Raw genomic sequence first — 72,089 nt, forward strand, 5'->3', positions numbered from 1 at the left:
TTTAAGTTCACGGTGCAGAGTGTTGTATTCGTACAAGAGTGCGATCGTTCGGCCACAAATATCATTCAAGGTCCCTCCGTAAAAAAGGGAGAAAAATTCAAGCCATTCAAGCTAGCTTTGCATGTATCAACGACTACGTGAATATTTATAAATAATAACTTAATAATAATAATAATAATAATAATAATAATAATAATAATAATAATAATTATTATTATTATTATTATTATTATTATTATTATTATTATTATTATTCATTGATCTTTGCACATGGTGCGCTTTTCCTCTGCTTAAACACACAATTATTTTAAAAGAGTAAATGATTTTAAATACCTTCGCTATAAACACACTTTTTTTTAGAGAACAGGCATACCGGTATTGGAAAAAAATTATAATTTCACAGAATAGACGTTTGGATATAATATAATATAATATAATATAATATAATATAATATAATATAATATAATATAATATAATATAATATAATATTCAAACCATCATTAGCATAGAAACATACAAGCATCATAGTTATTTATGATACAAGTTCGCAAAGGTCCTCTTTTTGGCGAAGCCGAATTTCACAAACTTTACACTCGTGCCGAAAAGATAACTTTACGAATGTATACAACACAATATTTTTTTTAGGATAGAACAATTAATTTAAATTAAATAAATATTTCAACTTGGAGACGTTATACGATCGAGGTTTCACGACTATCTACACTCAGAGGTATTAAGAAAAAAGTATCCATAGAATGACATCCTGTTGTATTCATTATCTCGACTTTATGGCCGGCTAAACCAGCCATGGATATGCTGGACACTATTAAAATAAAATCATGAAAGTATCCGATAATATTAAAATGAAACCATAACAGTGTTTTGTTTTGTGATAATATTAAAATAACACATGGAAATATTTCGAGATTCTATTAATAAAACCATTGAAATGTGGGGTACAATTAAAATTCGTGTCCGGACTTTTTGTCACAACCAGAACGTAGGCTATTCTTCTCAGTGTATTAAAATGTCACGCGGACATTATGTCACAATATTAATATTGTCACAGGTACAGTTCGTCACACTAAAAATTATGTCATATGGACATTATGTCACGATATTTACATTACCAGTATATATTGTATATTGTCAATATAGTACGCAACAAAGTAAATGGTTTCTATGGTAACAACAAACGAAATGGCTTTTATAGTACCATAAGCAAAATTCAAGTTAAAATTAAAAATTCGTGCAGTTAAATTTCGAAATGGCAGATGAAACAAAATTCATACCTACAGCGAAAGAGGGTAAGACATTAATTTATAAGGGGTACATGTACCCCAAACATAGGTCTGTGAAAAATGGTGTGCGATGGAGATGTGTTGATAGACATTTGTACTGCAATGATTACTACATTAAATGATGAGAATGGAGCATCTGTGCTATCAGAAACAGAACATAGATATGCGCCTGATTGGGGAACCTGCAATGCTGCTCAACTTAAAGAAGAAATTAGGACTACAGCGGAATCTACTTCATCGGTTGTTCGAAATGCGATTGCTTCAGAGTGCAGAGAAAAGAATATTAAACTCCCGAAGAAGGAAACATCGAGAAGAATCGTAAAACGTATTAGGAGGCAGAACTTGCCCCCTGAAGTACGCAAGAAATTGAAAATTTGCCTAAAAAATTTACAGTGACTAAGGATGGAGAACCTCGGTTGCTTCACTTCGATGCATGGAAAGGTGCTAGGCCTATTATATTTTGTTCGGAGGATAACTTAGAGATACTGGAAAGAGGAGATTATTGGATATGTGATGGAACATTCAAAGTGGCTCTTAAAATTACAATCCTGTTGTGCATGCACAAAGTGCATGATGTTTTCTGCCCCATTGTATTTGTACTTACAAAGAAAGATGACAAAAGAACGTACGAGGAAATATTTGGCGTCCTTAAACAAGAAGTTTCCGACCGATTTCAGAGAAATCTGCAACCTGACTACATATCAACCGATTATGAGCTCGCAGCTGTGGAAGAAGTTTTCCCCAGCACTGAAATTGCTGGTTGCTTTTTCCACTATGCACAGAGTCTGTGGCGTGGGATACAGATAGAAGGTATAGCGGCCCTGTACATGAAATAGGAAAATGTCGAACTTCGCGCACAATTCCACTTTATACTAGCTCTTCCCTTTGTTTCACCAAACGATGTTTCTGAAGTTTTTGCATTGATGAAAGAAGATTTTAATTAAAGTCTGCAGGTAATTTTGGACTACTTGGACGAAAATTACGTTTTTGGAAGAAGATGTGGTAGAGGACGAAGAACACTTCTTCCAAAACATGGTATTGTCATGATAGAATTCTTTCAACCAACACTTGTGAGGCAAACCAAGGCATAGCCGCATTAACAAAATGGTGGACAAGGATCATCCTTAAGGTTAGGTTATTTTACGATGCTTTATCAACATCTTAGGTTATTTAGTATCTGAATGAGATGGAGGTGATAATGCCGGTGAAATGAGTCCGGGGTCCAGCACCGAGTATTTGCTCATATTGGGTTGAGGAAAACCCCCGGAGAAACCTCAACCAGGTAACTTGCCCCGATCGAGAATCGAACCCGGGCCATCTGGTTTCACGGCCAGACGCGCTAATCGTTACTCCACAGGTGTGGACTCATCCTTCAGTCTTTCATCTAATTAAACATCTACAAAATGAAGCCGCGATATACGTCTGGAAAGCGTACACTCACCACAAAAGAAAAAGAAAAAGTACTCGGATCTCGACAAGTTAGTCGAAAGGGTTGTTGAAAGATATCAGGAATATCGCGATGAAAACAGGACTTTACAATAGGCCTACCCACGAACACTTGGGCACAATTTTGCAGGTACATTTTGAACTGCCTCAGGAATATTTTATAAAATATCTAATATTCGCAATATCCGTTTCTTTACAAATTTCAATAAAGTGATATATTTTGTAAAATATCCAATACTCACAATAAATTTACCTGTTTCTTTACAAATTTCAATAAAGTGATATTCACCAAGTAACAATGCTGCACATAGAACATAAATTCACGATAAATTCTGCTGTGACGTCAAATTCCAATGACAAAGCATCCATGTGACATTTTTCTCCTTATAACATTAATTCCGATGTGATATTATCGCTGTGACAAAAATACTGTCACAAGAAGTCCGTGGTACTTTTTACCTATGACAAAAAGTCCGGAAATCCAATTAATTAAAGTACAACCATGTAACTTTGAGATACAATTACAATTAAACTATGCATATGTGCGATACTATTAAAATAAAACATGGACACGTGCGGTCTATTACAATAAAAAAATACATATGCACGATGATACTTTTAAAATAAAAACATGTAAATGTTTCGAGATAGTACTAAAATAAAATCATGGATATATGCAGTACCGGTACCATTAAAATAGAAACATGGAAATCTGAGATACTATTAAAATAGAAACATAGAAATCTGAGATACTATTAAAATAGAAACATGGAATTCTGATATACTATTAAAATGAAACCATGGATATTGTGGCACTATTACATTAAAACAATATACTGTATATGTGTGGTACCGATAAATAAAAACATGAAAATCTGAATTACTATTAAAATAAAACCATGGAAACTGTGGTACTACCGGTATTACATTAAAACAATATATGTACGGTACTATAAAAATAAAAACACGGAATTGTCTTGTGATACTATAAAAATAAAATCATTGAAATGTGCTATACTATTACAATAAATTAAAGGATATGTGTAATACAATTAAAATAAAACCAAGGAAATGTCAGATACTATTAAAATAAAACCACTTAAAATGTACGCTACTACCATAATAAAAACATGTAAATATGCAATTGTAATAAAATAAAACCATAGAAATTTGAAGAAATATTAAAATAAAACGATGGAAATATTTTGCGATACTATTCAAATAAAACCATGGAAATGTTTTGCTATGCTATAAAAAACCATGTAAATGTGCTGTACTATTAAAATAAATCCATGAAAATCTGTGACAATATTATATATAAAATCACATAAATATGCGGTGTAAATAAAAAAAAACATGAAATTGTTTTGCGATACAATTAAAATAAAACTATAGATTTGTGTTGTTGTTTTTTTAAATAAAGTCGTGGAAATGTGCGATACTATTAAAAAAAACATTGATATGTTTGCGACAGTATTAAAATAAAACCAATAAAATGTGGGATACTATTAAAACAAAACTACAGTATAAGAATGTGCGGTACTATTAGATAAAACCATGGAAATGTACGGTACTATTAAAATAAAACCATGCAAACATTTTGCGATACTATTAAAATAAAACCATGGATTTGTGCCATACTATTACAATGAAACCATGTAAATGTGCGATACTATTAAAATAAAACCATGAAAATGTGCAATACTATTAAAATAAAACTATGGAAATGTGCGATATTATTACAATAAAAACATGGAAATATAAAATAAAGTAAAACCATGGTAATGTGTGATACTTTTAAAACGAAACGATGGAAATGCGCGGTACTAATAAAACGAAACCATGCAAATGTGCGACACTGTTAAAATAAAACAATGGAAAAGTGCGACACTATTTCAATACCGTAGAAAAATGCGGTAATATTTAAGTAAAACCATGGAAATGTATGATACTACCAAAACGAAACCATGAAAATGTGCGACACTAGTAAAGTAAAACAATGGAAATGTTAAAATGAAAACATGGAAATATACGATAATATTGAAAAGAAACCATGGAAATGTGCGATACTATTAAAATGAAACCATCTAAATATGAGATATAATTAAAATAAAACATGGAAATGTACTATCCTATTAAAATAATATAATGGAAATGTGCCGAACTACTAAAGTAAAACCAAGGAAATGTCCGGAACTATTAAAATAATGCTAAGGAAATATGCGGTATAATTAAATTTTTTCTATTGGTTACTTAACGACACTATATCAACTACGAGGTTATTTAGCGTCGATGGGATTGGTGATAGCGAGATGATATTTGGCGAAATGAGGCCGAGGATTCGCCATAGATTACCTGACATTTGCCTCACGGTTGGGAAAACCTCGGAAAAAACCCAAAAAGGTAATCAGCCCAAGCGGAAATCGAACCTCCGCTCAAGCGCAACTCCGGATCGGCAGACAAGCGCCTTAACCGACAGAGCTACGCCGATGGCTATAATTAAAATAAAACTATAGAAATGTGTATTACTACTGTAATAAAAACATGAAAATTTGCAAATGCATTAAAGTGAAATCATAGAAATATGATGTACAGCTGTCAAAAGAAAAAGTGGCCGCTCTCCTGGAACAAAGTTCCCTTCGGGTATCTTCGCTACAATTCGGAGACAGGCGATGTTACATGTTGTTGGACCACGTTGCCTGATATCTACAGTTATAATTAAAGTATTCTGTGTGTTGTCGATAGCATAATGGTAGCGTTCAGGCCTCTTATTCATGAGGTCCTGCGTTCGACTACAACCACGTGCTTTTTATGTTCTTTTTTATTCTGTTTTTGAGAGAGACAAACTATACATAATGGCTCCTTTCTCTTTTACGATTATTTTAGTAATTAACATCAGGTTCATTAATATATTATGCCATGACTTTATCATTATGATATTGTGGCTGCAAATGGAAAGAAAAAAGATTTTATTCTCAATAAAGTATCTTTCGTGGCATAAACAAAACAAATTTACTGGCGTCGGCCTTAAAACATTCAAACAATTAAGCGTTCAAAAAACAAAACAAAAAGTCACAATTCAATATTTAGTCTATCTTCCTCTTATCTCGATCATCTTGCAGTCGAGTGGGCATGGAATTGACTAGTCTTTGCAAATAGCTACTGTTTTTAGACACGATATTCCAGGCATTCTGAACATACATACATAAGTGTTCTGTCCATGGGCAGGTCTTTCATTGCAAACCCAGCAATCTCCAATCTTTCCTATTTTCTGCCGTCCTCTTAGTCTCCGCATGTGATCCACATATCCTAATGTCGTCTATTATTCTTTTCAACCAGAGACCCAACCAGTTACTTTTTCTCTTTCTAATCAGTTTCAGCATCATTCTTTCTTCACTCACTTTTTCAAACACAATTTTATTTCTTATTCTATCTGTCCACTTCACACGCACCGTTCTTCTCCACATCCACATTTCAAATGCTTCAATTCGTTTCTCTTCATTTCGTCGTAATATCCATGTTCCTTCCCCATACAATGCCACACTCCACACAAAGCACTTCACTAGTCTCTTCCTTAGTTCTTTTTCCAGAGGTCCGCAGAAGATCCTTCTTCTTCTATTTAAAGCTTCCTTTGTTCATGTTTGCAGTTTTTCTTGGGAAGGATAGGCCTAAATGCGGTAACATCCCGTTGCTTTCCGCACACCACTATCTCTTTCGCATCTTATTAAATTCCAGGGGGCCTAAGCGTGGAGATGAGGAGAGTGGATTTGACTAATTGGGCCCTCCGGACTTCACCGAAAGTCACGGCAAGGGCTAAATATTAATTCTATCAGGATGTTTGACCCTATCAGAGATCGGGAAATCTCAATTAGCCTTTGCCCCCCGCATCCTGGACTATCTTCTATGAATCATCAGAAAATCTTAGAGTGTGATTGGGCCAATTTTTCCGAAAATGTTTCCACACTTTTGCCCTCGTAGCTCAGCGGACGAATGTCGGAATTTAGATGCCAACGTCTCAGGTTCAATTCCTCGTTACTCCTTTTCATTTTATTGTGGTTCAAGATAGTATAATGTAATAATACAAAAAGAAAAAAGAAAAATTAATAGCAGTATTATGCAACTGGATTTTTCCAAACCTAATATTAAATTTATGTTATTTATATCGCTAAAGAACGATTACAATATAAATAACTTGAATATTATTTATACAGTATCACTAAAGAACGATAACACAATATAAATGATAAATATCGGTTTGTTTAATTAATATAAGATATTATATAATACGTATTTAATTATCTAAATAAAATAACCTATTTTGCAAGAAAGATGGTTATTTGTGTTATAATAATTACCTACATAAAATACAGATTATTTATATTGCGAAAGAACAATAACAATATAAATAACTTGAATATTATTTTATAATGCTAATGAAGGAAAACAATATAAATGATAACTTGAATATTATGTATATCGCTAAAGAACGATAACAATATAAAAAACGTGAATATTATTCATATCGGAATTTCACAGATTTATTACAGATGTATTTAAGAAATTGTAGAAGAATAGTAATTAGTAACAGTGTCCTATTTATTCTTCTTGGAGCCAAATTTGTAACTTTTAAAAGTGTGGTTACTATGTTGAAGTGTATGTGTTGCAACGGATGCTTGATTTGTTATGTATGTGAGTCAGTTATGGGATGCTTGATGTCGTCGCAATGTCGTAATTATAGTTTGATTGTGTTTGTGTGACTATTGTGTATTAATTTATGATGTATGGTACGGGAAGCTACATATTTGTGTTATAGAAGTGTTACGTATGTGTGCTGTTAATGTTTTTGTATGTTTCAAATTGATAACTGATATTTGTTTTGCAATCGCAATGCCTAATTTACAGATTGTTTATGTTTTGTTCACATCGCGTAAGCTAATTAAATTTTCTTTTCCATTTCTCTTTATGCTTATCTTTTTTGTGTATAAAACTATAGCCCTAACATACATACGTAAAATAGGGCTAACCCCCATTGGAGATACTGTAGCTACAATAGTAATAATTATTATTCATATCGTTATAAAACGATAACAGAATACAAATGATGACTTGAATTTTATTCATATCTGTAAAGAACGATAACAAAATATAAATAACGTGATATTCATCAAGAACGATAACTGGATATAAATGATAATTTGAATATAATTTACATCGCTAAAGAACGATTAAAAAATAAAATGAAAACTTGAAGAAGGCGCTAACCCAGAACCTTTGAATCATCAAACAAGCACTCTACCGCTGGTCTGCGAGGAGCAGATATGGAACACTTTCATAGTTCCGGAACTGCTTGTACAAGCACATGCATCGTGTAACATCGCCGCGACCCGAAGTGGACTTTGAAAATATTCGCTGTTCACGAGTGCAGCCACTTTTTTTTTTTTGACAGCTGTACCATTAAAATAAAACTATGAAAATATTTTGCGATATTCTTAAAATAAAACCATGTAAATGTGCTGTACTATTAAAATAAAGTTAGCGAAATATGCGAAAATATATGTAAATATATAGGCTAACCATGGTAATATGCGGTACAATTAAAAAAAAAAAAACATGAACAAATTTTGCGATCCTATTAAAATGAAAACATCGATATAACCTGGGGGATGTGCGGTATTATTGAAATAAAACGATTGAAATGTGCGATACTATTAAAACAAAACCATTGAAACGTGTGGTATTATTAAAGAAACCATGGAAATGTGCGATATTATTAAAATACAACCATGGAAATATGTGATACTATTAAAACATAACCATGGAAAATGTGGTATTATTAAATAAACCTTGAAAATGTGCGGTAATATTAAAATAAAACCATTAAAATGCGGGATAATATTGAAACATAACCATAGGAACGTGCGGTATTATTAAATAAACCTGGAAATATGCGGTTTTATTAAAATAAAACCATGGACATGTGCGATGCAATGAAAACATAACCTTGAGAATGTACGGTATTATTAAATAAACCATGGAAATGTGCGATAAAATTAAAACATAACCTTGAGAATGTACGGTATTATTAAATAAACCTGGAAATATGCGGTTTTATTAAAATAAAACCATGGAAATGTGCGATACAATTAAAATATAACCTTGAGAATGTACGGTATTATTAAATAAACCATGGACATGTGCGATACAATTAAAACATAACCTTAAGAATGTACGGTATTATTAAATAAACCATGGACATGTGCGATACAATTAAAACATAACCTTAAGAGTGTACAGTATTATTAAATAAACCATGGAAATGTGCGATGCAATTAGAACATACGCTTGAGAATGTATGGTATTATTAAATAAACCTGGAAATATGCGGTATTATTAAAATAAAACCATGGAAATGTGCAATACAATTAAAACATAACCTTGAGAATGTACGGTATTATTAAATAAACCATGAAAATGTGCGGTACTATCAAAATAAAACCATGGAAATGTGAGCTATTATTAAAACAACCATGGAAATATGCGTTAATATTAAAACAAAAACCTTGGAAATGTGTGCGATACTATTAAAATAAAACCACGGAAATATGCGGTACTATTAAAACATATCCTTGGGAACGGGCGGTATTATTAAATAAAGCACGAAAATGTGCGATTTTATTAAAATAAAACCATGGAAATGTGCGTTAGTATGAAAATAAAACCATGGAAATATGCCATACAATTATAAGATAATCATGGAAAAGTGCGAAACTATTAAAATGAAAACTTCGAAATGTGCGATGTTATTAAAATACAAAGATCGAAATGTGCAATACTATTAAAATAGAACCATGGATATATTACGCGATCCTACTGAAATAAAAACATAATATTTTGGGATATTTCTGAAATCAAATCATGAAAATGTGCGGTTCTATTAAAAAAAACATTGATATGGAAATGTGCGTTAGTATTAAAATAAAAAACTTGGAAATGTGCTATACTATTAAAACATATCCTTGGGAATGTGCGGTATTATTAAATAAAACACGAAAATGTGCGGTTCTATTAGAATAAAACCATGGAAATGTGCGTTAGTATTAAAACAAAAACCTTGGAAATGTGCGATACTATTAAAACATATCCTTGGGAACGTGCGGTATTAAATAAAGCACGAAAACGTGCGGTTCTATCAAAATAAAACCATGAAAATGTGCGTTAGTATTAAAACAAAAACCTTAGAAATGTGCGATACTATTAAAACATATCCTTGGGAACGTGCTATATTAAATAAATCGTGAAAATGTGCGGTTCTATTAAATAAAAACATTGAAATGGGTATGTGCGTTAGTATTAAAATAAAAAATTGGAAATGTGCGATACTATTAAAACATATCCTTGGGAATGTGCGGTATTATTAAATAAAACACGAAAATGTGCGGTTCTATTAAAAAACCATGGAAATGTGCGTTATTATTAAAACAAAAACCTTGGAAATGTGCGATACTATTAAAATATATCCTTGGGAACGTGCGGTATTATTATTTAATAAAACACGAAAATGTCCGGATTTATTAAAAAAACCATGGAAATGTGCGTTAGTATTAAAATAAAAAACTTGGAAATGTGCGATACTATTAAAACATATCCTTGGGAACGTGCGGTATTATTAAATAAAACACAAAAATGTGCTGTTCTATTAAAAAAACATGGAAATGTGCGTTAGTATTAAAAAAAACCTTGGAAATGTGCGATACTATTAAAACATATCCTTGGGAACGTGCGGTATTATTAAATAAAGCACGAAAATGTGCGATTTTATTAAAATAAAACCATGGAAATGTGCGTTAGTATGAAAATAAAACCATGGAAATATGTCATACAATTTTAAGATAATCATGGAAAAGTGCGAAACTATTAAAATGAAAACTTCGAAATGTGCGATGTTATTAAAATACAAAGATCGAAATGTACAATACTATTAAAATAGAACCATGGATATATTACGCGATCCTACTGAAATAAAAACATAATATTTTAGGATACTACTGAAATCAAATCATGGAAATGTGCGGTACTATTAAATTAAAACCATGGAAATGTGAGATACTGTTATAACATAACCATGGGAACGTGTGATACTATTAAAATAAAACCATGGAAATGTGCGATAGCATTAAAGTAAAACCATAGAAATGTTTTGTGAAACTATTAAAATAAAACCATAGAAATGCGGGCACTATTTTTTTCTTGTACGGGAGAGACTGAAGCTTGCAAAGCAGCCTGAGGCTTATTGTGCTTACATTTCTAATCTGAGAATGATTGGTTAGCCGAACGGTCGCGCTCTTGTATAAGTAGACTATTGTACGCTGCACCGTAAATTAAACCTGAAAAAAGTGCGATACTAATAAAATAAAACCGTGGAAATTGCGTTATTAAATTGAAACCATGGAAACAGTCCCCTCCCCACATTAAGTTCTGGGTCCAGGTACAAAAAATCAATAACGGCCACCCTTCCATGTTAAAAATGTCAAAATCGCTTATTTTTAGAACAGAAATAGCATAAACAGATTTTAACTAGTTCTAGCTGTAAGCAGAATTAGTTTTCACTTACCTAATACAGTAGCTCGAGTTCCATAGTTGCACCTTTTCATAGGCCTATTTCTATCCATGTTTTACATAAAATAAAAACTATGCACTTAATCGTATTATGTAGAATATAAACTATAGCGGGTTTAACAATATATTTTATTAATGTATAATACTGAGATTTAAAAAAAAAATGTGCCGAACATATGTTACTGAGGAAGTCATATTTTTAATATTATTGAATTTATTTTTATGATTTTAGCTCATAAATGCATGCACATATCCTATTTTAGGTCATAAAAATCCTCCATCTATTCGTAATTAAGGTTAAACAGAGGAAGTGATGTAAAACTTCAACTGAAATTATTCCGAACATAATAGATTGACACTCAGGATGCCACACAAGGACTGTTACTTTTTTCTTATATGTAGGCCTACTACATTTTCACGAACTAAATTTTACTCCACTGAATGGAAGTCAGTTTTATACAATGCCGTAACCTTTACGTCTCTTCAACCTGTGTTCTCTGTCAATATTACGCAATACAAAACTTTCTCACTCTCGATGCTCGATCCGGAGAAAATTTACACACTATTAGGCCTACTTCGAAAATCGCTTTCGATCCATAACAGTGAATGGACACCGTTCTATAGATCTCTGTTTAACTATATGTTTACTTATTAACCCGCTCTATCTGCTTATCTGATTGATAACTTAAATATCCACATAAACACAAAATTATATAACAAGTTTTTGCAACTAATAAGTTTACTCACCCATCCCATCCCTTTCAATAATAAAGTTGTGGACAAAACATAATGTCTTTGTTCAAGGAAGTACTCGAGGCACTCACCTCTATACTTTTTTCGCTGTAAGAAAAATCCTAATGTAAACATAAGCACGTGGCTGTCATACCCGTGATTGGCTCCCAGTAGAAACACACGACGCAGAAAAATATAGTTCCATATTTGGAAACTATAACCTTGTATTACTTGAAAATAAAAATTGCATTCTAGTTATTAAACACGATGAAAGATATAACTTCACTCATATGTAAAACACTATGTAAAAGAAAAGCTACTTTTATATTTGTTATTTACGTTGTAAGCGGATGAATTGTATAAACCATTTAATCTTAGATCAGAGGTTAAATTGATCCTCGTTCTAGCTGAACTTGGAATTTTGTGTTGTATAAAGTCTAATCTGAGATTAATTTGTCTTAAACTAAAGTCAACTTTGACTGAAAAAATTTCTCCGATTGGGTTAGATGATCCAAGTTCAGTTATTTCTTTTCTGTTTGAAATATACGAGTGGCAGATTGTGCAAAAAGAATAACCATTATTATTAATATTAATAGATATGGTATGTACATTTATATATATATATATATATATATATATATATATATATATATATATTTTTTTTTTTTTTTCAATTTCTTGCCTTAATACCCAAACGTTCTTATATTTTATAAGGCTTTATCGTCTTCAGCAGTATCAAATAACATAACCTATAATTATATTATGTTTATAACAACCATTAATTATTATTAATGGATATGATGGGTACATTAATTTTCAATTAACTGTATCACTAAACGAAAATTGTCGTTTTATAAAGCCTTATTATGTTTAGCAGTATCGAACACCATAACATGACAACAATTTGGAGAACGGTCAACCTTCTTCTTATTGTCCGTCATTACCTACAATGCACAAAACAAACCAGTATCTCCAACAGAGTGTATGGAAAGTCGCCAAAAAGTAATTGGAAAGTCGCTAGATTTCTCATTATCAACAAAGAAAGATTCAATTTTGTCACTATGGGGTGCTAAAAACGTCGCTAAATCCCTATTTAAGCCATGTAAAAGTTAAAAGAAATTGTCGTTGAAAAAGAGTTAAAGTCGCTACATTGGCAAAACTGAACAAACCTGTACAACATGGACCATGCATCACATACTTCACTTGTTTATGCGATGTTGCCAAATCCTTTTCACGTGAACTTAGATTGCATTTGAACCAAAGTAATTTGATCGCAGAAAAGTTTTATACAATAGATGAAGTGTCTGAACTCGGTTCACTTTCCGATCTTCGATCAAAGTTTATCTTTAGTCAGGGAGTTTTATACAATTGGGCCTAAGAGTAATACCCCAGATCACATAATATAGATTGATCATTCCTATGTTAAAATCGGTTACACTTTGAAGAGAACAACCGCCAGGATCGCCACCCGTCCGCCATAAATGAACACGAGACGGCAGTACAGTCGCTGATGCAGTTCAAATGGGAGTTATGATGTGACTCCTTATGTAACAACTAGATGGCAGCATAGTAAACCTGACAAAAGTTGTTACCGTCAAAATCTATAACGCCGAGCAATCTGGGTATATATGATGTAGGATAATACCAAGGTAGTCTGTTCCTGTAACATACTAGCGTCATTTGAGCTTGTTCTCGTAAGCACGTGATAGTATGGCTTCTGCATCCTCAATGTTGTGGTGACCAGTACTACATATATGAATGGAAACCCTCTCAAAACTGAGAGAAAGAAATAGTGTTTAATGTATATAGTAAGTTAAGTGAGTTGAATCCAATTAATTAATTATAAAGTAACAGTTCCTAAGCAAACGAATGCATAGTAATGAGGTTAGATCATTTTGACGAGTAACGGGAAATGTTTAACATGAAACAGAATGTACAACAGTGGGCGGGATCTCTTACTGAGAATCTCTGGCACCAAACTGCGGCCAATCAAGCCTCACTTCAGTCACGTGCGATTGTTTACAGTAGGATTATTCTTACAACGAAAAAATTCTGTAAATGTCAGTGAAAGAAAGCCAACCCTTGTTTAGATATTGTAGATATCACTGAGAATGTTGAGATGCCTTCAGACGGGGTAGTGGGACAAGGACGTTATGATTTGTCTCGATTTTATAAGTACAATACACCTCATTATCGCAGTGCAGAAGTGAACCAATACCTAGGTTAAATGCTTACAATATTTAATTAATGCAGGAATTAAAATCGGTGATAGCAAAAATCCAGCGTTTTGCAAAAACGATGCTTGATTGTGTTGACGATGATGTAGATTTCGTGAGAAGGACCATTGTCTGGGACTAGAATACAGTTCGCATCTCAGGTAATGTTCACAGACACAATTTACCCATTTTTAAAGAACATAGATTCGATAGTCGAAAACTTAATTTATGCTGTGCTTTAATGCACAACAACGTTTCGGTTCCTTCTTCTAAGAAGCAACAATTATTACGAATTCTTATTTGGATATCTTGTAACAACATGCTGATGCAGAATCTCACATTGACCACCTACAACCACACATAATTATGCAGCAAGAAGACAGGGGTCTACCAGTACGGGCATGGCTGGACGTAATATTGTCGGAAAGATGGATCGGAAGAGACGCTCCACTCCCTTGGCCTCCTCGTTCTCCGGACATAACACCATTGGATATCTTCATATGAGGTTACATTAAGACAATTGTTTACAGATCACCAATTCTGTCAATGAGGACCAGAGACCCGTTCGTTTTTCAGATACAAACATGACAATTGACTGACATGCTACTCAGAACGTGATGATAGCTTGAATATTACTTAAATGTTCTCCGTGCTGCCATTTTTTTTTTCACTGTCCACAATGAAACAAGCTGAACTGGCTAAAAACTTTGAGGGTTTTACTATAAGCCACAGAAAGGCGGACATATGTCTATTTAGCCTCAAATTCGGAGGAATTTTGCGGACTCATTGCATTTTAATTCTTGTGCATCATTTCACTTGTAGGTCTTCAGTTTGAACAAAACACGTGCACCGTTATGGATCTGCTCATAGATAAAGGAAGAAACAAATGACGCAACAAGAGCGAATTTTTCTTTGTGAGTGAAGCTGGAAACGTGTATTTCTGAAAAAGTCTCGAAAATTATTTTTTAGAATCACAATAATTATTTTGTCTTCTGTATATCCACCGCCTATGGTGGTACACTCTCTCTACACCTGTTTCTTTGAAAGATGGGACATGACAGTTAAGCGGCCGAATTTGGAACTACAGTGCTATGTTGCCAATATGGACTACCACGCTGCCAGGTGATGGAAGCTATCAATTGACGTTAAGATTGCTGACGTTAAAACATTCATTGACAATTGACGCGAAAGTAAGAAAATACAAAAATCGACAGAGAATCAAAGGCGAAACGTACCAATGATAACATTGTGTGCACAATAAATGTCGCCAAGAGAGCTATTAAGCAATCGCCACGCGGGAACGGTAAGTTTGGCAACTCAACCGTTGTCTACCATAGTAACAGGCCTACCACGCTATGCGACATTCAGTTGTTTTTTCCGATCGCAACGCTCCTGTCTTGTCCCAGCTTAAAAAAAGTATAGATACTCTCTGACGAGCTAAGTGGTCTACACTTCTCGGCACTAATTACATCTGTGAGTCACCTCGTAGATTAGGGCGAATAATGACAAGTTAAGGGCCCCAACATTACATACAAAAATTCCTCCTGTTATTATATGTTGTACAGTGCCAAATGTGAAATGTAGGAACTAAAATCTTTGAAAGATTTATTTAATTTCACTGTATTGCAAAATTTGTTTTAAATATATTCTGTCAAATTATAGCAACTCTTCGTAGATCTTTATAATAAAATACGTCTAATTTAGTGGATAAAAGTTGCTCTCCTTCATCACATGGATGTTTCGAATACTTTGTGCAGTTTGAGAGAATGCTTGCATGTCTTTTCCTCTGGCTTCTTTACTTTCCTCTTAGTGAATGTAGGTTCCACTTCTGGCCAGGTGACATTTTTTGGCACTTCTAAAGGTATTTTGAATTGATCATTCGTGATTACAGGTCTTGGAAAGACGCTCAAAGTTCTAGTTTCCTGACTGAAGAGTGTGCTGTGCTGAAAAGGAAGTATATACATAGGCTTAATTAAAAAATTAGCATGGTGCAATGTTTCGATTGCTACTTATTTTGTGCAAGTACATTATTTTATTATACATATAAGACGTTAATGGGAATATAAATCACAATAATACACAAAGAGCAAGATAAAAGAACAAGACTATACTTTTAATTTTTCCTTTGTGACATTCAGGAAAATTAATGTTTCAAATTATAGTCTTAGATATTTGTATGTAAATACGTATTTCCAGCGACCCTGTTATTTAAAAAGTGCCGTCTGTATGAATATAATGATTACTATGCTACTTATACAAATGCATAACTTTGCTCAAGATAACCAGTTTCAGTTTTCAAAGCTTCATTCGTAAGTTGAATGGGTATTTTGTAGGCTATGAAAAATTTATATAACCCTTCAGCCTGAAATCTAATCTATGGTACCTGGGTGGAATCTTGAGAAATGTCTTCTAAAGTGTTGTAGTATATGCAATAATCTTATTTGATAGTGCCTAGAAGGTTCCCAGCACTTAGTAAATTAAGGTTTTTGTTAGGTGAATAAAACATGTTCTTATACATAAAATAATTAATAATTAAATATGTACAGTTAATGAAGTAGAAGCTAGATGCTTGGGTTCAATTAGAAGTTCACAATTATCACTTGAATACAGCACATTGTTTAACCGGCACATAGACTGAAAAATGTTCAGATGTAGAATGTCTGTGGTGATCACCACAACATAATCATTTTCTAATTCCGAAATGTCGCTCTAAAGGATCTTGGTTAAAATTTTTCTGTCAGAATATATATTTAAATCTGCTATCCCACAAGAGTTAATATATTTCGTGAGTGCTCTGAATTGTTACTCTATAAATAATTCAAGAGTTCTTTCTTAGGCAAACGTGTTCTTTGTAGTGCCAATTACGTGTAATATACTGTATTTTCTAAAATCGTGTCATGCTAGAACCATTTGTAAAGGGCAGAGGAGGGAGTCTTTGAGTTTAGTGTATCTGCAAGGTCCTTCTTTCATCATGTGATTTTTTTTTTTTTTCACTTACTACGAACTGATCAGTTTCCGGCTCTGAAAAATGTATCAATTTGACAAACTCGCACTAAAAAGCTGAAATGCTGGTCTGACGTTAATTCGCTGAAGGGAATTACGGCCAATGTAACTAGAGTCGACGGCAATTCGGAAGGCGGTAGTCTGCTAGCATTTGCGTCGAGAGAGACAGATAGAGAGAGCACGGCAGCGTACAACGTTGCCACATCATACTTCACGCGCACGTGTAATACAAATAGCGTAGGAGAGAATTTAAATTATCAAAAGACAATAATTACCTTAGCCGTTGATTACCGTAAGCATGACACCAAACATATACTCTTTCCTTCACTAACAAAATTCTTTGCACGGTTCTCAATCCCACACCACATGCTTCTGCAGTCGTTTCTTGCATGTTGGCAATGTTGCAGCTAGCATCAAGATGGCCGGCAGCGTTCTGCTCGTCAACGTTTTTAAAATAATGATACACCTTAAACAATACTTTCCGCGCCTGCCTGTGCAATACTTGTCTTTTTACAGTCTCTTCTTCCATTTATTTATCTTACATACACACAGTAAATGTAGTGAAACACTCACACGTAAACAAACGAACTTGGGAAGTACTAGTTACAGACTGATTCCGATTGGTTCTACTGTACAAACATGCGACGTCACATATTAGAAATGCTACGGCGCATAAGCAGCCGACCGCCTTCCGAACTGCCGTCTACTCCAATATAATTTTGGACATCCAGGTGTGGAGTAATTGCATATACCAAATGCACACAAGCGCAACATTAGCTAAGGTGTTCTTCTGATTTTCGGGTGTCACGTCCATTTTTTTTTACTTGGTTATTTAACGATGCTGTATCTACCAACTACTGGGTTGTTTAGTGTCGATGAAATTGCTCATTGTCAGATGGTATTTGGTAAGGTAAGAGTACATTGTTATGGGAAAAGGATTGATGTCCTCTTGGTTGGGAGTTTCTCTTCTTTTCATTTTTTAAGGTATCGAGCCAAATGCGGGAAAATTTGTGGTATGGCATCCGGTTTTAGTCGCGAGTTCTTCCGTGGAAGTCCTACCTCTTTACCGTCAATAATAAATTTATCGACTCTCACTATCAACACCGCAGAAAAATGGATATCACAGATAAAGAAGGAGCATACAGTTTTCCGTCCTCGAGGAATTGCTCTACACCACGTCTGAAAAATAGACTAGTCTTTGGGTGGAAAGAAGAAACGTCTTACTTCCTTACAGATTATAATAACCGGATTTACACCAAGAACAAAACAATTAAGCATATTACTACTCGCTCACATAAACGGCACAATAAAAATCACCCGAACACCACAAGAAATACAGTCAACTCTGGATATAGTGAACTCGGTTATAGTGAACATTCGGCTATAGTGAACTTAAATCGTTGGTCCCGACCCGCATACATTAAGAAGTACATTAATATTTCCGTTTATAGTGAACCCTCGCTTCGATTACAGTGAACCTTGTATCTAATAAATTCTTATTTGAAGAATAAAATGGAAAGAATGCGTTGAGAACAACTTTCTAAGTTCCTTACTCCTTTAGTCAAAGGACAAAGGTAGGAGTAGTGATTCCTAGATAATGAGCTGTACTGTAAATTTATTTTTATTTTATTGGGTTATTTTACGACGCTGTATCAACATCTAGGTTATTTAGCGTCTGAATCAAATGAAGGTGATAATGCCGGTGAAATGAGTCCGGGGTCCAGCACCAAAAGTTACCCAGCATTTGCTCGTATTGGATTGAGGGAAAACCCCGGAAAAAACCTCAACCAGATAATTTACCCCAACCGGGATTCGAACCCGGGCCAGCTAGTTTCGCGGCCAGACGCGCTGACCGTTACTCCACAGGTGTGGACTGTACTGTAAATCCAGGCAACGCGTGACTACCTTGCCTCACTCCACCATCGAAGAGTTGACATTCTGTTCTCAGGGATTCTACTGTTATTTCTAAACCTCCACCGTCAGAGGCGTGCCTTCTGTTCTCAGAAACAATTCCATTATGACGGATAGCATCGAAACAACGGAAAATGAAATTGCCTTCACTTATTAAAAGGGGACGGATATTATGTCCAGAGCATAAATGAAGGCAAGATTTCGATGGCTTTCAAACTCCATCAACCCTCTTCCAGTGTCCATTAAGTGATCCGGCAAATTTCAAGCTGAGTACGCAGTCACATCATAACAGCCTTTTATCATTTCTACCTTATCAATTTGTTTCCAGTATTCCAACAGTGAATATACTGTATAAAATATCGAAGCGTAAAGTGTTTTCTTTGGAAGATAAGGCGAATATTATAAGTGACACTGATAGTGGTCTTTCGCAAGCAGACATGGGTTGACAGCATAGTTTAAGTAAATCAACTGTGAGTAACAGTTTACAGTATACAGTGTAATCCATTCCACAAAAATGAAATATTTTATTTTCTTGTTTACAATTTCATTTATTTCTGTCACTTAAGGTTATAATTATTGGAGAGACACTTTGGATATAATGAACCTCGGATATAATGAACGAAATATGCAAGTCCACAGAAGTTCACTATATCCGAAGTTGACTGTATTTTCTTAATTCCATAGCAGAGCTAGTTCTACCTGCTCTGTCCACAGTATGAAGAGCAAAACTCAACGAGTTAGGGAAAACTGCAGTCTTAAAATGGTCGTCACGTCAATGTTTCGCTCAGTTACCGTGGCGACACCAGGAGGTTTAAAAGTCCCATTAGAGTTAGACCCTTGCCGAGTTACCACACTTTCTATTCTAAAAGCTCTGATTCATGATATTAATTTGTGCGTGATTATGTGTATGCACATTCACGTATGACAGAGAAGGTTGTGGGGTCAATGTGAATGAGAAAATGAGAGGAGGAAGAATTAAGATGTACGCAAAAACGCTTCCTGGCAAGGGAATTTGAGGCTGATAAAATTGAATATGTCAACTCCAAGGCTTTTGTCTTACTCCGAGTTTCGTCGTTCCACTGAAGGAAGTTTAGAGAATTTTTAAAAGAGAAAGCCGAAAACGGACGTAACCTAAGTGGGGAGGAGATAGCAACGGCCAGGATAGCCGAATATGTTACAAATCTGCACATTGAGTGAGATTGCCTCAGTCCTCGCAAGAGAAGTGACCTGAGCCCTTACACTGTGCAAGTGACATTAGGGAAAGCTCGCCTCAAATACCGAAGGCAATATGAATAATTTTGCTGTTCCGGTCTGAAAATCAATTACCTACTATTTGTAGAATTACATCTAAAAAAAATGAACATAAAACCACCACCCAATCCTCGTGCTTCATTCTCTGTTTTCATTTACGCGTCTCAAACGTTACATTACAAGAGAAAGAAGCTGTATTGGGATTAAATATTGCAATATAAAAATCATAGTTTTCTGATGAACTCAATGTGGGGCATTACCATGTAAAATGCTTGTCCCATATTTAAATTTAGTCTAAAACAAAGTTCTTTATCAAGATCGTAACATGTTCGCATTTCTTTCATATCAATGGTTGACGCTCTGCAGTTTAAACCGGAGGAGTGGAAATTGTATCCTCATAGACGTTCCTTAGTTTGCCGCATTGGTCGGAGTGTATTAGCTGTGTTCCGATGGGAAAGATGGGAAGAAATTGGTTATAAGTGTTGCCAATCTGACAATTCTAATCAGATATTATGAGTAGACTACCCGTTATTTACAGGGATTGTCACTTTCATAGCATTGATGTTATTATTGAACTATAAAATCGTATTTGTGTATAGCTTATTTACAATTTCAATCGGAGACAAAGTAGCTGTATAAGCCAAATTTGTTCAATTGATCAGCGATTAGGTATTGGAAACCTGTTACTTTTGAATATAAAGTCTGCGTCATGATGCTTGCATGTAGCATACATTGACTTCAAATTCTCACAATGCAGTCTAAGTGCAAAATTAATCAATACGGCGGTCGATACAACTCACCTCTTTTAGAAGATCAGTGATTATTGATTTTGGTACGCTCACTTGAGTTCTTGGATATCTTAATGAGCTATCAGCTGCGCCCCGCTTGGACAAGTGTTCGTTTCTTTGCATTACACCGGTCACTCTATTTATTGTCGATCCACCAGCGCAGAAAGTTGTTTTTTTCAAACCTATAACATGAAATCTTCATCTTATCACAACAGTCGGCATATTTTCAGAATTCACAAGAGACTCCAAGAATCTAAGTTTTCTTTGGGTTTGATTTCCTCGTTTGGGTTTCCTTTGTTTGGTTCTTTGTTATTTTTTTATTTACTTATGTCCATATGTAGGAAGTTGGTATCAAAATCATAATTGTATACCTTTTATGTTATTTTTGTATGTGTGGTTAAATTATTTTAGATTGGGAGTTACGAAGTTTATAATTACAAATTATTGTTTCTTTTTTAATATTATTCGTTTATTATTTTCTTGTTATAAGGCCGTGGACGATTGGAGCACATGTGTGGTTACCACCTGGCTGTACTATATGTTTGTCGTTCTGGTTCACTGACATTGAAAGCTGCGCTGTTAGATTACTTTTTATTCGGTAGAGATTTATTCCAACTGAACAGATTTTGTACCAACTTCCTAGCTCTGCTTATGTCCACGGACATCTTCAACCTTAATAATAAAACTCATAAATATATAAATCAGCGTTGGTAACAATTTTCGACGGAATAATTTTATGTTACCTACCTATTTGTACCTTAGGCCTGAAAGCCCGCCTTTCCAATTCCTCACCAAACCTATAATCGGATGTGGGAGAGGCTTTTCCGGTTTTCTTCTTTCGAGGAGGACGAACACTAAATTCATACACTTTTATTATAGTCTCTCCACTTACCACAACCTGCGAAAATGTTAGTACAATGATTGTAACATCTTCTATACATTTATACATACATACTAGAGTAATTGCTTTTGTGGACTTTTGCTTCTCTGAAGACTGATTACATGTCGTCTTATTTATATTCAATCTCAACATAGTCACCTCAGCTACGATGAGGTAGGATTGGTGGAATGTTCTTGAACCTTATTAATGTTGTTTCCAGTTTTCAATGTACGGCTGGTACCTATGCTCATCATTATACAGGCTACTTATCTTCAGGTACACATCGGTGCAAGCAGTGTTACTGATTTTATCTTCCAGAGATAGAAGATAGGCTCAGTTGGGCATGTATATCAGTAGAAAAATCATTGACTGATGGCAACACTTCTATATAGGGGTAAAGGTTGGAATTTCTGTGATATTAGTAATGTTGTGATAGTTCGTTTTGAGAATTTATTACAATTGAGGAGCGTTTTTGTTAAACTCGATAGATACACAAAACTACTTTTCTCAGAAAACGAGTTTTATTGTATACACAGTTTATGTTGTGGGAAGGAGATGTTTCTAATCATCCTCTACGCATCAATGAGTTAGTACGTAAAATCTGATTGCATAGGGTGATACAAAAGCTAAACATTATATGATTGTGATATGTAACTCATTTTCGCAAAATTTTGCATCTATCGAGTTTAGCAAACACGCTCCTCAATTTTACTGAGCGAGAAGAAGATCGGTTTCTTGCGTCAACGTATTAAGGGAATGTTCGTGGACAAGTTGCTGCACAAAACCGGTCCTTCTCTCGCTCAGTAAAATTATAACGAATTCTCAAAAAGAACTATCACAATATTCCTCGTATCACAGTATTAGCAACCTTTACTCTACAGTGTGTTAGAAAACTCCGTCCGTAGTGCGTAGAACGCTCAATATTCCGCTAAATATCAAAAGCGGATGGTAGCACTGGCAGTTGGCAGTTGGTGGACACTCACAGACTGAGGCCGACCAACCTTCACTGAGGATTACGCCAAGACCTACCCACTTTCACCGAGGACTACCAATATTCCAAGGACCAACGATGAACGAACTTTGTTTTCCACACTGCGGAGAGAGTTTTATAATGTAGTATATATGAACAGACAACACTGTATGATAACTAGATAACATGAGTGATGTAATTACTTATTACTATTAGTTTATTTTAATACCTCCAAATATGAGCAAATCAAACCTTTCTGGACTCTACTAATCTCCTTTCTTCTGAAGTGACTCAAGATAGAAACAAATGCACGTATTAGAAGTCATTTTTTTACTTGATTATTAACGACGCTGTATCAACTACGAGGTTATCTAGCATCAATGGGTTTCGTTATAGTGAGATGGTATTTGGCGAGATGAGGCCGAAGATTCGACACAGATTACCTGACATTTGCCTTACGGTTTGGGAAAATCTCGAAAAAAAACCCAACCAGGTAATCAGACCTTACGGGAATCGAACCCACTCCCGAGCGCAACTCCAGATCAGCAGGAAAGTGCCTTAAATGACTGAACTACCCCGGATGCTGAAAGCCATTTTCTATTGAGGGGAATGATTACATTCATTCTATGCTTCAAATCTGAAACGAATTCGACATATTTACATAATATAAGTTAATTACGGGAGGATCAAATTAAATTTTTAAATTATTTTCGTGCTTCTGAGGTCTTGGTTGATATGTAGGCCTACATCTATTACCAGGCAGTAGGCCTACATCTCACTTGGCGATATGTGTCAGAGGAAGAACAAGTATGTGTCTGAAGTCTGGCTAGTGTAATATGTTAGCTACTAGTCAGCGATGTATGCAATGAAGGGGGAAAGAAACTGACCAACCTACCCCTTTTTTTTTTCTCTCTCCTGGCTTAGTTGCCTCATGAGTGATGTCTTGTTCATGTCACTTATGAGGTTCAAACCTGCCTTCGGACAACAACAATTATTGTCGTATGTTGATTAAATCTTAACGGATTTTATTTTCGTTTATACATTGTAATCTTCAACATCAGAACACTATATACAGAGTGATCCACTTACTCCTTATTATTAAGTTTTATACAAGCTTGCATTTTATAGCATACCTATGAAATTTTGATGCCCGTTTCTATGAGATTTGAACGCAAGATTAGATATGAAACTTCCATAACTCCCGGGTGGGTAATTCCTTTACTCAAAATAGGAAATTCTGCATTTTATTTGGTTACCAAGGAAAGTTAGAATCAATTGACATTAGACACTTTCTTAGTTTTAAAATGCTAATAAAGTAAGCACCTATGTTAGAGTAGGTTATACTGACAAATAAATAAAGTAATATATGTATTTACGTGTGTCCTGCGCCGTGACGTCGTGGTCTAAGACATCCTGCCTAAGACTCGCGTTACTGAATGCACGCTGGTTCGAGTCCTCATGGGGGAAGAAATTTTCTCATAAAATTTCGGCCAGTGTTTGGGACCAGTGTCCACCCAGCATCGTGATGACTTGGGAAGCTACGATAGGTAGCGAAATCCGGTTGCGAAAGCCAACTATAACGGCTAGGGAATCATCGTGCTAACCATACGATACCTCCATTCTGTTTGGGTGATCGTTCACCTCTGCTTCGGCATGTGAGGCCAGCAGCCGGCTGGTCGGTCTGGGCCCCTTCATGGGCTGTAGCGCCACGGATTATTATGTATTTACTTATTTGTAAGTATTTAAGATGTGTTTTTAGATGGTTATTTAACGATGCTGTATCAACTATTAGGTTATTTAGTCTCGATGGAATTGGTGATAGCGAGACGAGACCAAAGATTCGTCATAGATTACCTGACATTTGCCTCACGGTTTGGGAAAACCTCGGAAAAATCCAACCAAGGATTCAGTCCAAGCGGGAATCGAACTCAACTCCGGACCAGGAGGAAAACGCGCTATCACCTGAGTTACGCCGTTTACTAGTACTAGTCCACACCTGTGGAGTAACGGTTAGCGCTTCTGACCGCGAAATCAGGTGGCCCAGGTTCGAATCCCAGTCGGGGAAAGTTACCTGTTTGAGGTTTTTCCGGGGTTTTTCCCTCAACCCAATACGAGCAAATGTTGGGTAACTTTCGGTGCTGGATCCCGGACTCATTTCACCGGCATTATCACCTTCATTTCATTCAGACGCTAAATAACCTGACATGTTGATAAAGCGACGTAAAAAACCAATAATAATAATAATAATAATAATAATAATTTACTATTAGGCCTACTAGGCTATTAGTATTGAAAGTGCAATAGTTTTAAAGTACGTGTTGGCCGAAGTGCTGACCTCGTTTACATTTACACCGCTGGCGTAGAACCAATGAGGGGGAAATAATGTGGAACTTTTCGGGATTTCCACATTAAAACAAGAGCATTAAGTACCATTATATAGTGCAAGACCCGAATCTGCAAACCATTATTAATTACATGCCTTAATCTCCTGATGTATTACGACAGGCACACTATTCCTCTTTGCATTGATGATCACGAGTACTGTGTTTACGAAATTGACTGTGAATGTAAGGGATTGCATGACTTATTGTTGGTGTGACAGGTGACTCACATGATACAAAGTATGCGACGCGTGCTGCCTACCCAACCCTTTGAACATATCCGTGGACCGGTTGCTTGATGAGCAGGAAAAGGAAGTTCATGCCCTAAAAACGTGAAGAAAATGTATGCATTTATGACGTAAAAATAGATAAATATGCTACAAAATATGCATTATTAGTCTGAGATTATTTTAACAGAATAATAAAGTATAGGTAACTTACGTTTAGTCTATGGATTTTGAAGTGCTTGCCTCATTGCTGAATGCTCCATTTATGCTGTTACAATTCACAACTGCTGTTACAGTGACCTATGTTTTCTGTTGTAATTCTTCACCTGTTGTGTCTCAGCATAGCTTTGTAGCGCGTAAAACTTCGTTCTAGTCACAAGAAGTAAGAAGTACTTGCACAAAAGTTGTGAGCTGCTCTATAGAAAATTTTGTTGGTTTTTGGGGTGTTTGTCCTTCGAGAATACCTTGAATTTCTTTAAGTTTATAATAGCCAGGGTTTTTGGGAAGAATATTTGCTGTTTTCCCGTTCACTTTATCTTCTACATTTACTGGAACTGATGTTAAACTGTATATTGTTCTATTGAAATCTGCTAAAGACTGCAGTAAAGGAATACCAATTGCTAACATGAGAGACTCCCTATGAGGGCATCATCGTTACGTTCAAAATTTATAAATATAAATTAGTCTGTTTACGAGGTTACACACTTTTAAAAATGAGGAAAGGACAAATAAACATAAATAATATGCAGTTTCCCTGCATAAATGTTAAAATATGATGCTTTTATAAATAAAGGCAAAATATGCACTTTCATGCACAATAAAAGTAATATCATTATATTCAGAAATTTCTGATTCATGTAGATAATCTTTCAGCATATTCACTCAACGATAGAGAACAAATATGCAAATGCATGAACTTCCTTTCTGTATTGATGAGGAATAAAGTCAATCGAAAGGAACCTATCGGACTATCTTACAAAGAAATAGGAGACAAAAATATATAGCACCACTATTCAATAGAATACCAACTTTAATGCAAACCCGTTGACAGTTCCATGGCAAACAGCAAGGATATAAATAATAGTGAAGCTGCAAAAATATAGAATAACTTTTCTACTCCTTCCTTCATTTGTTTACGCGTGTAAAATACTTATGGATATATGTATTACATATAAAATTAACTATTACAGCTCTAACTTGTGTATAGGCCTTTGTATTTTGTGTAATGTGTAATGCATGATTAAAAAAGTATGTCAATATCTCTAAAGCTTTCGTTTTGTAATGTTAAGAAACTTTCCGAGATCTAAGCAAGCTTCCCTCCAAGCTTGTTTAAATTTATTCCTGTTCTTATATCCTACATCTCACTGTTTTTGTTTACAATGCTGGTCTACTTTCTCCTAGGGATATTAACAAGTCAGTGTCCATCAGATTGGGAATCTCATTTTATTTAAGAAGGACGAGGTCTGTATTTGTGTGAATTGAAAGCAACAATCTGACGTGTACAAAGGCAGGACGCAACCAGGGACATGTGCAAATTGTGACAGCATAATATAATTAATACCTCTGATTGAGGTTCTGGCTGATATGTACATCTACTATCAGGCAGTACATCTCACTTGGCGATATGCGTCAGAGAAAAACAATTTTTCTTTGTATAGGCCTACATCTGAAATCTGATTAGTGTAATATGTAGCTAATCGGCGATGTATACAATGGAGGGAGAAAGAAATTGCCCACCCTACCCCATTATCTTCTGGCCTTCTTGCCTTATAAGCAACAAGTTATGCTAAATATGTTTAGAATTAGTGTAAAACTGGCCTATGTGCAACGACATCTCCTAGCAAATTATCCACAATTAAAATGAGCATAGTTAATACAGTGGACTCTCCTAAGTTCGACTGAACAGAATTGAAAGTTCAGTCCAATAAGGGTAGTGGGTGTGGCAGGTGAAATGAATACAAATTCTTATTGGTTATCCATCAACGAATACAGTACTGTACATACATTTCCTGCCCGCCCCGAGACTTCTGTATGTGCTTCTAGTATCACAGTGGGTTTCGACAGTTCCGTCTCACAAACAGCACAATTCTCAAATAGAAAAAGAAGAGTTCATTAATTTAAAATCAGTGATGAAATATGGATGTCCTAATCAATAAAATATTCTGTTTTCCTTTAACAAAAGTATCACTACAAGACACAGAACCAATTCCCATTTAAATGGCAAATTCATTTCTTAGTGTCCGTATAGGAGCATGTCTAATTCTCCTACGTAAGCAGTCGAACTATAGGATGTCGAACTTCTTTTCTGCGGAACTTAAGAGCTTCCACTATATTTGTACAGGGGCATCATTTTATTTTTACTAACATTTCTAATATTAACCTGGCTATACCTTTGGATCAACGATTAAGAACCGGAAACACCATTTGCTATCCCCTTCCACGACTGGAGTTCGATGATACTGGCGTAATATACAAACAAATCACTTTACTAGGTATAGGAGGGAAGAAAACTAGTTCATCCATTTACGTAAACTACGAAAAATCGCGATTTTGAGTTTGATAATTTTCATTAGGTTTTTGTTTAATAAAAATACATTACAGTATTAACAATGAGTGTTTTTACTCACGAACTGAGCTTTCATGCACACGTATTTATTATGCAGTGTACATTATACTGTCTACAGCACATTAGCGTACAATATAGAGAATGAAGTTAAATTGAAAAATAATCATAATATGGATATTTAAACTCAATTTTGAAAATGGTAGCCGTTCATTTCGATACAGGCTTCAGTTCTTTTATGCATATTATCGCACTATAGATTATTGTACCTAATTCCAATTACCAGTTACGTCCTTCGTACTAGTAACTCATGTTGAAATAATTCTGTACCTACTCTGTACTTCACTTCTGCCCGATCCGTAAAGATAAAATTACTCAGACATGCTATCTACTGTCCGTCCAAGTGGTTACGTCGCAGCGTCGTAGAAAGGGAGGAAATCACGTGACAGTTAATTTCTTAACTAGGCCCTTTTATTTAAGTTATTTTAAGCAATTGTATGGGTATAATATTACTAGACGTCCAATTTCTAACAGAAATTAATGTTTTGAGAAAAGAACTAAGACAGCCCAGCCACTAGCATTTACAGAGGGGCGAATAGAAGCAGGTGGGGGAAACCGGGATGCGAAGTAGGCAAATGGAAAATGATGTAATATTGAAAGCTCTTTCGTCACTGGAAAATGCGAACATATTTTTGGAAAGTACTGTTTACTATGACCATAAGGCTACTAGACTGTATATGCGGTCTTGGATCTGTGTGGAGGACGGTTGAACTTCATCAGTAGAAGGGGTGGGAGTGAAGTACATTAAAAAACTCAGGTACAATAAAAATTGAAGTAAAAATAAAATGATGTCCCTGTATTATAAAATAATGGAATGCTAAGCTAACGTACTATTACTGCATACTAAATCAATACATTCTCCTTGTTCGTTAATTCTCTGAGATGAAAATTAATATGGTAGATAAATATTATTTTAAGAAACACAGGAAAGGAATATGGGTAAATTATGAGCTCAGGAACACTATTTTGTGGTACTTTGTAAAATAACTCAGCTCCAGTGAGCTCAACGGTAAAATACTAATTTTTACTCAATTATGTGCTGTATTTTTGGTCCCAAGAAAATACTCATCTTTAGGACAAAACTCTTAAAAATACTATTATGTTCTGTGGACAAAAAGAAACTGTAGTGTATAAAATTAGAGTATTTTATGTGGACCAAATAAAGTCTAAATAATCGAGTAATATAATATTGTTTATATTTAAAGTTTCCTGTGTGTAAGAATATATTTTAATCTTATCTGTTCTCGATTCACTCAGGAGTTACCGTAAACTTTATGTCCATCTAGAGAAACCACACTTTCCAATGATGAAGTAATAATTATACAGATCGGTTAAGTAGCTTCTGAGATTACTTCATACAAACACACAAACATTCTTTGTATGTTAATATTGATAAATGTTTATATATTCCCATCATACAAATTATTATATCCGTATAAAATAGTGTTAAAAGAATAGCTTCCGTTTGTTGTCGTGGAAGACCCCTTATAGACGAAGTTTTCATTTCATTACAGCCTATTAGTCTGAGACGATGCTGAAATGTGTTTACATTGTAATTTTAAAACTCCTGTATCTCGTTAAAATCAGTCCTATCAAAATGTTGCATAGAATAAAACTTATCGAAAATCGATTTTAAAGATACTTGTGTTATGTTATAGGCTATGTTTAATAATAATCAATAATATTAAGCGAGATATTTCGATTTATTTAATTCAGGCCTCCTTATAACCCCACTTTTAAATAAAGTATTTTGAATGCCATATAGCCTAAAATCTAAGTTAGAACAAACTTAATTTATATTCCAATTCTCATAGAAATCGGTTCAGTCATTATCGCGTAAAAAGGCAACAAACATCCAGCCAGACAGATAGACGGACAAAAATGTCAAAAACTCGATTTTTGGTCCCACTCAGGATAGTTAATTATACATGTTAACACCAATTATTCTTGAAAAATCGAAAATTACCAGAAAAAGTTTGGTTACAGATTTATTAAAAGTGTCCACACCTGTGGAGTAACGGTCAGCGCGTCTGGCCGCGAAACCAGGCGGCCCGGGTTCGATTCCCGGTCGAGGCAAGTTACCTGGTTGAGGTTTTTTCCGGGGTTTTCCCTCAACCCAAGATGAGCAAATGCTGGGTAACTTTCGGTGCTGGACCCCGGACTCATTTCACCGTCATTATCACATTCATCTCATTCAGACGCTAAATAACCTAAGCTGTTGATAAAGCGTCGTAAAATAACTTACTAAAGTACTAAAGTTTATTAAAAGTAGATTAACAATCACTATTAGAAAGAGAAAAACTGCATTGCACTATCTTAGCAATAGAGCAACTCCGTAAAATCCCTACTACGATGGAAGTTATACAGAGCAAGAAACCACGACAATTTCTGTAGTTAGCATTTGGCTTTGCCACACATGGCCTTAAGCAGAAAATGCATAATATAAATATAATAAACAAGTACGAAAATAAGAATACCTTGCAGAAGTCATTGCCTTGAATGCAGTGGATGTGCTGTATAGGTTGGCCATACTGCGTGACAGTGATAAGTCGCTCCAAATTTCCAGTCAGCAAGTCCCACACTCTGAGATGCCCGTTTTGACAAACTGTCAGCACTCTCATGAACGCCAGGCTAGCATCTGTTACAGGACTGTAACATCCATAAGAGGTTGTTGGTGTTACATATTCCAAAGTTCATTACTATGCAATTGTCCGATATCTAAATTATCGTCTTCTGAAGTAGCAGCAGAATAATATTTAAGTAATTAATTTTAATATTCACCAAAACGACTGCGCACCTCTGAATCTCCTAACAGCCAATTTGATGGACTCACAATTCAATTCTTTTTCTAACATGTTACGATGTTTTGAAAGCACTCTATCTTTCTCCGCCTACGCGTCATCATAGCTTTCGTATGTTAGAACTTTACCTTCACAAGTAGGTAGAGTGATATGTTATTTGCCATATAACCTATTTGCGTTGACTTTTTTTAAATTAAGGATTTATAATATAAACGAAAATTCAGTCTTCCAATGAAATGTATACTAAAACTTCTATTTTTTTATAACCACGACCCGGATCATAATGGGTAGTTTTTTTATTTTGTATTATTTATAGATTACTGCTATCATGCATGTACAAACATACAATCAAGAATAATGCGTCATTTATTGCAATTTATATATTTTTAAGGTTTTCTACAATATATAATTTTTTTTTTCAGTTTCACATAACACGTCAGTCGCTCTCCAGTATTTCAATAGCATTAGGCTAAGCATAATAAAAAAAATAAATATTTAATTACATTAGTCTGAAGGAAACAGTCGACTTCTGACAGTTCCATAACTTACATTTTTGAACTCCCTTTTCCCCCCTGGTCCCGTGTTCCAGCCAATAGAAACTGAACACATCACTCGCATTTCTGACGCCACAAGGCAAGTGAAGACGGCGTTGCTACATAGGCCTACATAGGATACTTTTCCTCTCTTCAAAATAGACGTGAATGGCTTGGAAGAGTTATCACTGTTATCAGCATGGTAAGTGTGATCCACCTTTTTGAATCTTACAATTCTATTTCCATCTTTCATTCCTTAGGGAATACACATGGATAAGTACATGCTTTTATTTTTCCTTCTTTAGACATACAACAATTACCGTAGTAAACGGATAGAATTAAATTTCACAGGAATACAGAGTTATTTGGACATAATACGTTTTGCAACGACGTTTCCCATATCTCGATTTAAGAGTGTGCGTAAACGTAACTTGAATTTGTCCTTTCAGATATAAATCGAGGCTGCGCTCAGGCATGGATTCGAATTTTGCTTGGGTTGATTACATAATTAAGTTCTTCGAGATTTCCCCAATCATAAATCCTCGGACTCCTGTTGCCAAAATTCCATCAACTTCACAGACTTCAGATGAACGCTCAATTAATACAGTGTCATTAAAAAATGGAACAGAAAATATTCATCATAATACGTTTATGACTATGCTGCAGTGTCAACAGTTCATTACAATGGAATTTCTAAGCTACGCAACAATTTGAAAGCAGAATGAAGTATTGTAATTTGTCTGGCATAGAACAATATGGTGGACTGCATGCAGCTGGAAAGACAGAAGCTAGAGAATCACTCTGCATATACAAGATAGATTGATTTTTTTTAAAATTGTGTTATAATTATGAACGTGGTTTGTCACGTAAGTTATGACACATTTTATTTATAGAAGATAAGCTACCCTAGTATTTCATAATATTCAAAACATTAATTTCTAGTCTTTGCACATGACAAAGCCTGTATATTAGGTTGGTGCATAAGTTCGTAGCGTTTTTGTTCATCATCACAACACTGCGTTGTTAGGTAGGAGATTGTTTATCGTTTGTCATTTGTTATTTGAAGTGTTGTAACTTACTAGTAAATAGACTACACCTTGAATTTTGCGGATTTGTAGAAAGTTTGTGCCATTTGTGGGCTAAAGAAGTTGAAGTGTCAAATGGAAAGAATAAACATTATCATATCAACTATAAGTCTTCATATATTAGACCCCAGTGGATCTATTACAGTCTCGTGCCAGAGTTTTTTTTAGGAAAACAAACTCTTCCAAACATATTATTGAGTTTAATAGAGGAGCAAAGGCAGCGGAGGCGGCTCAGAATATTTGTGCCGTGTATGGGAAGAATGTCGTTTTAACACAACATCCCGTAGAGAAATTAGTGTCCAACCACAGGATATGATGTTATGCGTCTAGTGAGTTAAAGAAGATGTCGTGTACTAAAAATTGCTTCCCAGGAATGTCACCATAAGTACTGATATTTATTGCCAATAACTTAAACGCTTTGCGGCCGAAATTGAAGAAAAGCGACCAGGAAGACTGCATCAAGTGCTACTGCAACACCATAATGCATGCCCGCACTGCGCCAACATGACGAAAGCTTGGTTGGTAGGTGATTCCACTTCCCCCATATTGTCCCGATCTTACGCCCTCATATTTCCACCTTTTCCATTCTCTACCCAACAATCTTCAAGGAAATTCCTTTGATCATGAAAATGTTTTACAAACTTGGCTTGACGATTTTTTAACTCCAAACCAGCAGATTTCTTGAGACGCTGAATCAAAAAACTACCCCAGCGTTGGCAAAAAGTGATAGATAATGTAAGCGAATATATTACTGATTAATTTCTGTCCACCATTTATCTTAGGCCCTATATGAAAACTTTTGTTACAGCGAAAAAACGCTATGAACTTTCGTATCAACGCAATAAGACTGCAATTTCCTTCAATGCGTCATTCAATTATAGGTGTTGGCGTCAATTCCGGAGATTGGCTTCGGTTGCTGATTCCATGCGAAGCGTTTGACTCGAGAATCTAATGATATAATGCTTAATTTTGTTAAATTTGGTAAGTCCAGCCTTGAATGTGCAGGCCTATGTTTTTCATTTAAATTCTTAAAAAAAACATAATTAAAATAAAAATAAAACATAATAACATTCAAATTCGTTCAATATGCAAGATGAATACATACCATTCATGGCTGAATAATTGAATAATCTCAGTAGTTGGTTTATCAGTCCTCCAAACCTTCACTAACCCGTCAAGACTGGCGCTAATTAGTATTGGAGAGGTCAAGTGCAGATTGCTTACATCACTTTCATGAGCTGCCACTTGCTGAAACAACACCATATTTTCAACCAATAGGTCTATTGTCTTCCCTCAAAACAGACAATCTCATTCATAAGATAATAGGAATGGGTCTAAAGTAACAAAATGAACGTACATATTTTAAAACATGAAATTGCAATGAAAAGAAATTTTGACAGTGAAATAAATTCCATATAATGAAAGACAGATACACTCTAAACATAAAAATGTGCAAAGGTCTATTTTATTGGATTAAGATTTTCTTTCACTGGAAGTATCGTTAAATCGTAGTTTAATTTTATGTCAGCAATTTTAACGACGATATACAGAAAAATTATGTATATGGTGTCAAAAGGATTAATTTTGCCATTTACAAGGAAATATTTATTCTAGTATTCTATAAGAATAGGCGCCAACTTTGGTAAGAAGTTTTCATTTTCCTAAGTTATAGTACCTTGTCTCCCAGGAATATTAAATTCTGATTAACAATATTGTCTATAGGAAGGGCAAATATCCTTTGACTGTATATGAAAATCATTATGTTTAGAGTGAGCTCGGAAGAAAACAAGATCATATCTGTACATTACAGTGATATATTCCCTAAAATATTACGAAATTGTGAGATTGGATAAGAAAGTTACTAACCATTCTTATAGTTTGATTCTTGAAGTCATACAGTTTGATTTCTCCTTGTTGACATCCCGTATAAACAGAATTTTTGTTACCCTGAAGTTTCACTGATGTGATGGGATGGTCTTCAGTCATTGTGGCGATACAAAGAGTGGTACACACTTGAAAAACTGAAAGAGGCATTATACAGAGGTTTTCTTGACATCTACATTAATTCATTAATTTCATGCATTTTACCATCTCCTTATTAAAGGATTAAATCTAGGCCTACATACACTACTTTGTTTTCATGGGGTTTAAAATAGATTTGAATACGTTCGTCGTACTGAATACGATCCTCCCTATCCCTATTTCATGCAATTTTCGATATGTACTGAAAACTATCTGAATACAGAAGCTAAAGTTTCGAAAGAACATACCGTCGTTTGTTCCTGCAATAAATTCCTGTGTGACATATTTATCGCTTTTCAGATTTTTGCTCTATTAAATAAGCTAAATAGTGATACAGCAAATAATAAAATCTCCTACATGTTATTATATTTCTTTGTTTCGAAAATGTAAGAATTCACAGTTTCCTATGTACTGCTGCCATAAGAACAATAAATGTGTTTTTTTTCCTTTTGAAAAATTTTATGTTTTGCACATAGGAGTTATTGCAGGACGACGATATACCAGTATACCGGTATGTTGGTTAACATGTCATTGACATATTAGCATGTTGGTAACCCTGTAGATCCTAGCTATAATAATGTTGAGTTTTCTTAATGAAGCGCATGAAAACTTAATATTCTGGCTGTTACTGAAAAATGGTAATAATGGCTTTTAGGAAAATACAAAATTTATGTATTAATTACAATACGACTTTTCAACACACAATATTGGGCTCGCTTTTGATAAAACAGATGGCACATCAAATAAATAACGATCGTTCACACGGTTAACGTATTGAGATCGTTTTGAATACGATACTCGTTTTCATGCAATTCAATCCCTATTGAATAGGATCGGATCCCACTTTTTAGGTGTATCGATCCTGAGACTCAAATCGTTTTCAATCCCCGTTTTCATGAAAGTTTTAATACGGTAAACGTATTCAAATCGATTTGAATACTCCATGAAAATGTAGTATAATTTCATTACAATGTCTTCAAAACTTTTCCCCGACATCAAGACTTGTGAATATGTTAAAAAAACTCATTAAAACAATGAATTTTTATGTTAGCTGCACTGACAACCTGTGGTGGAGGTGGAGGTGAAACAACCTGTTAGTTCAAATCCACACTTCTATTTTTTTTTTATTTTAGAACACAATTGAAATTAAATTTAATTAACATTGAACTTATGGAGTATGGCACCTACCAATTTTGTAGACTCATTGTAACGTTAACCTTCAGCATTTTATATCGTGAAATAGTCAAGACAGATATCTTAATCCTTATCCGATTGTTTAATAAAGTGAAAATTAATTTTCCACAGTTCTGAGTATGAAAGTATTATTATATTATGGGTCCACATTATTAAACTAAACTCTTTAGGAAGCTATTTAATAAAAATACAAACCTTTCAATTGTTTATCTTTGCCAGCAGATGCTAAATATTCTTGAGAAGCGCTAATATCATTCACAGTGTCGACATGACCAAAGTATGTCTTGATTGTACTACAAGACGAAATGTCCCACAACCTAAATAAAAATTAAATCCATGTTGACACTGAACATAAAATCTGATAACAGTAGGCCTATATGTAGTTAGAAGCAATGTATCTTCTGGAAAATATGCAGATAATAATTTAAATAGTTCATTTATGATAATTAATATTATTAGAAGAAAGCTTTATTTACTCATAACTGAATTTATTAAGCTTCATAACTTTGTTATTTTAATCATTAGACAGTCGCGTGATTAGGCTTTCATAACGTGAGGTTAGCATGATGCTGAATTTCCTTCAGGAGTATGAATTGTTCTGTAGCAATGTGCAAAACTCAATAATTTCGTTTTAGGGGCATGTTTGCTTGCAATTTATATTGCACTAATCAGAAAGAAATAACTTACAAAACTCAAAGGGAATGAAGTTACAAATCAAATAAGATAAAGAAAGAAAACCGAAGACTACATTTAAACACCATCAGACGTCCCATAGAAATAATTTCACATTAAACAAACACTACGAAGTAGATTGTACATACTTTTTCACTATACAATGCTATTAAGATTAAGAAAAACTGTGAGAAATTTTTTCCACATAGAACATATAGAATTTTAGCAGAAATATAAGTTTTCAATGTCACAAATAAATTTCAGATCCATTAAATTTGAATGTACTAAGCTGTAGAAGATCTACCAACCGGAGAGATCGAACAAATTAACACTAAACATTATGGGTGCTATTCATAGACATTTCGCAGCATGCGCTACGAGCGTACTAAGCTAGCTCCGGCTATCCACTGGTTACTTGTACAGAATTCAAATCATATCCTATCGCTAACACTGGTTTATGAATACGAAAAACGCTGATCATCCACCGGAAGCCCGCGCTAAAAATGTCTATGAATACGGCCCTAAAATTTTAATAAATCTGTCGACGTTGTACCTAATAGATAAAGACACATAAATACACAAGCTTGAGAGAAACTACTGTAGTTGTCTCCAAAACATTGAGAAATAATAATAGTAGGTCTATTCCTAGTAGCCCAAACGAGAGAAAAGTCCCCTTTGTTTATTATTGCTAATTTCCAGTACAGTACGATCCCGCGCGGTTGAGCCAAAACAATTCGAAGAAGGTTATAATTTCCTTCTACTTCTTTGTCTCACAGAAATATAACATTTAATTTCCCTGAAATAGTCAGTTTTGGAATATGCGAATTATATCATGCGATTTGCAATTTCAATTTGTTTAAAATAAAAATAGGAATAAAATCGTCTCGACCGATTTTTAAGTCAACAACCGTTTTGTGCTATTCACCTCCTGTTTTCTACCTGTTGCGTAGCTTAAAAACGACATTATATAATAAGCTGGTAACACTACCACATTTTAATATATTATGATGGAGATTTTTAATTTGTCATTTAACGATGCTGTATCAAGCCCATTAAACAAAATACAAATGGAATTACTGTGTTATAAACTTTAGCATGTATGGTCAAATTGCATAAACTGTAATGGCACCGTCTTAAACGTTCCATCTGTGAAGTAATGTTTAGACCTACTCATATGTTCAATGTTCCATTCGTGGAGGACATTATAATTGTGACCAGATTTTCTCTATGGGAATCAAATGGAATAAATTGTTCACCTCTCAAAGTCTTATCAAATGGGCGATATTTCAAGATCTTGCAAATTTCTTACATTCGATGATCTACGTCGATTTTGTTGTTTATTAACAGTTCTTCGTAGGTTGTTTCTGGTTGACAGATTGATTAAAATCTCTTCTTTTGTACATTTTCCAGAAAGGGACGGATAATTCGGGAGGGCATTTCATTAGGATGTGCTTCCACAGTACACTTAATTACATTTAAAACATTCCTCACTTCAATGTTAACAGCACTAGTTTCATGGAGATGCTTATTTGTGCCATTTTTTATGATTATATTATTCAAATAAAAATTTGTGATGAATGTAGAATTACAGTGGGTCCTTTCTGTACACCTCTAATACCGCTTGTCTTTCTCCCTGTTAGCCGAATGTAAATGGTACATGAAACCGTCATACACCAAAATTTGTTTCTCCTTCTGTGAATCAATTAAATATGTCATACTTTTACTTTCAAATTTCGATTGAATTTAGAGACAACCAATTCCTAGTAAGACTCCTAACAATTACTACAATTAACTTAATTCACAAATTATGACTTTGAAGAGACTACCTACGGATTTTTTTTTTTTTTTTTTTTTTTTGACTTTGGATTATCTACCTATGGACTTTGATTCTGGACTACTTTGGACTATCTACCCATGGACTTCTTGACTTTAGACATTTTTTTCATATTTACCAAATTTCTATTGAACGTGAAAAGCTTTGAACATTTTGTCGACATTTTTCCTTGGATCAGAGCGTGGTGCCGACCACACCACCTCATTCTAGTGCCGAGGTCATGGAAAGCATGGGGCTCTACCACCATGCCCCCAAGTGCCTTCATGGCATGTTACGGGGATACCTTTACCTTTACCTTTACCTTTTAGGCTATAGTAACTCTGAATCAATCGTAAGTAATGTCATTAATTTCGAGGGATTATTCTTTGAGATATTTCAAACAAAAAAGTTTAATACAATTTTGCTCGTTTTTGCTTCCTCTTCCAGAAAAAAAAATATTTCGTATGAAACATTTCATAGTGTACTTCGGGAAAGTTTTTGAATTAACTCCCAATATGGTTTTCCCGAAACACGCTCTAAAATGTTTAATATGAAACAATTTTTATCTCGAAAAGGAAGCAAAACGAGCAAAGTTGTATCAAACTATTTTGTTTAAAATTTGAGCTCATACAATAATGCACTGATGTGCAAAATATCGGAGTAAAATATAATAATTTATTACACTATAGACACTAATATAACGCTCAATTATATAATTTCCTATATTTTTTGCCTTGCAGAAAACACATATACTTTAATATATCGGTTACAGCAACAATTTACAACACAATTCTCCAGACCCCTTGGTAATAGAACTATACAATTTAAAATTTATTATCTGGTAGCTCTATATTGGAACGCCAGGAAGTAAAATATGATCTAAAACCGCACGCCTAATGCTTGATTATAAAACAATGGAAATCCCTGGAATATATGTTAACATTTGGATTTAGATAAGTACTCTGAAAATTTATGAATTAGTTTTTAACTTTAGCCTATTCACTTGCCTTATTGTCTTGTCAGTGCTGCCTGTAAATATCTGGCCACCGTCTGGGTGGAAGGCCAGGCAAGTCACAGTGCTGCTGTGTCCTGACAACTGTGACTGTAGAGTGACAGAAGTGAGCAGAGAACAGAACTCAACATTGCGTCCTGGAACTGTGACGGCCATCATATGACCGCGGGTGTCACACGCAGTCACCCTTCTGGGCATGAAGCTGTGGAGCAAACATTTCATTTGTATTTGTTATAATGAAGCTGCATGTTTTTCATCTCTTCACTGGTTATTTATTATGCACTCCATAATCATTTGCGTTACTTGTTTTTGGTTGGCAAGAAATTAAATTCCTTTAGTCAACATGCTAGAAACAATAAAACAAAATTTCAAAACCACTACAAAGAAGATTCTCAAAACTAAACCATAATGATATGAAAGGAGGAAAACGTGGAGAAATGAAAAGCAGAGCTGGGAAGGGTCAATGAAGACCAAGAAAGAAATTCCCGCAGCTTCTTGTTACTACAGCGCCCTACACTTTGAGAGATAATAATAATAATAATAATAATAATAATAATAATAATAATAATAATAATAATAATAATAATAACAATAACCGTCATCACGACCACGGTTGCGTTTCTGAAATGCTCATGGATCTCATATTGCATTTGTGAAACAATAACCACCCATCCAGTACTGATATGCGATACACAGTTAGCCAAATATGAGTACTAAGTTTTGTGGACTAAATTGGTGTTAGAACAAGCTGTATTAGTGTATTTTTTTAGAACAAGGGGTAGAGATAGTGTAGAATGAGGAACCGGAATAAACAGCGCGATGTGGTCGGTTAATGCAAATGTAAAAATTTATCCACATCTCTATAATACGCAACCTACTTTCTGCGATGATCAAGTCATAGTCATTAATGGAATAAAATTCCTTTTTTCAGAACGAAAAATTACATTTGCTTGGCTCAAATTTCTGCACATTTAAAGGGCAAAACTAAAATTCTTTCAGTAATTTATTATCATAATACACTGTTCTTTTAAACTGACTGAACAGTTTGGGCATTAAATCAATGGCTTTCCCAGAACACGCTATGAAATATTTCATATAACATAATTTTTATCTCGAAAAGGAAGTAGGCCTAAAAGCGAGAAAATTGTTATTGAACTTTTTTGTTTAAAATATCTCAAAGAATAATCCTCTGAAATTAATGATACTACTTACGGTTCACTCTGTAAATAGCTCCAGAAGCTTCCTCCTTTTTGCAACGAAACGATTCAGAGCTCAGCTCCAATTCCACTGTAACTTACTGCCAAATATTCGGAATCATACGGTTCTTGCAGTAAAAGATCGGGGATATTTTTTAACGTATGAAACAAGTGAAACATTAATTTGGCCAAAAAGTAGAGCCACCCTCTTTTTGCAGGGTGTCCTTCAATTGAGATTGTATGGACACGTAATGTGTAATTAAACGAAAAAGTTCTCCATTGGATACCGCCTGGAAAAAGCATGTACTGTACTTGGATAGAATGAGGAACTAAATGCAGAGAAACACATGGACGATGAAAGAATGACTGGACCGTGACCTCTGGAGGGAAAAGGCAGTATCTTTTTGTTGATGAAAACTGTGAAGAACACCGAAATATGCCTGCGACAAGAATTTTTTCCTTGGTATAAGTTTCATCATGTATTTATAACTATCATTTAGTCTCTGTTTACGAAAGCCAGCTAACACACGATACCTCCATTCTGGTTGGATAGTCATGCACTTCTACACTTTGGCATGTGAGCGTGAGACCAGCAGCCGGCTGCTCGGTCTGGGTCCTTGAAAGGGCTGTATCGCCATGCATTATTATATTTATTATTATTATTATTATTATTATTATTATTATTATTATTTAGTCAAATGTTTCGCAGAAAATCAACTCCATAAAACATCTGTGATGTAGGCTTACTCTACCTTCCTACGTTCTATGGATATATTAGCATAATATTCCTGAAATTATGTTCGACTTTTGTATTTTTTCGAGTTTGCTTGAATAAAAAATAAAAAAGAGGTAGTTTTCACAAAAGTGATAAAGAGAATAATAAGAAAACCAAATACATAATTAAATTCTTCTTCTTCCTCTTTCTAAATAAGGGAGTAGAGTGTAGATTGTTACTGAAGCACTTAGGCACAAATTGCCCATTGTGCACTCCATTTACTAGAAATCAACCCAACCAACTTTGTGATGCTGCTGGGTTTTATTTCCTGAAATTCTTCGGGAGACATGTGTTTCTCCAGATATCGATATCTGATGTGGTTTAGACCTGGACAATCCAGCAATTATGAGGTGACGACTCAACATTTATCCCACAATCACTGCTAGCTAGGTCATCAGTGAGGCCCAATATGTGTAGAAATTTTTCTGCTTGAAAGGGTAGTAAGTGAAGTTAATCTTTTCTCCATGGAATATCTCAATGCAAGGTCGAAAAGTTAACAGAGCAGGCCTGGGTGCTATTAGCTCAATTGAGTCACTACAGATTTCCCCTTAACTCCCCCCACTTCACCTTCTTCGGCTTAGACGAGGGACCGGCAGTAAGCACTGCTCAGTGACGGATTGCATAATAGCTTTTACGAAATTTCGCTCTCGCTGGCCGCCTGAAATCCATCACTGATGCACAGTGCCGACTGTGCGTTTGTTTATAAGGCAGTGTAAGCGAAAATGACATAGGCGGGGGTTTCAGAGTTCCGTTCCACTTCTCCGTTGCGCCCAGGGTTGCAATAGACAGCGTTTCTCAAACTATGGTCCGCGGACCACCTGTGGTCCCCGAGGTCTGCCCTTGTGGTCCTTCAAAAAGGACAGAATAAAAAATAAATTCAAACGAATTGCGTATCACACTATAGCTGAAAATCTTAGACTTTGGAAATTACACATGGCAATCACCTTTCACTTTTTCTCTCAGCATTGGCATTTTATGAAATTTATTACCCTACCTGTCTACCGATTTCCCACTCTACTCTCAGCAACAAAAGAGAAATTTAAAGCACTATGAACGTAGTGTTTCTCGCCATCTTTTCCTTGCACATCAGCTGCTGACATGTGGCTAAGCACATTGGCATATCATCTAAATGTATTCTCAAAACTAAACGAACTAAATCTCTCTCTACAAGGTAATTCTTTGACTGTTCTCAATGCACATGAGAAAAAAGTGTTCGAGGGAAACTTAGTTTGTAGGTCAGTTCCGTAAAACAGAGGATTTTTTCACTATTTCTAACCCTAGAGCCTTTTTTTGTTAAAATGATCTCGTTATTGGAAAAGAATTATGCAATGTCATATGTTCGCATCTCGAAACTCTGAAGTCACAATTTGAAACTTATTTTCCAAGTAAACATGACGAATTTTCATGGGTTCGTGATCCCTTTCATTGCGATATTGAAAATAACAAACTTTCATTGAGTGAAAGAGAACAGTTAATTGAACTCTCGAATGACATCAGACTTAAAATGAAATTCCAAGAGGAAGATATGGTTAATTTCTGGACCTCATCACAAGTGAAAAGAGAATATAGTGAACTGTACAATGGCGCTTTACAGATTATAATTCAGTTTGATTTTACGTATCTTTGTGAGAAAGGGTTTTCATCACTAACACTAATAAAAGCAAAGTCCCGAAATCGACTCGATGTATGTAACGATCTCCGACTTAAGCTTACCAGTATAAATCCAAATATAGAACAACTGTGCAAGAATCGGCAGGCTTATCCATCTCATTAATGTGAGTACCAACATTTATTTTCTTTAGTTAATAAGATCAAGATTATCCAAATTCTAATAGCCATGATTTATTAAAAAAAACGAAAATGAATTGTTTTCTATTAACATTAACTTAATTAGTAAATATTAATATAAAATTAAAGGAATTAAATTAACTTTAATTAATTAATTCTGTTTTAAAATATAAATATACTGGTATTAAAATATGCAACAAAAATGATAAATTTTCTTTCGAAGGAAACAAGAGTAAGATGGTCCGCGGAACTGTTCTGACTTAAAAAAGTGGTCCCCACTTCAAAAAAGTTTGAGAAACGCTGAGCATTTCATTAACGTAACCCAGATGATATAGCCCTACTCAACCACTAGTGTTGTTCTCTTTATAATCTTACCTAGTAGTGATGGTGAATATTAAGTGTTTCTGCAAGTAGATTTCTTTAATCTTTTTAGAGCCCGGAAGTTGAGAAGACTTCATAAGCTGCAGGAGAACAGCTTTGTTGCCGGGTATGTGTTCTACTGAAGAGGAAAGGCGACTGCTCTCATCTGAATCACGGCGAAGCAAGCTTGACTTCCTCTGGGTCTGTTGACAACCAAATTGAAAGCGCAGTGAAGAAGATTAAGTAATTAGACTAGCTAGGCATTTATTAACTGAAGTAGTCCCAATACCGCACTGTATGCTGATAAGGAAGACGATCAGAATAGATAAAAGCTAGCTGGAAAGTGTTATAACCAGGACCGTTTTTTTTTTTAGCGATGAACTCTAAATGTGGCTGAGAGATGCACTATGAAATATATATGCAGGTTTATTATAAAATATGACTAATTTATGACAGTAAGTTTGTCGCGATTTTTCGAAAAAAAAAATTGGCTGTTTCTGCGAAAAATCCTCATTTCTGCGATAAAACTGAAAAAAGGCATTTACTTTTCAATTATTTTAAAGAAATTCAGTATATTAGTTTTGAAGATGTCAGCTGCAAAACAATACGAAGACAAGTTATTTGGGAATTCTATTATTCTGCGCTATGTATGTTAAAAATAAAATAGAATGTCGTGTATATAAGATTATTGCTATTTAAGGTTGTGTATGAGTGTATGTCAATGACCTTACATGTTGAGAAAAATAATAATCGCAAAATTTTCATGAAATTAGTCGCATTATTAACCAAAATTACGATATTTAATTTATTTTTTGCGAAAATTTTGAGAAATTTTTCACAAAAAAAAACTGGCTCTGGTCATAACTTCTTAATCTCGGTCATAGTACGCACAAAAAAGAGACACACTTAAAATGCGCACAGATAAGCAGTAATTAATAATAATAATAATAATAATAATAATAATAATAATAATAATAATAATAATAAAATTCACAGAATATGTATTATATGTCTTTCTAGTGTTAAATTTTACCGTATCTGGTTAACATGTTTCAGCCTGTTATGAGCCATCTTGAGAACTGGTTGGTGCTAGTCTTGGTGCCTTTTGCTTGTGTTTCCTGTGAGGGTGTGTTTGTGTAGTGTAATGTGGAGTAAAAGGGTGTGTGTGTTCTGAAACTGAGTTGTGTGTTGAGAATTTCATTTGGATGTGTTTTTGTGTGTCTATATATTTCGTATTATTCTAGTGTGTTTAGTTTCTGGCTTTTTGGTTGAATATGTAGAATTTCCATGTCTGTGTTTATGTCTCTGTAGGTGTGGTTAGCACTTGTAATGTGTTCTGTATATGTGGAAGTGTTTTGTAGTTTTCTTATGGCTGTGAGGTGTTCTTTGTAACGTGTTTGAAATGATCTGCCTGTCTGTCCTATGCAGAAGTTGTTGCAGGTGTTGCATTTGAGTTTGTGTACGCCTGTGTGGTTGTATTTGTTTGTTTGTGTTGTTTGTGTGTTGAGATGTTTTTGTAGAGTATTATTTGTTCTGTATGCGATGTTGTAATTTAATTTCTTGAATGAGGTTGCAATCATGTGTGTTTTTGTTTTCGTATATTAGTGCGATGTATTTTTTGTATTCTTGTGTTTGTATTGTATTATTATGCTTTATGTGATTATGTTTTGTCTCTCTTATTATGTTGTCTATTATGTTAGGGTTGTATGCGTTTTCTTGTGCTATGTATTTGATTGTGTTTAGCTCTTCTTTGTAGTCTTGTTGGCTCATTGGTATGTTGAGTAGTCTGTGTACCATTGTTCGGAATGCAGCTTGTGTTGTGTTGGGTGATCGGATGTTTTGTGTATATATATATCGAATTTACGGAAAACAATGTAGTATTTTATAGTATAAAAAACAGAAAAAAATGTTTTTCAAGAATTTTTGCCTACCGGGTCCCCTTAACTAATTTACTGCAACCAGTTACCTGGTAGTTCAAATATGACAACATAAAAACTGTAGCCTATGACTCCAGTATTGTATGTTTGAAATGGATCGAGTGATTACCCGTTAACTTTTTTTTTTCAGAAAAAAAAAAGCACTGCTTCGACGTATCTGCATAATAATCTGATGCAGTCAGAGATAACAAATCAAATTTTAGTGTTCAATATGAGAATTACACAGAATGTAAGGAAGTATAAATTCTATTTGTTCCCGTGTAATATTGTTGACTAATGTAATCAATTGTGGAGATGAACCGATTGTTTGTTGTTGCTAAGACAACAAATTTTATTCACATTCTACATCACAGAGTTTGAATGCTAATATTATGGTATTGCTAACATTGAATATTGCTCAATTCGTTTCATCTTCAAAGATGGAATTGGACTCTCGAGACTACGTTGCATTGTCTTGTTATTGGCTCAATCATTTTGTTTTCTGGCAAATTGAACTTCATGGATTGAAGCAATTAATCTTCTGATTCTACGTCGTTGAAGGTACATTTATGTGAGCATATTGTGAATGATTGTGTTTGATGATGTTTTGCAGCTTATATACGAATGTTAAGTTTAGGTTTCAGTTTGTATTATATAAGGTATTGTAGTTAAAGGGTAATTTGAACTACTGCTGACGTTAAACTAAACCAGAGTCATCTTTTATGTTCAGCAGTAATGCGTCGTTGTCGATCAGGCTAGATCTAGTAGCGACAGAACACTACTAAGAAATTAAAATATTGAAATAAAACATAAAAAATGAATTATGAAACAATGAACGAAAATTTGGCCTTATATTAATATTATTTTCACAACCCACAATTTCTTTATCTTTGCGTTCAACCTCGAAATCTATGATAGATACTGGTGTAGACACACGAATTTAACACTTTCCAAAAAAATTAGCACAATCGGTTGGAATTTATAGATTTTATTAACGTTTATGCAAATCGCATTTTCTTGATTAAAAATTACAAATCCCAACAGATTCTTCTAATTTCTTAAACAAATGTTAAATTTATATGTTAGCATGCATATCTATCAAAAGTTTTATGGTCCCATGCGGAGAAACATAAGTTTTTCTTTGTGTATATCTACGAAATGGGAAAGAAAGACTAGAAGAAAATCAAATCAAAGAAGACATTGAAAACAAGCTTGCAGGGAAAGAGAACAGGGAAGACAACGGTACAGACACATTAAAAATGAATGCCATTCTGCCTAAGAATAATAGTGTTTTGCAAAAATTCTGATTAAATTATATATATTAATATAATGCCAAATTTTAATTTAGCTACTTTGTATTTTTTACTATATTTCAAACTTGCTTCCTATAATGTATGCATTTTGGACGTGTTAGCCTATACACTTGAGTGTAATTCTTAGAATTTATGCTATGTGCATATTTAAGTAGAACGTTACCTTCATCTTACCTCTAAGAATGCAATATCATTGTGAAGTTTGTCTTTCATCTTCCTCTCGCTCATTACATCTTCTATCATTGCAGCCCAATAACCATTCACCTTTTTTGCCTTCATTGCAGTTTCCTCATCAAGTAGTTTTACTATTGATCTGTTTACTGTCAATGGTAGTATTTGAACCTATAAATAATGCATTAGAAACTTTGAAATCGTATAAAATGCAGCATGAACTATAAATTTATATACTCTTTAAAAGTACTTCATATATTCTTAAATAAAAAATATATTCTAAAATATTTTGACATAGAACTACTGTACGTCCTTCTCCTCACTCAGTATGGGGGATAACTTGGAAATTTGATCATCGCATAAAAATGCAACTCCAACTTCGACTCCTTCTCATTCTCCTTGTATTCCGCTGTTCTTCTCTTCGCCCTGCTTTCCTTTCCTTCGCCCTGCTTTCCTTTTCTTCGACCTGCTATCCTCCTCTTCTAATTGTTTTTCCATTCTTCCCCCTTTTCTCCTTACTTTCTATGGATTACCCTCGTTATCCTTGCTTTTCCCTCGTTCTCCTTGTATTTCATTTATTCTCCTTCACTTCCCCTGTTGTCCTTGTCTCTCCATTCATTGTATTTTTATTTCTCTTGTCTTACCTTTATTCTCCTTGTCTTCCCCTAGTCTCTCTCTTTGTAATCCCCCTTATTCTCTCCTTGTCTTCTCCTTACCCTCGCCTCATCTTCCCCTTACTCTCGCCTCGTCTTTCCTTTACTTTTGCCTTGTCTTCCCCTTACTCTCTCCTTGTCTTCCCCTTAACTCTTCTTGTCTGCCACTTAACACTCTTTATCTTCTCCTTACCCTCTCCTTGTCTTCCCCTTATCCTCTCCTTGTCTTCCCCTTACTATCTCCTTGTATTCCTCTTGCTCTTCTTGTCTCTGTCTTCCCCTTTGTTCCTTTGTCTTTCCCTGACTCTCCTCGTCTTCCCCTTTATTCTCCTTATCTTCCCCTTTACTCCTTGTCTTTCCTTTACTCTCCTTGTATTCCCCATTTTTTCTATTCTTCCCTTTTCTCCTTGTATTCATCTTGTTCTTATTTCATTTCTCCCACCACCAACGTAAGGATATGGAGCACCTGTCACCAAAAGAACGCACCCACACGTACTTGTACATAAAGATATGAAGCATAGTGAAGGTGTACACCTGTCGATTTTTGCTACAATTGAGACATTTTTAAGGTTTTAGATCCTCTCAAGCATTATTCAATAATTTTGTGGGAAGAATTTTCATTCATTTTAAAATGGTAATAATACTACTACTACTAGTATACGTGATTTATTTAACTAAGATTTCAATTGTAGATGTTACTTATCGTCGAAATTCAACGTATGTGAGAAACGGTTGACAAATTTTATATGGAGTCATCTATTACGGACAGGATTTTTTCACGCACAGTAATTGTCCACAAGTGTTCTTCATTCCCGGAGAAAACCGTGTTAAGAATTGTATCGCAGTATAAAATCCATCATTTTATGTTGGGTTTGAACCCACGAACCACGAAGCAAACGTTATAGAAGACAACAATGAAAATTGTAATTAACTTAATGGATAAGGTGATTCAGGTCTTAGTATTTTGGCACTTCTAATTTGGTACTTACGAACAGTTTCTGCTGCTATCGTCTGTGCTAATAAGTGTCAGGCGACAGGCATGTGAAGTGGTAGCGAGCGAGACTAGTCATTCGAGGCTGCGGGCTTCAGTCTGTCTTGAGCAGGTACCTGGTTTGGTTTTCCTGAACTATAAGACGAAAGTCAGGTAATGTCACGGCGAATACTCGGCCTCGTCTCGTCAGATAACACATAGGCTACTTTCTCATTATACGTTTACGTGTTTCGCAACAATTAATTACCTTTATCACATTTCGTAAAATTAAAATTAAAATTATATTTTATTTAACGACTCTCGCAACTGCCGAGATTATATCAGCGTCGCCGGTGTGTAGAAATTTTGTCCTGCAGGAGTTCTTTTACATGCTAGTGAATCTAGTGAGTGAGCCTGTTGCATTTAACCACACTTAAATGCCATCGACCTGCGCCGGGATCGAACCCGCAACCTCGGGCACAGAAGGACCGCCAAAGCAGACGCCCGTAACTGTCTATCGTCAGCCTGGGGTTCCGGCGCAGCTGCAGAGCAGGTTAAAATTTAGGACTAGCCCATTCAGCTCGGGTTTTATAAGCCCAGTCCAGGCAGGACCCGAGAAAGCCTGCCTGTGTGCTCGTATTGTAGAGTGACTTGCATTCAGGTCTCATGGTTATCATGAAACAGTACTATTCTGAAATCTAAGTTCGTTGGCTATTTAGTCACTTCAAAAAATCTGGATTTTCTGATAAAATACGGCAGAAAATTCTTGATTAAAGTAAAATAGTTTTACAATTTATTGCATTACAGAATTTAATAAAATAATCAGATAAATATTATACATTTGATTTTCCTGCAAAGTGTATGTGACTCAACAAAATAGTAACATTTCTTAATTTGTGACTAGTTAAAAAAAGGGGGGAAAGGAAAGGAGAAGAGGGGAGGGGAAGGGACGGGACGGGAAGGGAAAGAAAAGAAAAGGGGAAAGGAAAATTATGGGGAGAGGAAAGAAAAGGAAAATGGAGAGGAAAGGAAAGGGGAAAAGAAATGAAAGATGAAGGGAAAGGAAAGGAAAGGAAAGGAAAGGAAAGGAAAGGAAAGGAAAGGAAAGGAAAGGAAAGGAAAGGAAAGGAAAGGAAAGGAAAGGAAAGGAAAGGAAAGGAATATAGTAGAGCCATCTTCAGTTACAAGTCGGAGCATGCGTACGTTTGGCAACGCTGAGCGGAGGCAAGGAAGGAGGCGAAATACAACTCGAAGTTTGACATTATAGTGCTTTGGTTTCGTTGTCACGTGTACATTTTTTTATTTAATTTGTAAAAAGTAAGTGGATATATCAAAATTCAAAGTATTGATGTACCACGTAATTTATTATGGAATCCGAAATGGTATTTTATTTAAGTTTCAGAATACTGCGTAAGTACTTACATACAAGACTGTGCCACTTAAAATAACAAACAAATTAAAATCTTACGTGTTTGATAGTACAAGGATAAATAAATAAATGCATAAAGAAATGTTACTTGTACCAAAAATAAATAATTCAGTAATGCAATACCGTATTCAAATTAATCAACCAATATGTAGATAGTAAACTGACAATGTTTTGCCGCTTTACAATGTTTCAATTGCATAGCCTAGTTTCCAGCTAAATATAGCGTAAATAGTGAATATAAACAAGATCTGTCAAATAGTTTATTACAAATTGTTATAAATAGCCAACCGGATGGCATGCCCAAAACTATTTTTTCGTTACTGGGATTAAACAGTTGAAAACTTGTATTTATGAAAAACATCTCAGAATATACTTCTTTGTTGCGCCACATTTCGTTTTCTGGTGACAAAGTGATAGTATCACCTTTAATTTGGAATTTGCACTCATATTGGTATATAGGGAGGAAGTCAAATAACCTCGCAGATTGAAAGGGACGATAAGGCACACTTAAATGAATAGAAAACCTATATTACGTTTTGTGATTAAATGTACGGTTAATTAGAAAATTAAGTTGGAAGTTTCAGCAGAGTGGCAACATCACTAGTAACACACACTCCTCGTAATACAGATGTAAGCGGCCAACGAACCTGATCTGTCTCCATAGGTGAGCTACTCTTTGGCTAGGACGTTGCAATCTGTTCGCATCGTTCAGTGGCTTGAAATTAGTGGTTTTAAAATTAAATTTACACGAAAATCGAGCACACTATTGAAATACGCCAGAGGGATAAATTACTCTCTATTAGATTTCCTATCGATAGGGACAAAAAGCCACGATCCTACTCGCAATAGTTACTGAATAAAAGAGTGTTAAACATTTGAAAAATGTGCAAGGTTATTTCACTTCCAACCTGTTTACGTGCGTGTGTACAAAACACAAAATATTCGTACTTACCATATCGACATTTTCATCTTGGCTCTCGCTCCTTCCGCGCCGCATTTGTCCCTTTTTCTCTTTCTCCCATTTGTCAACTTTTCCTCTCTTCGCCTGTTCCTTCAAGGTGGCTATTGCATTCCTCACTTCTCTCAGTTTTTCATTCCGTATATTGAATTTCTCTTTGAACTCGTCTTTCAACTGCATTTCCTCATGTGTCACATTCTGGTCATCTTTTTCTTTTCAATTCAGAATAAAATATCTTTACTTTTTTGTTGTACACAACATTTTTCTAAACATTGAGATCATGAAAAAGAAATGATTTCAAAATTTTTACGAGACATAAGGTTTTGTTTTCCGAATCCCTGACATAAAAACTGGTGTAACGAAGATGACACATACTTTCACGTGTTTCGTATTTAAAGTTCCTTTATCATACTGCGAATTATATTACGTCATTTTATTTATTTTTTGGACGATCATGCTTTTTTTCCTACTTACCATTTTTGTTTACATACATGGTTCGCGAACAAAAGAAATCACAGGGCTGTTATAACTTAAATGATAATCGTCCAAAAATAATATTCCGTACACATGCGTTAAGTGCTTAACAGAATCTCGGAAACTGAAATGATTTTTTTTTTTTTTTAACCGATTCCTCTGTTCTATTATAATGAAATTACCACACTTGTATCGCAATATATAGTGACATCAAAAACTTTTTCCTTACATTTTTATTGTATCTTGTTTTTGACTATATCATGCAGGCTTTGCTTTGGCTTAAGTTTTAGTTGCCATGGTAATATTTTACACTGCAAAGATACAATCACGACATAGTTAAAATGCAAGGAAAAAGTTTTTGATTATTATTATTATTATTATTATTATTACTATTATTATTATTATTATTATTATTATTATTATTATTATTATTACTGCACTATTATTCGATAGTAAGAAGATGAACTTCTGTACTCTGGATCGCACACAAATGACGTTCTTTGTAATCCTAAAAGCTAGCCATTTAACTACATTATTAAATTGTGCAGTTTAATTGATGCATAGACAAAGTATATTATTATGTCTCGTGACGAGAATATTGTACGAAATGGAAATATAAAAATTGGAAATTTATCCTTTGAAGAGGTGGAAAAATTCAAATACCTGGGAGCAACAGTAACAAATATAAATGATACTCGGGAGGAAATTAAATACAGAATAAATATGTGAAATGTCTGTTATTATTCGGTTGAGAAGCTTTTATCATCCAGTCTGCTGTCAAAAAATCTAAAAGTTAGAATTTATACAACAGTTATATTACCGGTTGTTCTTTATGGTTCTGAAACTTGGACTGTCACTTTGAGAGAAGAACATACGTTAAGGGTGTTTGAGAATAAGGTGCTTTGGAAAATATTTGGGGCTAAGAGGGACGAAGTTACAGGAGAATAGGAAAGTTACACAACACAGAACTGCACGCATTGTATTCTTCACCTGACATAATTAGGAACATCAAATCCAGACGTTTGAGATGAGCAGGGCATGTAGTACGTAGGGGCGAATCCAGAAATGCATATAGAGTGTTAGTTGGGAGGCCGGAGGAAAAAAGACCTTTGGGGAGACCGAGACGTAGATGGGAGGATAATATTAAAATATATTTGAGTGAGGTGGGATATGATGGTAAAGACTGGATGGATCTTGCTCAGGATAGGAACCAATGGCGGGCTTGTATGGAGCAGCAATAAGCCTCCGGGTTCTATAAAAGCCAGTAAGTAAGTAATTGATGCATACAAGATGGGAGGTGTTCAATGGCAGTCCTTTTAAGGTACGAATTTTCAACATACTGTAGTATGAATGAAAAATTTTGTAGCATGTTGTACATTTATTTGTTACTATTGCTCAAAGATGTTTAAGTTACAAAATAAAGTTATATGCAGAAATGAAGAACCTAACGAAGAGGATTTTTAATGTGTTTTGGATGAACGTTGTAACCCCTTTTCTTATAAGTATAGGAGTAAGTTAATTTACACCAGACTTTTTAATAAATAAATAAAATTTGTTTTGTAGTGGACATAAAGTGTTGCGGACTTAATGTACCTGGAACAAAAAAAAAAATATAGACTAAAATTTGTGTGAACAAAAATTTAAAATGGACTAAAAATACAGGGATGAAAAGTAGTGTACGATATTGACGAGGACAAAAAAATGGACGAAAATAATAAGTGGACAATAAAGTTAATTGGACAAAAATTACATTGGTAAAAAAAGTAATGGACGAAACGTCTGGAAATTGTCGGAAACATCAGATTTCCGGGCCTATATTTATTATAAATTTTTGCCTCGTTTCATTGTCCTCTATTCACCCCTGCAGTTTGTATTTATAATTATGAAAGACCGTGTGTATGTATATATACACAAATTATTACAATATATAGTTAGCTATTGAATGCAAATTAGTATGTTAAAATTAATTGAATATAAGCAGTATAATTAATAAGTACATGAAATGCCTTTCTTTCGGGATTAGGACTATAAAGAATGCCTTTTATGAGCGATCCAAAAAAGTTGAAGTTCATCTTCTTATTCAGGGTGTAAGAGGTAAGTGCCATTATTTTAACTGATTGTTCATGTCATAAGATAGAAAAAATGTCCTCAATTTTTTTCTAATTGCAATATTTAACTAATTATTAAAGTTTACAATATTAGGCGTTTGGCAACGTTGTTGGATGGGGAGGAAGGAGTTTACAAGTACACAGTACAGCTCAAGTGGATACAAACGGTACAAAACAGATGCTCTGTTCTATTGCAGGGGGGGCCGTTGTTTACATAAAACGAGCAGCAAATACAAATTTTGAATCTCGTTAATAGAACATTATGGTAAATTTCCATTTTATTTAACAATATTGCTCCATTTTTATTGTACGTCTCAAAAGTAAACAATAATGGTTTTCTGCACAAAATCACACGAACGTTTTTTCTAATGCAACATTATAATCTCTCCCGCTTCCGTAAAGCAGTTACATTTTTAAAGAAATTTCTGTTAGTGTGATTTTCGAAACGAGGTAAGAGACTCGTAGTTTCTAATAATTGTTGAGGAACCGCTACGAAAGTTCGCCGATTTGGTAACTTTCATTGAGGAAAACTTTGACGGTACATCTTCTTGCCTCACTTGAATTACGACGACTTTCTCCATAAATTAATAACATATGATATTCCTAAACTGTGAATGACATTGTAAGTTGTTTATCGAATACTTGGTACCGAACTGTCGTCCGCTCGGCAGTAGACCTATGGACAGGGAGCTTGAACTCAGCTGACATGTACAGTTTCCCTAGAAAAGGATGAGACGATTGAATATTCCTAAGTCTCAGATGTAAGACACTGCGCATGATCAGAGACCAGAGCACTGATACACAAGATAACGAATATTGAGTTACTTAAATTCAGGCTATTTGATTTGTTACTAGCATCGTTCCGAAATTCACTTCAAAAACTGCAAAAAATATATTAATATTGCGTAAATAAAAGGTAAATATATACATAAATCGTGTAGTTAAATTAACACTGGACCTTCATGACTAGATCGACACTCCGCACAGAAAGGAAAGCTTTCGTGTCGTTTCAATAGCTCAGACGCTAAGACTTCTGCGTGTTGTGTAGAAGAGTGCGAGTTCGATTCCTCGTCTACACAACTATTTTTTTTGTCTAAATAACTTTGAAATAGCTAAATAACGTTGAAATAGAGTTTTAAAAAGTCCTCAGATTAAGTGTTAATCATCACAGACAATACAAAATTACAAGTTATAATATTATAAACGTTAATCTAATGAATGCATTTATACATACACACACATACAATGTAAATGCATATATATTAAAAACTAACAATTAAAATGAAATTAAAAAATATTCCTAAGCCACACAGACACACTTTTATAAAGGTTTAGAGTCCTTAGGCTATGTCATTTGTTGAGTAATTATTACAATATTTTATTAGTAGCTTTCCCATATGTGTAAAAAATGCACTCGCACAAAAACAATTTTTGTTAAAAGTGTGGCTTTGGATTATTTCATTCTCACCCCTTCAGTTGATTTGAACTATTTTATCTACGTGTTTGCAATAGTGTTTAATTTAATGTGAATTCAATTTTATTCATGTTATGATTGAACGAAAAAGCACTTTTGCAGTTATTGACCAATTACATATATTAATACTAATTATTAAATGCATCTGTTAAGTTACCAATTGCAGTATCTTTTGCAAAATCTTGAATGTTTAATTTGTTAATAATATTTCTTTACTATATACTATAAGACGTTAAAAGAATTTGCAATAGATTTGGGATCCTCTACTTTATAATCACTGGTTTTAATGAAAACATATTTTCTTTCTTAGGATATCCACAAGTTTAACTTTAATAATATTCCGAATAGCTTTAATTGCATTATCTGAATTTTGTACTTTTCTATTCAAATGTATTCTATTTCCCTCTTTCATAATTTTTTATAAATTACACTGTACTTCTTGTAGTATTTAAGAACATGAGGATCATTACATTGCAACTCATTACATATAGACTCTTCTTTTTAATACATGAGATTTTGAAGTCCCTGCGTTATCTACATGTTTTTACTTTTGAATTTTTTTACAACATTGAGTGGAGAACATCCACTGAAGTGATTCTGAAATTAAGTGAAAAATACAATACATTTACTCTTAATATCAGTAGTTTCAGTATCATATACGTTTTCCCAAGATTCATTTTGTAGACATAAATGTGAATAGTCACTAGATACAGCATTTACGACCCTTTTTTAGTTTTTAAATTAATATTTTCAAATTGTTCAGTGACATTGGAGACACTTAGGATTTGTTTATCATGTTCAGACAAGCCATTGATTATAGTTTCTGTCGAATAGGTTCTGTCAGTCTAATTCTGTGTACAAAACTTATCAATGGGTGTGCTACTTCAGCTTGTATGCAGGTGGGAAAATGACTCTACGACTATGGTTTCCAGTTTCAAGGAGTGAATTTAATTTAATTTTACGGAAAAGTTCCGAGAGATAATCTATGTTTATGTCACTACAGATCACAAATTCCATATGAGATTTCTAAAGTCTTTTCGTTACAAATTCAATGTTGGCTATAAATATTAATAAATGTAAGAAATATCAATGTAGTTAGAAGTCTGATTTACATTATAAAAAGCAAGAAGTTATATTCCTCGGCAAGATTCGAACTTTCGATGTTTGGTTTTGTCGTCCAACGCATAAGCACGGACCTATTCAATGCTTATGTTAATAACCTACAATTTAGCTGTAGCAATGTGGTGTCATAACTTGGGATTTGTTTACTTAATGTAATTAGATTTAATTTGATTAGTTTCGCAACAATTGAACTTCCTGTTATATCCTGTTATTTAAATATTTAATTTAGGGTTGATTTATGAACTCTTACTGTGCAAGATGCCCCTTATTTCAATAATTTTATATCACGTTAAATAGTCATGTCTACACTAAAGTATTATCGTCATCCCTCATTTCTCATCTTAATGGCGAACAGACGTGACATGAGACAGCGATTTATAGCTATAGTTGAGGCTGGATTTGGGGCTAGATCTGCTGGCCGTTTGGTCGGTGTTCCTGGAAGTACAGCCGCGAGGGGTTCATCGTTACCAAAATTCAGGGGAGGTCAAAAATCAAAAATCGCCCTATTCCTGGGCGTCCGCGGATTTCTTCATTGGAAGAGGATGCTCTCTTATTCGAGACAGTTCGACAGGACCCCTTTCGGACTGCTAACGAAATAAGAGCACCATCTAACTTTCCCGGTTCTTCACAGACTGTGATCAGCAGGTTGAGGAACCGCGGTATTAGGAGCCGGAGGGCTGCGCAAATGGAAATATTGGGGGAAGCACAAGCTATCAACCGTCTTGCCTTCGCTACCAAGCGAGTGGATTTCGATTGGAGAAATGTAATTTTCTCCGAAGAAACAACCATCTCGAGTGACTACGAAGGTCCTGTCCCTGTGTATCGTGAGGATGGTCTCCGACATGATCAGCGCTATGTGCACCGACGTGAAAGATCGGGGCACTTTAGCATATCGTGTTGGGGGTGGACCTGGCGTTATAGAACGCATCGATGGCCGGTTTAATGCGGGAACTTACGAGCACATTCTGGAAAATATTTTCCTTACTTCCGTCCGAGAACGTTTTTCCGAAGGAACATTGCTGTTCCAGCAGGGTAACCATCCCGTGCACTATGCCGCAAGCATTCAAAGATGGTTTCAAAGGAGACCCGAGATCGAAATCATTAATTGGCCTCCGAAGTCACCTGATTTGAATGTCATCGAAAATTTATGGGCGGAATTAAAAAAAGAAGGATAGTCGCCTATGCCCACCGACGCCCTCGAAATCGAGACGAATTGTGGGATCAAGTTGTTGACACCTGGGAAGATCTCGCCGGGGATCAGAACTTATTCCACAATCTCGTGACATTCATGCCGGATCGACTTAGAGCTGTAATAGAAGCTGATGGTATGTGGACAAGATTTTAAGTTACCAGGTCTCTTTTAGTTTTTTATGATTTTTGTTTGAGGAAGAATACTTTTAACTTCCAAGTAAGATTTATTTTTTTGACGAGGTTCAGCCCACTTGTAAGACCCAAAAATTGGACATAAATTATTCCATATTTTTTCAACAAATTAGATAGTAGAGGAACTCTGAACAAATTAATTACAACTCAATAAAAAAAAAGTTTCACCTGGGATCGAACACGAGATGTGTCGGTTATATGGAGGAACCGACACGCTACTATATGAGCTACCGAGACAAGACAGTGACAGCAGCAGTTCAGAATGTAGATCCGATAGCAGGCATTTGCCATTCGGTACAGAGAAGCAATGATATTTTGTTACCCGAGCTAAGTTGTGAAATCGTGGCCTTAAATGGCTGTCTTCTTCGTGATCCTTATTTTGGTCCTTGTCCTTGTGGTCCTTGTAACAATTCTTGTTCTATTTTTCATGGTACTTATCGTTACGTCGATATCGAGTGAAGCGCGCTGTAGAACTTTAACTTCCGACGACCAAGAATCGTCTCATTCTTTTTAAGGGTAACTGTACATACGTCTGTGCAGAGTACTACCTCCTGAATACGTTGCCACGTCTCTCACGCAGAATATTGACAAATTTAAACATGCAATTTTATTTAATTTCACGAAAACGTAATAGAATACTACACAAATATTTATTTAAACTAATATTAACTCTTTGCTAGATATACCTACTGATTTACGCGAATAAAATAAGAGAAGAAATATTTTTTCTGGGAAGACTATCAAGTTTTGAACCTATGTTGTATGCCATTTTTGAGCCTGTAGACCGTTCCCGACGGCACTTATACCCTTACACTCTGTATAAGTGCATTTTAAATTACTTCATTCATGTCTTTCGAATAGGCCAAATAGTTCAAGGAAACAAACTAGAAGTAAATTAATTGTTAACTGATACGTAAACATGTGTCATATTCATAAACCATTAGCTGTTTGTAGCGTCTCATGTATTTCGTATTTGTTTACTACGTTAGATTATCTTTGTCTATAGGTCCATTACGATTTCTTTCTCACAATAATATGAACTAAATTCTAGGCTACTATCCCTTCATCACACCAGCAATGCAGGCTAAAAATTAAAACGAACTGTCCGTACTTCTTGCACTTGCCAATGTGCACAAAACTTACAAGCAAATGTGTACATAACAGAATTTTTTTTTCAAGAAACATGAATCGAGTCAAATAAGTTTAATTTGTTTGTCATGTGATTGTCTCTTCTTCCATGTTGTTAGTAGGCTTACTTTTTTCTGAAATTACGAAACAAAAATATAAGTATATGAGTTTTTAGACTTACACGGCGACTGTCATTAGAATTAGGCTTTTGAGTAATGGAATTTGACATTTCCAACGTTTCGAAGCTACTCACAGGTTCCAAAATCAGGGTAAGACCAGAGATGTCGCCTACTGTGTTGGGCTCGTTATGCCAGTTCTTACCCAGATGATGGAACCTGTATGTAGTTCCGAAACGTTGGAAATGTCAAATTGAATGACACGGTGGATTACCAAGAGTCTAATTCTAATCACAGTCACCGAGAAAGCCTCAAAACTCAAATAATAGTCTCTATGGGGGGAAACTCACAGTAATATTAGAAAATTTGAACAGCTATTATTTAAAAGAGAAAAACATATTATGTTGACTGACCTCTGACCTTCCTTTCTAGATGTCACGCCACGAACACAATAACAAAATTATTGCAATTAGAATAAACTATAAAATCATGTGCTGCTCACAGAATTTACCGGCGTACAAAAAAGGGCTCAGCCTGGCTAACGAGCCCAACAGAGTAGGTGACCTCTCTGGTGTTACCCTGTTGATGGAACTGGTATATAGTTCCGAAACATTGAAAATGCCAAATTCCAGGACACAGCGGATTACTCAAAAGTCTAATTATAAAAAAAATGCAAGTTGTTGGTATATATCAGTAGACTTAATCTTTTTTGTTACTGGCACAATTACGGTTTGGAAGAAAATATTTGGATTTTAAAACCTGTTTGGTCTTAATACTTTCAAACTACCCATTGTCATAGAGAGTATTCCGAATCTCAGCGCTGAGCAATCTGATGGCATCACGGTGTTCCGAATTTCACCGATGGAGTCACTGATGCTCCACCGGTGTCGCACCGGTGCCATCAGCCGCCATCAGTGAATCTGATTGGTTCTTGTATAGGGCGGGAATTAGCAGATGGATGACATCGTGCACTGTTGTGTCATGGCGGTGTGTTCTGCTTTGGTTCTGCTGTAGTATTTGTAATGAGCACAACGTAAAAACAATATGTTAATGGCTTATGAGCGAACATGTCAACGGACCTGTTATTACCGGTTCAAGAAATAAATTGTTTATACTCTCTTTTCTTTGAACGAGATTGCAGTACGGAAATTTCGCAAAATTTTGCTAGCGTAGCACAGAAAACAACTTATACATTCGCCATGACAGCTATCGATCCTTCCAGCAGTTTTGCTCCTATTTCGCTGCAGCGTGACGTCATTGTTGTTCACCGGTCCGGTGAGATTGGGAATACGCTGGTAGTAATACCAGGCCTGAAGTGTTACCTATTCTGTTGAATCTGTTATGCCGGGCAACTCAAACTAGTCACGAAACTCTCCCCTAAAAAATAAAACGGCTTCTAGGAAAAACATCAAATCCGTCGATTGTGGCAAAAAAATAGAGAGCTATGGCAGCATCACCGTCTAAATCAACTAACCAGAGAGGTAAAAAATTTGTTGGACGAATACCGATTCATATCTTATCAACGCCATCTATCCAGTTTATCTCCAGAAGTTCCTCCCCTTCAAAATAAACAAAGAGAATGTTTAAAGAGTCATGTATAATCCCACCTTTACAACAAGACGGTTTTTAAAGTGACAATGAAAAGTGTGAAATTTTTGCAGACACCTTTCAAACCTTTTTCATACCAAACCCAATCAAGAATCAAGAATTAAACGAAGATATAGAACATTTTCCGAATAATTATCCTTTAGCACCATTGCTCGTAAACTTCACCTATGCAAATGAGATCAAATCAATAATTCAGAAACTTCCAACAAAGAAATGTCCTGGTTACGATCTCATCCAAAACTTTGTATAGAAGTATCTGACTCGTAAAGCTCTAGCAAGCTTAACTTCATTATTCAACGTTCTACTTCGTCTGGAATATTTCCCTGATACTTGGTAACATACAGTTATTATTGGAATTCATAAACCTGGAAAACCTGCTTCAAATCCAACAATTTATCGTCCCATAAGTCTTTTGTCAACGAAATCCAAAGTATTTTAAAAGGTTCTGCTGAAACGTTTGTATAAGTTTCTACTTCAAGCTTTCCATCCTGCCTCCATATCAGTTTTGCTTTCGCCGAAATCATTCTACCAATCATCAAGTGTTTCGTATCACTGAACAAATTGCACAAGGCTTTGAAAAGAAAGAACAGACTGCAGTCGCATTTCTTGACTTCACTCAAACATTTGATCGAGTTTAGCATTAAGATCTTCGGTACAAATTATACAGGCCCGGTGTTCCAGACTACCTATGCAACTTAATCATTAGTTTCTTGTCAAATCGCACATTCTCAGTCAGAGTAGGTTGTATTCACTCCTCTGTTAGACCTATTAGTGCTGGCGTTCCTCAAGGCTCTATCTTAGGTCCGATATTATTCAATGTATATACTTCGGACATTCCTGCAACACCAACTGCACAAATTGCTATGTATGTAGACGATACACCTATGCAACCCATTTCAACATTAACATAGCCTCAAATCACCTTTAGGAAGCCTTAAACATGATATGCCCTTGGCTTGAAAATTGGCGCAGGACATTAAACTACAACAAATGTGAAGCAATGATATTTACTTTGTGTTGTTCTGGTAATCCTCCATGCATAAATCTTCCAACCAACGAGATACTGTGGAAACCAAAGAATGAAGGTGTAAAATATCTTAGAATGCACTTAGATCGCCGTCTACTGTGGAAACGTCATATTAACAACAAACTTAAAATGACCTACTTAAGACTCACTAAGCTATATCCGCTTCTCAATAAGAATTCATCTCTAAGCTACAAAATTGCATGCTACTTTATACATTTCTATTACGACCTCTACTGCTTTACGCCTGTCCTGTCTGGCGAGGAGCTGCAATAAGTGAAATTAAACACATCCAGTCATTTCCTACGAATTTCACTAAATTCTCCTTGGTTTGTCCGTAACAACCAACTACACAGAGAAACTGGTATTGACACAATCAAACAGTTTATTCATTCACAAACTAAGAAGTTTTACAACAACCTTCCAATGGAATCAAACCAAAATGTATCATTACATCAACCTATGTATTTCACTTATTAACAATTTTTTGTTCACTGAGGAGCTCATTCTAGACTGTCCTCGATTCTATGTCACGTATTGTACCTATTTGTATTTTATTTAGAAGTGGTCTGTAAAGCGCTAAATGCGCTGATCGATCAATAAATTATATAACAAATTTCATCTCTTTATAATACAAAAGTGACGCGATTCACAGAATCATAATAAAGGTAAGCGTTCACTACATCGTATCGCACGCATCGGACGAATCGCACGGATCGGAAAAAGACTATCTTTGCTGTAATTGCCTATCGGCAAATCCGTCCACATTTCTCGGATGGGCAACTTTTCCGATGCGTGCGATCATGGCCTTCTTTAATAAATCAATTTTAATTGGTCAACTGTTACTATTATGTTGTGTCATGTTCAGTGTCACGCCAAAATGGCAGACGGAAAACTTATTTCGCGTGTAGAAAATTGCGAAGAATTATATAATTTGAGGCGTTCCCATTACAGTAATCAAGTCGTTTCTTGCAAATATATGATGTAACCAATATTTCTTTCGTTTCTTCCTCTTCAATTAAGACGCATGAAGCAATTACAAATTCTTATTCGCTAACAGACGTAATTAATAGACCTAACCTCAACTCCTCTGCTTTCAGTAATGTCAATATCGTACGACGTCATGTTTTAAACAACTGATAGGGGAATCCGATGAGGCGATGAGGTGAAGCCGTTACAGTGAACGCACTGCACTTAAAATATCCGTTGCGTGCGATTCTTACGAGGAGTGCGATAGGATGTAGTGAATGCTTACCTTAATAGGGTGAATAGTCTTTGTTTTGTGTTTTATTGTTATTCATTTGCTAGTAAGGATATAGCTCTTTTACTGTATTTTGTTTTCGGTTATTAAAGATATCGCTAGTCGCTTATTCGCTTGCAAGTAGATTACACAACACTCAACAGACCACACCAAGCGTACACTTTGTGGCATATGCAGCATCTGACGAAGATTTCTTGAACTCTGTGTTATGCTGAAGTGTTGAAGATTTTCTCATTAATATTGTACCTCGAACAAAGACGTATTCCGATAAAAAAAAAAAGGAATGTAATTTTAGAGGAGATTAAGTTTGATATAAAAAGTACGAAAAACGATCCATTCGTCTGAATCGAAGTCACGTGCTGAAATTTTATAATCATTACAATGTACTGTATACCAAGAACTAGACTACTTTTGTGAAATTAATTTACGTACAGTATATACAAGGTGCAATCAATATCTTTCCCAACTGCACTTCTATTTATTGTTGTAACCTACCGTTAAACATATGCGCATGTCATTGAAGATCATTGCTTCCATGCCTGTTGAATCAATCTACTAAACAGCGTCAGATTGCCTTTAAGAACTGAGCTTCTACGCATGTTTTTGTGCAAACATGTCAAGGACCTATTGCGATTTTTTCCTGGAATCTCTCCATATACACATTATGGCTTTGCCTTTCAAGTAATGCATTTGAAGAGTACAGGGGAAAACAATGAAAGTCATAACTCTCTTAGGGGTGATGCTATCTTCTAATTAGTATATTACTGCAATATTTATTGCTGTTCCTAATGAAAAAGTAGGAAAGGATTAGTGTATCCGTGGTGAAAATTCTTCCTTACCAGTTTTGATAAAAACACTAAAGTTTGCAGTAATATACTGAATTAGATGATGACATCACCCGTATGAGAATTGTGACTTTGTTTTTCCCATGTACTCTTCATTTATTATAGAGTCTAGGCGTTTCCCTGGTTCTAGATAACTTCTTCGTTTCCTATGTCCTGTATGTTGCCTTCATTCAGGGCAGTCCGGTCTTATATTTACCTAACAGGAGGCCAATACCATCATTGAACATTGTAAGACACTGCAACCAAGTAAAAAAAATTAAAAATATTATATATTTACCTCTTAACTCTTCAAATGCCGGGCGCATGACGCACAATGAAGAAATAGATTCTCCAGAAGAAGTTGTGTCCGATTTACGTTTCACGCTTCCCTTGTCTTTCTTCTTCCTCTCTTTTCCTTTTTCTTTCTTCTCCCACTTTTTTCCTTTCTCTTCCGCTTCCTCTTCAAATTCCTCTGCATCATCACATAATTAATTAAATATGAATGTTACACTTGACTACATAATCATATTCTTATAAAATTAACATAAGCAATAATTATCTCAATTTCTTTAAATTACAAAACTAAACATTGATTATATTATCTTAGAGTCATTTGTCAATTCGTGTCGCTATTATCAGAATTGCCAAAGTCGCTACAGATACCAACACAACCATCATCATCACTATCACCACTACCTGTCTTTTTATAATATGACAATATATTTATGAGTGACATTTACGTTTAATTGCGCATTAGATTTTATTTAGCGCCAAAATTTGTAGTAGAAGAGAAATGGCCAAGAAATTCTGTCTGAAGCTCTCTATGAGGGGCAAGTTTATTTTCATGTGACATCTATGGCACAGGAGAGACAGATTATTTCCCTCTCCGATGAAGTCATATTAAGCACTTTATCACTCTTTGAAATCCATCGTCCTTCGCCGGGTTTTAACCCGCGAACCTATGATTCAACGGCCTGCATGCTAGCTTCTGTACTAATGAGTGTGTGTGCGTGCGTGCGTGCGTGCGTATGTATGTATGTATGTATGTATGTATGTATGTATGTATGTATGTATGTATGTATGTATGTGTGTATGTATGTATGTGTGTATGTATGTGTGTATGTATGTAACTAGAGCATACGGAGTAGATTCTAAATAAAACTATATTCTCAAAACGTAGTCTATAAATTAGAAGCATAAGGAGAAATATTATGCAATTCAAACTGACAGAGCGAGTCACACACAGACGCCTCACTGAAGTTCCTGGTTTTGTCCCAAATAAGAGACGAAAGGTTTGGATTTCACCTGGTCGTTCCACTACACTCCATAACCTCCACATGACGAAGGTCATTAGGCCTATTTGGAGACAGGTCACAAAGCATTTCGTAGCTGCACCTTACCTGTACAGCGAGCGAGTGTTTTTTTTTTTATAAGGTTTGGTATGAGGGACTCATGGTTAAGTTCCTGAACATGGGAATTCCAGATGGAATGGTGAGCCTCATTTGGACTAATCTCCTTGGACGTATGTTTAAAGGCACGGTCACACGTCGCTACTTTTGCAGCGCTGCAGTACAAAAAACTGCGTAACTCTTGTACTGCGACGTGTGAAGAACGGTGCAACCCGAAAAGTAGCGGGTGCTGAACCTGCTGCCCGCTACTTTTCCATGCTGCGCGCAACTTAAAAGTAGCGACGTGTGAACAGGTTTCTCAGGGTTGCAACCGCAGCATTTTTGATATCGGTTTTGTTGAAATTTTTGCTGCGGTTGCAACCAGTGTTACCACCCAAATGTGCCAATGATACTTTCATTGTTTGGATATATTTTAATGTTAAATGTGATGAAAATAAATTATTTGTAACAGTTATTAAATACACAACACTAAGCATAATTGCTGACGATATAATTCATTTTTTTAATTTTCCGTAGCGTAGTTCCAAACAGGAGGGTTGCCAACATTGATTACGTGAATATACTGCTGGTTATCATTTAAGTATATAGGCGTTTTTAAAAGCTTCATAGTAAAAATAATGTAAATTTCTGAATACTAGATACGACAGAAAAGCAAATAATAGATAAGGAAGCTTTCGCATGAGTCTCTTAATAATGCGAACATAACCACAAAATTTATATTGAGAAGTCAACACGGAGATGGAAACCTGCAGCATGACTGCGGCTGCAAAAGTAGCGCCTTGTGTGTGAACAGACTCGTAACCTCCAGTTGCAACTTTTGCACAAAGACGTTTTATAGTTTAACCAAATAGACTCACTACGAGCGCTGTTCCTCGACCAAAAATTGAACACTTTCGCGCATCTCCATCTTGGGGCAGAGAGCCATGTGATTACAGTATGTTTACATCACAATTCCGCTTAATTTGAAATAACATAGAAGGTTATTCAGTATTATTGAATGTGTTAGGAGTAAGTGCGTATTAATTTAATCAATAGTGTGTGTATATAGTGTTTATATAGTTTAAATGAATCGTTCTCCTGTGATATACGTGAAATCACTGTGTAGGCTTACTATTGTGCTACATATGAGGCCTATACATATAGTGTTTATATAGTATTTTAATCATGTTATAAGTGAAACCATCGTGTGCTCTTGTGCTGCATACAACTGTACAAATAGTGTTCGTTTACCATTTATTTTCATTGTACTCCTATATAAATTCCTCAAGTGGAATCATGGTGTATAGTTGTGCTGCATACAACTGTACGAATCAACGTAAGAAGGTTAAGTATTTTCATACTATCTAGATATGGCCTAGTTACAATATTTTGAAATTCTTGCACATATTCGATTTAATAATAACAGTTGATGCATTTCCTTGTTTATTGAAATATGTATTATTAGGCCTAAGCAAAATGCACACAGTGTGCAAGATTAAGTTAATGTCCTAACTCGATTAATGAAATATTTCAGGAACTCCATTGGTACAGATTTGGTGAATTGTGTAAATATGAATAGGCCTAATCACGAAGACAAGAAATTTTAATTGACAGTTTTAGCATAACAGCTTAATATTTGTTGTTCACAAAGATGACGATTACTGACTGACAGTTCCAGTTTCTTCAGTTATTTGCTGTTGTAGACTACTACAGGAATGCAGGTGATTACGTTTCACTGTTTATATTTGTTTTTATCCTTGTTACTCTTTTAGCTTATATTTGGTTGTTTTTTATAGTGTAGTAATAAATCTTAGTGTCTTTTGCGGTTGCATTCTATCAGCATTACTTTTCGTCCGCTATTTTCACGACCGCAAGATGCACACAATGTGCAAGATTAAGTTAATGTTCCCACTCGGTTATTGACATATATTTCACGAAGCCCATCCTACGGATATGATGAATTATGTAAATAGAAATACGCCCAAGTCATAAAGACGACGTGACTGACAGTTGCAGGATTAATATCTTTGATTATTTGATGTTATACCACAAGAATGCAGGTAATTACGTTTTACTATTTATATTTGTCTTTATCCTTGTTACTCTTAGGCTCATGTTTGGTTGTTTTTATGTTCTATAGTAATAAATCTTAGTTTGTTTTACGATTGCGTTCTATCAGCATTGCTTTCCGTCCGCTATCGTCACGGCCCCAAGATGGCGGCGAGCGATCGCTTCAATTTGGGTCCAGTCGTATCTTCTGCGCAGCCGGCAGTGTGGGGACTTGCTTTTGCAGCACTCGGGTTGCGCAGCACGAAAAGTAGCGTGCAGCGCGCTACTTTTGGCTTACGCGTGAACACGACACGCAACTTTTGCAGCTGCAGTACAAAAGTTGCGCTGCAAAAGTAGCGATGTGTGACCGTACCTTAAGACCAACAGCTATCGTAATGTGTGAAGATTTTTTCTTCACTATAGAAATCACTGACATACCGTATTTGATATGTGAGAAGTTGAAAACTACTGATTACATAATTTTTCAACTGTTCAATAATTTCGTAAAGTAACCTAAAGGATGCATGAAAATTATGAACAAACCCCATATCTCTCTTTTAATTTAATAGAAAATCACTTCATATACGTGCTCCTCATAATGTGTTCTTACCATTAACTCCCAGTGTGTCAGGCACTCGAGTGATTTGCAAGTTGTATTTTTCTCTTTCACACAGAAGCCTCGCAGCCTCTCTATACACTCGCAAAGTAAGGGCGCCTCCCCCAATTTGCAACAGTCCTGAAAAGTTATAGTACCTCAGTCAAAAATCGCTATTATCTGATAAGAGGTATTACACTTCTGTAACAGAGAGTAACACAATTACACTTATTTTAGCAATGACCCTTTCAATCACATCAGTAGTGCCCATGGCGACTACCTTTTCTTTTAGTTTATTTATACATGATTTAACATATGTGGTCATATCGCATGGTTAGGATTTGGGGGTATATAGCCAGGCAACATATTTCATAGTGTGCAGAAACCAAATGCTCCTATCGGTCAAACTAAAGTGGGGATTAAGTCATGTAGAACAATGACGTCATGCGGGAATCGAGAACGGGAGTGCTTATGTTTTGAATGTTGCCGGACTATATAATATATAGACAATTGTCTCGCAAGCAGGGATTACCGACGGCAGGAATGCGAACGAAACAATGCGATAAGGAAGAACGAGCGACAGGAAAAGTCACGAAATAACTTGAATGATATTCAAGAGTACAGTCGGAAGAGAAACAACATCGATAGAATCAGTCTTGCATTGTGATAGTTACATTACGGTTTTAGTTTCAGTTCCACTGCATGTGAATACGTGTCTTGTTCCAAGTGCGTTTATTTTATTATGTAGTGATGGAGCGTTCCCCTCTCAGAGTATCATTATTTTATTCGTAAACACAATGTTACGCGTTTAATTAGCTTCGAATTTTTCTCTCGCTACGCTCTTATTTCCACAGGCGATGTCCCCATCTGTTCATCATCTTGGAAGAGGCAGTACTTCCATCGGCCAGTACCTCACGCTCCCTCGGCGTGCCTACATACACACGTCAAAAGAGACAGTAACGCCATCACTGTTTTTCGGTAATCGTTTCCTACGCGAGCTATACCAATAGGCCGTTGTTACTATTGCTGAGTTTCTGTTTCTGTTGTGTTGTAGATGGCTTGCGTTTATGTAACAGATTTTAGACTTTTGATTAATATTTATGACATTGGTGATTGAGGCGGTGATGAGTAAATATCTAATCCGGCATTTTGTCTATGTGACTGAAGGAAACCATGAAAAACTCCAGTCAGATTGGCAGGCCACGGGGTTGAACCTGGGACTTCCCGAATGCGAGTCTCAAACGCTACCGTCTGAGCCAACTCGTTCGGTATATTTATTTTTGTTACGAAGAAAAATATAGATATGTATGTGTGCATTGCACGTGTTTTCACATTATTCTTACAATTATTCTGACGGCGTCAGAAAAATCCTCAATCCCTACCGATATAATGCATTAGTGCTTGGTAAAAGATTCATATTAATTCATTAGTTTTAACTGACCTTTCAAACGGAAGTTAAGATTTTGTAAATGTACCGCTACATTCATATTACAAATTTTAATATAAAACATAGTAGACTAACGTAAAAAAAGAGTGAAAAACAAAATTTGAGCATTTGGAATGAAAACGCATAATTCTGTTGATTTTCGAGTGACATTTCCAATTATTGAGACAATATGGAAGGAGCATGTATGTATGTATATGTGTATGTATGTATGTATGTATGTATGTATGTATGTATGTATGTATGTATGTATGTATGTATGTATGTATGTATGTATGTATGTATGTATTGTTGCAAAGACAGTAAGTTTTATTTTACATCATTTATCAATAAGTTTGGAATCTAATTATGTTACTTAAGGGTTTGTTTACACGATACGGGATGTTCTCGAAACGGGCATTTATTCGACTCGATTTCTTGTGGACAGCAGTGTACGCACGCTTCGATTTTCTGCCGTGTATAGGTCTAATAAAATTTAAATTATATAGACTACAGGTAAAAATCGAACCATGTATACACTGCTGTCCGCACGAGATACATTCTGGATATTATGCCTTTTCCAGTATTCAGAGCCCTCGCTGCGTCAGCTTATGTTCCACCATTTTCAATTATACCTAATTGCTCTAAACATGTCATCACGGCTTATATGACGACGTTGCGCATTCATTTCTACTATTGTTTAATATTTTACACTGCTGAAGTTACCCGAATTCTCCGTTACAAATGAACTAATCACTCTATCTGACGCACTAAAATAAGAAATTCCAAGGTAATAGTGTAAATAAAACAAAACACTGGTTGCTATGGTCTCTGGTGCATAGATAAATGAGTAACTCACTTATGTGTGCCCAATGCTTAGTACTTATCTGGGTTTGGAAAGAATTTTGTTAATAAAATCAACTGTTCCTTAGGCAATTTGGTGAATGTTACTTATGTCCCGCCCACTATAGGAGACATAGGCAAGTTTTACACTAATCCTAAACATTTAGTATAACTTGTTGCTTGTGTAGGCAGTCTTTTACACCTCAAAATCTGTGCTTCAGTGGCTGACCATGATAATACTTACTTACTGGCTTTTGAGGAACCCGGAGGTTCATTGCCGCCCTCACGTAAGCTCGCCATTGGTTCCTATCCTGAGCAACATTAATCCATTCTCTATCATCATATCCCACCTCCCTCAAATCCATTTTAATATTATTTTCCCATCTACGTCTCGGCCTCCCTAAAGGTATTTTTCCCTCCGGCCTCCCAACTAACACTCTATATGCATTTCCATGACCGTGATAATATCTTTGAAAAATATTGGAGTACAAGAGGGCAAATGACTTTATTGTCAAACGCCTGGCATTAGAAAACAACAACACATTAGATTTGCGAAAATTGGTTTATAGCGCAACATTGGCAGTGATAAAAGTGTGAAATATTCGGGTGAAAAGAGCGTTGGGCGACTTCCGCCGATTTTGGAATAGACACCGACGCACTTAGATGCTTTCACCTTGATCTTGACGGGATAATAAAAGCCTAAACTAACCTAATCTAACCTAAGTGCGTCGGTGTCTATTCCAAAATCGGCGGAAATCGCTCAGCGCTCGTTTAACCAATATTCTTTCAGTGGGCGGTGGATACTCTACATTTACCGACAATTTTTATGTATGTATGAATTAATTAACATTTAGTAATATTTAAAACAATAATAGGCCTATAAATTAATGGAAACTCTATTTCTCTAATTTATTGTCTCCATTCCCCTATGTTCTCTTCTGTATAGACAGCTTCTGTTATTAGATAAGATATGAATTATTCTTTCTTTTGCTGTCGATCACACCACCCCTCCTCCCCCAGTGTAGTATAAATTGCCTTGAGGGAAACTGTCTTAATTCAACACTGGGCGTACTCCCATTCATTTTCGACACTATGATGGTTATAATAATTGAACGCTTGATATAGACAATTACCTCATGGTTTAGAAGTTCAGAACACCGGTATGCAAACAACCATTGTAGCAGAGCTGAATTGTGGGCGCCATGTGTTCCCGGTACAGAGTTCGAAGAGATTCTGAAGATAACTGAGCTCCGTTTACCTGGCCTCCAATTTAGCCTACATCTTAGGAAGTGCTGTGTAGCTGAGTTAGCTGAGTGGACACCAGGTCGTTCTAGGTTTGACTGTAAGGCCTTCGTTCTATCGACTGAACTAACTCGCCTACACACACAATTCTCCTTTTTAAAAACTTGTTTTTGAGTCTCCACATGTGCGTCACTTGGAAAACTTTGAGGAGGGGGGCAATTTAAGGATAACTTGAGGTTACCAAAATTAATTTAAACATATTTTTGTTAATATGTGAAAATTAAAAAGGTGACACAATCCGTATTTATCTTCCAATCATTCACTTTAATGTACAGAAAAATCAGACCATAATATTATTGAACACCATTTTTTTGTTTCAAGAAATACTAAAGTAGGCTTATAACAATGACAGTAGTAGTAGTAATAATAATAATAATAATAATAATAATAATAATAATAATAATAATAATAATAATAATAATAATAATTCAGTATGCTGTATTAAATAATGAAACCTAATTTTCGATCTTACATTATCTTAACTACTCTTGTGTGAAGAGTTCAAAATTTAGGCCTAACTCTTTCAAAGTTCTTTAATTTCATTGATTATGAGAACAATTAATTATTATTAAAATAATTCAATAAGTTATCTAAAATAATTATAAAAGGTAACAATAGTTCGTAAAATCTGAGCTAACATAAACATTACGAATGATCAAAATTTAACTTCAATATTAATATGCTTACCGTTAGGTACTTTATTTCTTTGTTGCAGAATTTTGAACTTAGTAATTAGTACGTACTTTCAAATCTTCTTTATATACAAATAATTTCGTATAACCTCAACACAAAACAAACCATTTTGGGGTTATATTGCACTCACAAATGTATACTTTTAATCATGTTTATTTCATTTTAATATAATGAACATTTAGTTTTAAAAAATTGGGCAATATTAACATAATATTAAGTAGAGTCTGGGTTGTACAATTACGTAAGATGTAATTTTTTCAACATTTC

General features: G+C 35.2%; 1 protein-coding gene across 1 annotated transcript; it reads right to left on the minus strand.

Moving 5' to 3' along the window:
* Positions 1–15,268: 15,268 nt before the first annotated feature.
* Positions 15,269–51,249, minus strand: LOC138702257 (F-box/WD repeat-containing protein 10-like). Its single transcript, XM_069829841.1, has 9 exons — positions 51,002–51,249; positions 47,001–47,168; positions 43,613–43,800; positions 39,470–39,680; positions 33,871–34,013; positions 30,824–30,995; positions 22,013–22,163; positions 21,278–21,447; positions 15,269–16,255 (listed from the first exon to the last, which is right to left on the minus strand). Exons 1-9 carry the CDS (start codon positions 51,185–51,187, stop codon positions 16,040–16,042), a joined length of 1,605 nt encoding a protein of 534 aa, XP_069685942.1. The 5' UTR covers positions 51,188–51,249; the 3' UTR covers positions 15,269–16,039.
* Positions 51,250–72,089: the final 20,840 nt, after the last annotated feature.

The sequence above is a fragment of the Periplaneta americana genome, chromosome 6 (assembly GCF_040183065.1).
Source record: "Periplaneta americana isolate PAMFEO1 chromosome 6, P.americana_PAMFEO1_priV1, whole genome shotgun sequence".
NCBI classification, from domain to species: Eukaryota; Metazoa; Arthropoda; class Insecta; order Blattodea; family Blattidae; genus Periplaneta; species Periplaneta americana.

Excerpts from the sequence above, each read along its gene's own strand:
- LOC138702257 (XM_069829841.1), bottom strand. The coding sequence starts at position 51,187 with ATGCAGTTGAAAGACGAGTTCAAAGAGAAATTCAATATACGGAATGAA. Across the intron at positions 39,681-43,612 it reads ATATTCACCATCACTACTAG|CTTCATGCCCAGAAGGGTGA; the intron begins GTAAGATTATAA and ends TTTGCTCCACAG. Across the intron at positions 21,448-22,012 it reads CAGGCCTAAGGTACAAATAG|GTTTGAAAAAAACAACTTTC; the intron begins GTAGGTAACATA and ends TTCATGTTATAG.